Source organism: Quercus robur, chromosome 4 (assembly GCF_932294415.1).
Source record: "Quercus robur chromosome 4, dhQueRobu3.1, whole genome shotgun sequence".
In the NCBI taxonomy this organism is placed as follows: Eukaryota; Viridiplantae; Streptophyta; class Magnoliopsida; order Fagales; family Fagaceae; genus Quercus; species Quercus robur.
The window spans coordinates 60,934,617-61,004,717 of record NC_065537.1 but is presented as its reverse complement, the minus strand read 5'-3'; the positions used below and the strand labels follow the sequence as shown (position 1 = coordinate 61,004,717).

At 35.4% G+C, this 70,101-nt stretch overlaps 4 protein-coding genes across 4 annotated transcripts in view; 1 reads left to right on the top strand and 3 right to left on the bottom strand.

Annotated features, from left to right (window-relative positions):
- Positions 1–20,174: 20,174 nt before the first annotated feature.
- Positions 20,175–21,133, bottom strand: LOC126723219 (ethylene-responsive transcription factor 2-like). Its single transcript, XM_050426537.1, has one exon. The coding sequence runs from the start codon at positions 21,104–21,106 to the stop codon at positions 20,267–20,269; it is 840 nt and encodes a 279-aa protein (XP_050282494.1). The 5' UTR covers positions 21,107–21,133; the 3' UTR covers positions 20,175–20,266.
- Positions 21,134–26,123: 4,990 nt separating this feature from the next.
- LOC126724509 (ethylene-responsive transcription factor 13-like) lies at positions 26,124–27,101 on the bottom strand. Its single transcript, XM_050429021.1, has one exon. The coding sequence runs from the start codon at positions 26,944–26,946 to the stop codon at positions 26,233–26,235; it is 714 nt and encodes a 237-aa protein (XP_050284978.1). The 5' UTR covers positions 26,947–27,101; the 3' UTR covers positions 26,124–26,232.
- Positions 27,102–35,925: 8,824 nt separating this feature from the next.
- Positions 35,926–37,260, top strand: LOC126722311 (uncharacterized). The gene is made up of 2 exons (XM_050425463.1): positions 35,926–36,159; positions 36,790–37,260. The coding sequence occupies exons 1-2, from the start codon at positions 35,926–35,928 to the stop codon at positions 37,258–37,260; spliced, it is 705 nt and encodes a 234-aa protein (XP_050281420.1).
- Positions 37,261–68,677: 31,417 nt separating this feature from the next.
- Positions 68,678–70,101, bottom strand: part of LOC126722309 (ethylene-responsive transcription factor 12-like) — a 2,403-nt gene continuing 979 nt past the window's right edge. The window contains exon 2 of the mRNA XM_050425462.1: positions 68,678–69,273. Within this exon, the coding sequence (XP_050281419.1) occupies positions 68,778–69,273 (496 nt within the window). The 3' untranslated portion in view covers positions 68,678–68,777. The remainder of the gene's footprint in view (positions 69,274–70,101) is intronic.

The following is a 70,101-nucleotide window of genomic DNA, read 5'->3' as shown; positions in this document are numbered from 1 at the left end:
ACTTTGGTAGATGAAAACCGAAAAGTAAAAACAAAGGATTCCTAAGAGAAAGCTACGTAGCAAGGCTTCAATGTAGAAAGTATAATTGTTTCCACAAATGAAAGCATCATCAGACTTATTTTTCAGCTATCCATTGAAATATCCTTCTAGATTTTTGTTGTGAAACCTTCTCTCCACCTCTGCTCATTTTGCTTCTCTAAAGTTTGAACTTCTTCTGCATAATGATTGAATATCAAAACTAAATAATGTATGAATATAATACATATATTCATCATACGATTAATACAAAATAGCTTAAGTGAAATTTACGATTATTAATAAACACCACAAGTGAACTCCAATATGTCTAAGCACTATCAATAACATGTCCAAGAATGAGTTATGATAATTAAATCAAGCTTTTTTGATGGTAATAAGCAAGTTTCATGAAGGTCTATACCAAAATTCTTTAAATATGACAGTTTTTCATTGGGGAATTTATTAAACAATCGGAGTACATAAGAAATGAGCCAGAGTTGTAAAATCAATTGGCCATGAATTCTAAAATACCTAGTACAAATATAATTCAAGACACATCAGTTCATCAAATACTAACCGTAATCATCAAAGAGATCAACATGAGTATCAAAGGAAATCAAAGAAAAGCAAACACAAATAAAAATTTAAATAATAAACAATTAAGAATACCTATGGCAGAAAATTTTGTGGGAGAAGAAAATCTTGGAATTTCATCTGACCAACAGAAGGGGAAGTGGACTACCCATTCATTGCTTGAATCTTGGAACCAAGTCCATCATTTCTACTATGCTTTTACTTGAAACCAAAAAGAAATAGTAACTTGTTTGTTCCTTTGTGTCTGCCGATTGTCTTTTACTGAGAATTTTGTTTTGCTGTCAATATTCTTTATGACTTTTAAGCCTGTATGTTAAGAACCCTATATTATTATTATCACTTATTTTATTAATGTAGGTCCAAACCTTTTAACTGAGCTTCACGAGCCATGCGGCCAAATTTTTAATTTGGCTTCACGGTAATAGACGATAAAAGGCATCAAGTATTATGATGCGCTAGAAGGTAGGTTGATGTGAGCATTTTTTTTTTTAATGAAGTGTCTTATATTTATTAGTGGGAGTATAAGGTCAGCAGGTTAACTTTATACTTCGGGACTACATAATAATTTCTCTTTATTAAATCAATTATAACACTTATGAATTGTATGATTTGGGAATTTTTTTTTTTTTTTTTTTTTTTTTTTGAGAATCTATGATTTGGGAAGGTTTATTATATATACAGAGAGAAAGAGGTTGGAATATTAAAGTGGTCCATCAATGAAGCATAAATGCACATTCCTTTAATTGTTATTTTTACTAGTAAATCTGTTTCATATTGCCATGAAACTTCTGTCTTGGTTGCCATTTTCGACACATGCTTTAAATGGGAGAACACATACTATATATATATATATATATATTATTTTCTATGCTGGTTGATGTCATATGTTCACTTGTTTATTTAAATATGTATAATTATAATATGAATAAAGCATATATATCATGTCATTTAGTCATTACTATTGTTATTTTTGCTAACTCTTTGATTTTGCTTCGAACTTTCGTTCCTGATTTCCATTAGGACACATTTTAGCTGGGAATACAATTAATACATAGTATTTGTTTGCTTGCTTAATATATGCATACGCAAACTTCACAAAGGAGCAACTATACATTTGGACTAAATATTTTAATAGCTTATATATAAACCATCCAACAACTTGTGAAAAAAAAAAAAAAAAAAACCCATTTGATATCTATGAAGCTACAATTTTACTCTAAATTATACACTCATATATATATATATATATATATGTTGACGTGGGTGGCTTGAATTGCCATTGAAGCCCACAAGCCCATTGCTTGTAAGTCGGTCAAGTGTGACTGAATACAACTAGGAATGTTGTAAGTTTTTAGACCCCTTAAAACACAACCAAATTAACCTAGTTAATTATTCAAGTAATTATTTAGTCAAATTATTCAAATCTAGGTTAACACAAATATATCATATCATTGTAATGTGCGGAAAATAAATAACACAAAGATATGATGACTTAGGAAAACCAAATCGGTAAAAAATCTAGGGAGAATTTAACCTAGCTATCCTCAATGTAAAATAGATCCACTATGAAAGAATTGAAATTTACACAATAGTGATTTAGACCACTAACATCCTATTGCTACCTCGAGTAGGAAACTTACTACCATGACCACGTGACAGTTTCGAGTCCATAGACTACTTCTTTCTTGAATTCACAACAAGCACAAGCACTCCCGCTTGTATATCTTTAAGCTCTTTATGTAGCAGCCGAACTGATCATCAAGCTCTTGACATCAATTTTGATTCTTGATAACCCTAAGTATATGTGAAGACAAACACCTCTAGATCTCACAAGAGATTCACATACACAGCATAAACAACAATCTCAAATGTGGTTAGGGTTTTTCCTTTTATACTTAAGGCAAAACATAAAACTCTTCACGTCAAACGGGCTTAGTTGAGTTGGAAATTCTGCAGAAAAAACATTCTGCATGAGGTTTGATCGATCAATTTTAATTTTTGATCGATTGTGCCTTGCAGAGATTGAACAGTAATTTTCTGCAATTACTCGATTCCAACTTTATACATAAACATACTTTGAGCAAGTCTAAAACAAGACTAAACGTTTTGATCATGGTTTGCCAACATTACATAATGAAGTTCTAATACATTTATACTTAAAGTCTTAGAATCCAACAAATGTAACTCCTAGTGTTGTTGACCTATTACATATATATATATATATATATATATATATATATATATTTGGTTTATGTTGGACGATATAGAGAGATCATGAATTCCTAAAAAACTTAGTAGCAGCTGCATAAGAAGAAGAATATTGTTTTCTTGTCTTGTGGGTGAGAGAGAGTTAGGGTGTATTGAGATTTGGGTTTCTAGAGAGTGTTATTGTGCACTATTGTATCTCCCTATTTTTTAATAGTGAAATTTCTTCGTTGTCGCAGTGGAGGTAGGCAGTTTGCCGAACCACGTAAATTCTTATATTCTTTGTGTACGCTTATTATTTAATTTCCGCTTATTTACTATTATTGATTTGAGTCCTGAGGTGCTATCTGCACAACAAGTGGTAGCCAGGTTAGGATTCAATCCTTTGAATACAGTAAAGATGTCAAGCACAAAGTATGATGTAGAGAAGTTTTGTGGTAAGGGAAATTTTTCTCTTTGGCAAAGGATGAAGGATCTCCTAATTCAACAAGGAGTTCATAAGGCCTTGCTTGGGAAGGAGAAGAAACTGAAAATGATGAAGGATGTAGAATGGGTAGAGATGGATGAGAAAGCAGCTATCCCTATTTGTCTCAACCTAGGTGATGAGGTCATTCACAACATCCTAGAATCAAAGACCGCAAAGGAGGTTTGGGAAAAATTAGAAGGTCTTTATATGAGAAAGAATCTGACGAATAAGTTGTACATGAATAAGTAATTGTATAGTTTGGATATGAAGGAGAGTTCTGATCTGTTGGAGCATCTTAACACATTTAATATGTTGAACACCCAATTGTCAAGTTTTGGGGTGAATTATGAGGATGAAGATAAATCGTTACTCTTATTAGCGTCACTTCCCACTTCTTTTGATCATCTAGTGACTACGTTGATGTACAGAAAAGAGACAATAGAACTTGAGGAGGTGACTAGTGCTCTTTTTTCACACATAAAGATGAAGCAAGATGACGTTGGTTCTCAGGCTGATGGACTTATTGTAAAGTCTGAGTCAAGCAATAAGGGTAGAAGTAGGTCAAGAGGATGAAACTCCAACAGGAATAAATCATAGTCTAAATCACGTGCAAAAAAAGATGTAGAATGCTTTTATTGTCATAAGAAAGGGCACTACAAGAATCAGTGTAAAAAGTTGAAAGAGCATTTAGAGGAGAAGAAGAATGGAAAAAAGCCCTTAGAATCAACTAGTGTTGCTGAAGAAACATTAGATGACAGTGAAGTTGGTGCAGATTTACTTTTAGTTTCATTAGGTAACAATGTTCTATTGGAATCTTGGGTTTTAGATTCAGCATGCTCATATCATATGACTCCAAAGAAAGATTGGTTTGACGGAAAAAATGGCCTTATGCCCTTTTCACCCAAATTATATAGCCTTATGCCCCTCTTCCCAAACTAATTAGGGAAATACCTCTTTTTTGTAACTCGATTTTCTCAAAATCGAGTAAAAAAAAAAAAAAAATTATAGAGCCCTATAGTGATGTTTTTAAGGACTTATAGTGACGTTATTTCCTTAATTAGTTTGGGAAGGGAGGCATAAGGTTATATAATTTGGGTGAAAAGGGCATAAGGCAATTTTGTCCTTGATTTGACATGTATAAGCCTTACAACGGTGGTATGGTCCAAATGGGCAATGATGCTACATGCCTGGTTATTGAAATTGGTATCTTGAAGATCAAGATGTTTGATGGAGTTGTGAGAGTTCTTAGTAATGTTAGACATGTTCCAGATCTTAGAAAGAATTTAATTTCTTTAGGAGTATTGGATGATTTGGGCTATTCATACTCATCAAATGGTGGAATCATGAAGATTACCACATGTGCTTTGATGGTGATGAAGGGACAGAAAGTAAGGACACTTTATAGATTGATTGGGAACACAGTTGTAGGAAGAGTTGTTGTCACCACTCTAATGGAGTCTAGCACTGACGACATAAAATTATGGCATATGCGACTTGGCCATTTTGGTGTACGTGGTATGTTAGAGTTACACAAAAAAAAATTAATGAAAGGGGTGAAGACATGCAAACTAGACTTCTGCAAGTATTGTGTGTATGAGAAGCAGCATAGAGTTAGTTTCAAGATAAGTTCTCATACAAGTAAGGGTGTTTTTCACTACATTCATTCAGATGTTTGGGGTCCAGTATCAGTTCCTTCTCATAGCGATGCTCAGTATTTCGTTAGTTTCATTGATGATTACTCTAAAAAGGTATGAATTTATTTTATGAAGCATAAGTTTGATGTGTTTGGCATATTTAAAAAGTGGAAAGCACAAGTTGAGAATCAGACTAGCAGGAAAATAAAATACCTTAGAACTAATAATGGACTAGAGTATAGAGATAAAGAATTCATAAGATTTTGTGAATTAGAAGGCATTACTCGTCACTTCATAGTAGAATGGGGTTGCAGAGAGAATGAACAAAACCTTAGCAGAAAGAGCCAGATGTATGAGATTAAATGTAAGGTTGCCTAAGGTGTTCTGGGCAGAGATAGTTAACACATTAAGCTTCATTATTAATAGATCTCCATCATCAACCATAGATTTCAAGATTCTAGAAGAGGTTTGGTCAAGTAGACCAATGGATTATTCGAGTCTAAAAATCTTTGGTTGTCTAGCTTATGTGCATGTGTAGAGTGTAGAGTGTTCTAAATTGGATTCGAGTCAAGAAAATGTGTATTTCTTGGTTTTGAAAAAGGTGTTTAAGGCTACAGGCTTTAAGATCCAATCTCAAAGAAAATGGTGATCAGTAGAGATGTCATGTTTGATAAAGAATTTATGTTGAAACATAATGAAGCAGAGACATGTGATGATAGTCCATAGGAGAAATTAACTATTAAGGTGGAGTTTGACGAGAATAGTTCACCCAGTGATAAGGGTGATGCTGAGATTGATCCACAGCAGCAATAAAAAGAGTTTTATTCAATTGCTAAAGGTAGAGAAAAGCGAGTTCACAAACCACAAAGATATGGCTTTGAAGACATGGTTAGTTTTGCTCTCGTAACCAGCGGTGGAGATCCATTCACTTTCATGGAGGCTACAAATAGGAAAGATAATGATAAATGGCTTGTAGCAATGTTAGAAGAGATGAAGTCACTACAAAAGAATAAGACTTGGGAATTAGTGAAAGTGCCTAAAGGAAAGAAGGCTATTGGTTGCAAGTGGATATTCCGCAAGAAAGAAGCATTGTCAGAAAAGGAAGGTGAAAAATTCAAGGCATGGTTAGTGGCTAAGGGTTACTCACAAAGAGAAGGAATTGATTACAACGAGATTTTTTCACCAGTTGTGCAGCACACCTTGATTCGGGTAATCCTAGGATTTGTGATAATGCATGACATGGAGTTAGAGCAGCTAGATGTGAAGACTGCATTCCTCCATGGAGATTCAGAAGAAGAGATTTACATGCAATAGCCCAAAGGCTTCAAAGAACCTGGTAAGGAAGATTATGTTTGTCTGTTGAAGAGATCATTATATAGCTTGAAGCAGTCTCCCAAGCATTGGTACAAACAGTTTGATTCATTCATGGTCACACATGGGTACATGCGCTGTGAGTATGACTGTTGTGTTTACTTTAGAATACTTGCTGATGGCTCTTATATATTTCTTGCTCTATATGTTGATGATATGTTAGTAGCTGCAGAGAGTAAGCAAGAAATTGTGAAGTTGAAGTCTTTGTTGAGTAGTGAATTTGACATGAAGGATCTTGGAGCTACCAAGAAGATCCTTGGGATAGAAATTCACTAAGATAGAGGGGCTGGTAAATTATGGTTATCTCAAAAGGGATATCTTAAGAAGGTGTTAGAGAGGTTTAGTAGGCTTGATGCAAAACCTGTTAGTACACCGCTTTCTACCCATTTAAATTGTCCTCATAGTTATGTCCAAGTTTAGATGAGGAGTCAAAGTATATGTCTAAAGTGCCATATGCGAATGCAGTTGGGTGTCTCATGTATTTGATGCACTAGGCCTGATATTTCTCATCTAGTCAGTGTGGTTAGTAGGTATATGGCAGATCCAGGCAAAGAGCATTGGAATGCAGTAAAGTGGATTTTTAGATATCTTACAGACACTCATGATTTTGGTATCCTATTTGATCAGAGAGCTAATATAGAAGTTGTGGGTTATGTGGATTCTGACTATGCAGGAGACCTTGATTCTAGAAAGTCCATGACAGGCTATGTGTTTAGGTTTGTTGGTGGCCCAATTTGCTGGAAGTCTACACTACAAGATGTAGTTGCTTTATCCACTACAAAAGCAGATATATGGTGATGACAGAGGCAGGAAAAGAAGCCGTTTGGCTTAGTGGACTGGTTGATGGGCTTGGTTTCAAGCAGGATAGCATGGTGCTACATTGTGATAGTGAGAGTGCAATTCATTTGGTGAAGAATTAGGTATATCGTGAAAGAACAAAGCATATTGCTGTGCGATATCATAAGATCAGAGAATGGGTTTCGTCTAGTGATATTTCTTTGTCAAAGATTCTCACTAGTGAGAATGCATCTGATATGTTAACAAAGCCAGTTCCAACAGACAAGTTCAATTCAAGCCAAGGTGGAGGAGTTTGCTCATGTAGCTTGCTCAATTCAAGCCAAGGTGGAGGAGTTTGCTCGTGTCACTATTGTATCTCCCTATTTTTTAATAGTGAAATTTTTCCGTTGTCGCCGTGGAGGTAGGCAGTTTGTCGAACCACGTAAATTCTTGTGTTCTTTGTGCGCACTTGTTATTTAATTTTCACTTATTTACTGTTATTGATTTGAGTCCTGAGACGCTATCTGCACAACAATATATATATATATATATATATATATATATATATTTATATATATATTACGTTTGCTACATGAGGAATAGCTATGCATAGTAAAAACGTGTTAGAAAGAAAATAATAATAAAATAAATCAATCTTGAATGATGCTATGGTGGACTAATTATCATTGCAACTCCTATTATTAAAAAAATAAAAGTGGTTCATCAAACTTCTAAGGGTAGAAGCACCATATGGTAAGAACTATATCTCGTGAAGTGGAAAATAGTTGAGGCCTTTGTTTGAATCTCTTTGCTCTTTTTCTCACCTTAGGAACACCAACTCATTGAAATATATATATATATATATATATATATATGTGGATACCAGTTAATCAGGAGGTACTGTTAAGACTGTACTAACTGGGCCTATGGCCCAATTCGAGGACATTAGCCAATCCGAGGATGTCCAGATAAGATTATAAGGGGAACAGAGTAAAGAGAAAAGTAGAGATAATATGAGATAAGTCCAATGAATGTCCGAGGAGAAAAGCCATCTCGGCAACAAGGGTCCGAGGTCAGTAAGAGTGCCATATCATCATGGACTTTCTTCGAAGTTACATCACAACTAAGAGTTGGATGTTGGACAAGGGGTAAGAAAGGAGAAAGACAATAAATATCTTTAAAAAGCTGATACCTCCACATTAAATGCCTCCCAACCAACTCGCTGGCCGCATTAATGTGGAGGTGATGCCTGAATAGTTGTCAAGCAGCCTTACAACTACTAGTTGATGGTTCTGGGAGGTGTTGGATGAGACAAGAAAGGGTTTCCAAAATCTAACCTACACGTGTATGATAGGGATGATACCAAGATTGTAGTATATAGCATGGGAAGATGTACTAAAAAGGGGAAGGGGAGAAAAAATCAAGCAATTTTTACAATAAGACGGTGATCTCTTGTAACTTCATTTATGAACAAGACAATATAATATAAGCTCCTTAGGCCACTCCGAGGACTGACTTTCTTATCTTACTTGTGTTTAATAACCTTAAATTACCAAATTTTATCATTTTTCTTCGGGAATAGATCTAGTTCTTTCATCCATGCTCTACAAATTTATTGTTTGGGCTTCTTGGACTAAAACCCAATCCTAAATTGGGTCCAATCCAATTTCGGTCCTTACAATATATATATATATATATATATTAAGAAGAAAAAATTTGATAAACTGAAACTAAAAAATGGAAAATGATTTTTTTTTTTCTTTTAATTCTTTCCTTAAAAAAGTTCCATATTTTTTAGGTTAATACTTTAAATAAAATGTTGTCATGGGGTACGTTTTCCATCCTAAATCCTTTTAACTTCGATGTTTTTGCAGAGAGAGAGAGAGAGAGAGAGAGAGAGAGAGAGAGAGAGAGAGAGAGAGAGAGAGAGAGAGAGAGAGAGAGAGAGAGAGAGAGAGGTCTAAATTAGGGTTGAGAACCTTTAAAAAAGAAGTCTAAACCTTCTGGCTTAAACTGCTCCATTTGCTTAATCCTTAGGGATCAACCAGTGCTTTGCTTTGAAATTCCTAATTACTTTCCCTTTTTGCTAAAGGAACGTGAGTATGTGATCACCTCCACATGTTTCTATCCTTTTCAAGTTGAAGACTTGAGACCTAATTGACGTTATATGTTCCCATGTATCTAGGGCATAAAAAAAAAATGCTTTATTTAGTCTAGTAATATTTGAAAAGTCTTCATTCTTATAAAAAATAAAAAATAAAAAGAAAAAAAAATGAAAAAGTCTTCATTCAAAGTTCCCATATATTGTTACAATTTTTTATATATATTAATTTACAAGCACCATTGGGAGAATATGGAGGAACCTAAGCCAAAATTTTGAAATGTCAATTTTTTAAAGTTGACAATATGTTAATATTTTGATTTTATATTGGTTGTAGATTTATTCTTGGTCAGGAGTTCAAAGTTCAAACTTCCTTTAGATGCTAAACCAGTCGAGAACTACAAAGGCATTGCATAGGTTTTGTGGTGCAGGTTGGGGTGGAAGTTACTTCCTCTTTAGAATTCATATTCGAAGTTGAAAAATTCTTTTTACTGTTCTTCTAGAAAGGAATACAATTATTTTTTCCCAAAAGGTGTTTGGGTTTTCTGTCTCCCCATGAAAGTGACAAAATATATAATGCTTTAGTTAGTTAAATGAGAATTATTTACTATAAAAAAAAAAAAAAAAAAAAAGCAGAGAGACTTGATTTATAAATAAGTTGTAAACAATGAATAAGCAGAAAGAAAAGGTTATTACTTATTAGGGCATTTTTAATGCAATATTTCATCCATGCACTGCTTGAAGGTTATGGGTTTTTAGCCTCATTTCATCAACATTCCTGAAAATGTCTAGAATATTTCATCTACATCGATCTCTAGTTTATATGTTTGCAATTGGTATACCAAACCAAAGTTTACTAGGGTTTAATGTTATTGATCAAGAAAGCAATGAAAATTATTATATATAGGAGGTTGAATTGATTTGAAGGATGTACGTGTTTCATGGTTAGAGAGCAGTCTTATCCATAGGTAACAGTCGCCACCGTGTTTCTCCATTATCCCCACCTCTCTCTCTCTCCGGCCCACTCCTTACTTTGTCGTTCTTTTAAAATTGAGCAAAATTTTTAACTTTTGCTTAAGAAAAGAGGGATGAGGGCCATGAGGCAAAGACCTTCAACCTCGTGCATGCCATGGCTTTAGATTAATCCATGAACCTTTTTTGTCTTCGTTTTGGTAGCATATTTTAATCCTGCGCGTATGTGTGGGGATTGGGTTTAAGTTATATATAGTGTAACTTTATTTTAAGTAATGTTAAACTACTTAATTTTTTAAAAATTAAATGTGAGATGTACGTGCTTCATGGTCAGAGAGCAGTCTTATCCATAGGTAACAAACTTCACCGTGTTTCTCCATTATCCCCACCTCTCTCTCTCTCTCTCCGGCCCACTCCTTACTTTGTCGTTCTTTTAAAATTGAGCAAAAATTTTAACTTTTGCTTAAGAAAAGAGGGATGAGGGCCACGAGGCAAAGACCTTCAACCTCGTGCATGCCATGGCTTTAGATTAATCCATGAACCTTTTTTGTCTTTGTTTTGGTAGCATATTTTAATCCTGCGCGTATGTGTGGGGATTGGGTTTAAGTTATATATAGTGTAACTTTATTTTAAGTAATGTTACACTACTTAATTTTTTTAAAATTAAATGTGAGATGTACGTGTTTCATGGTCAGAGAGCAGTCTTATCCATAGGTAACAAACTTCACCGTGTTTCTCCATTATCCCCACCTCTCTCTCTCTCCGGCCCACTCTTACTTTGTCATTATTTTAAAACTAAGCAAAATTTTTAACTTTTGCTTAAGAAAAGAGGGATGAGGGCCATGAGACAAAGACCTTCAACCTCGTGCATGCCATGGCTTTAGATTAATCCATAAGCCTTTTTTTGACCATCTTCTATCTTCGTTTTGGTAGCATATTTTAACCTCCTGTGCGTATGTGTGGGGATTGGGTTTAAGTTATATATAGTGTAATTTTATTTTAAGTAATGTTACATTATTTAATATTTTTTTTATTAAATGTGAATTTAAAAAAATTTACTGTTAGATTATATTATTTTCATATAATTCAATGATTTATTTGTCAAAATTATTATCTAATTAAAAAATATTGAATTTATCATCAATTATTTGCTGCGCTGGGGCTTTTGGACAATGAGATTGCCTTTAATTAATTAATTTATTAAAATAATGATTAATTTCACGATGGTTGTTAAGCAATCAACTTCAGCCTTTCTTTTAATTAATTTACTCTTTTATAATAATAATATGTTGAGAGGGACAAAAGCTAGTCATTCTGAATTCTAAGAGACATGATTTCGTCAGCCATTATAGGTGATAATGGTTATAATTTTGGTTGTACTTTCTTAATATGTAGCGACCATGCAAAAACAAGATAATATATGATAGAGAGGTGAGAAGGATTTATAATTTGTTCTGTCTCAAACCAAAACCTGTTCTACTCGCCATCTAACGTGGACTCTTCCTAAATGACACACCAAGAATATCGATCTATCCATAGTGGGGTTCAGGAAGAAAAACGCATGAGGATTTCAGATGTATTAATCATTAACTACATGGACAATGAACTAATAACTTCCATGTGTAAGACGATGGATAAGCCAGTAATGCATGAATTTGGATTGCATGCCAGTACTTATTATGAGTTATAAACAATTAACAACCCTAGTTATCATGATAAGAAATAGTTCTAATGGCCCCAACGAGTTCAAAAAGGAACCAATCCACTCTAGCAAATGAGCCAAGCTTTTTCAAGCAGTAAATTCTCAAGCTGGAATAAAGCTTACAAACAATGTTCAAAGTTGAGCTCGTCAAAAAGTTCAACAACAGTCTAATGAGCTCAACTTGGTTCATTAATCAAGTGAAGTTCAAATTTATTATCAAACTTTTGAGCTTGAGATCCAAAACATTCGTTATTAAACTCACATCAAACCCATTTGATTTGGATAAATAGTCTCAACTTCCAATTAATTTAAGGCTTGGTAAGCGATGAATTTATTTTTTAGGCTCATATCAAGCTTATCAAAGCTCATAAGCAATCCTAAAATTTACTTTTTTTTTTTTTTTTTTTTTTTTTTTTTTTGAGCTTTGCTCTTCACAAGTTTGTTCATGAACTTTTTTTTTGCTTGGTTTATTTAAAACTATGGTTTGAACTCTGCTTGTTTATAAAGTAAGCAAACATGAATGGGCTTTTATTGAGCCAAGTTTGAGTTGTTTATGAACAACCTAGTTCATTTACCACCTAAAAAAAGTAATAATTCTTGAATAAATAATTATTTTGCTAAAAAGAGAGAAGTATAACTTGAGTGTCAGAGGATTGGTGACTGGATAGATGCTCCTTCTTTATCTTTTTGTGGAGCTTGCGAGTAATTTGGATTTGCGATCAAAATAAATTATCATATTGTATTAACATGGAAAAAGAAGAAGAAGAAGAAGAAGAAGAAGAAAAAAAAGAGAGAAGTATAACTTGAGTGTCAGAGGATTGGTGACTGGATAGATGCTCCTTCTTTATCTTTTTGTGGAGCTTGCGAGTAATTTGGATTTGCGATCAAAATAAATTATCATATTGTATTAACATGGAAAAAGGAGAGAGACATATTTTTGGATTTGGATCTAGTGCAGTAGTTAAAGTTGTTGCATCATACAATTATCCTTTAATATGAGAGAGTAAAGTAAAAAAAAAAAAAAATGTAAAAAGGTAAAATGTTAAGGATAAAAAAAAAAAAAAAAAAATCTTATCCAAGGATTGAAATTAAATGTGATCCTTCTAACTTTCAATTTTAGCTCTTGATTTTCAATTGCACGGTGTAATAACTTGCACTGGATCTGAAATTCTCAATCCCATTCTTTTACATATTTCCTCTAATCACTTATTAATGTTGTTGCAATTCTACTTTGCGTGGCGGAAAGAATAGTACATGCTAAAAGTTGCTAATGACCTTATTATGGAGAGAGAGAGAGACCTAGAGCTTATTCTAATTGCTTTGTCCATTACACTATTTTAAGCAAATAAATGGGGCTTTTTTTTTTTTTTTTTATAGAATGGGGCCTATTTGATAAATAAGATTATTATGAAATTGATAATTGAAAACTTGCTTATAATTTAAAATCAAATGTCATAAGATTTAGCTAAAGCAAAGTAATGTTAAAAGATTGCTATTTTTTTCTCCTCCTCAAGTTCTGAACTTTGGTTAGATCTCATATTATCATATATTATTGGTTTCGCTTTGCCTTGGCTGATGACATGATCAAATAACGAAGGCCTGAAAATTATGCAGGTCAAGACTTATAAAATTATTGAAAATGTTCTTCTTATTTTATTCTCTCTCTCTTTTTATTTTTTATTTTTTTATTTTTTTTAGGGGTTGGGACCAGGTGGGGATTGGACTTTCAAACGTGCAATAATAGCTTTTTGTTCCTACGTACGTGCAATAATAATTAATAAACAGGTGGTTTATTTTGTCAGACAAATAAAAGTGTATATTTTCCAGTCTTGTAGGATTCAATATATATTTTTCTTATATATATAACTAGTGAGGATTTTTTAATTAATCAGAATAACATGTGGAATTCATGGTACCTTTCATATTGTTTCTTTTTATTCCAACTTTGCTTTAGATCTTCCTTATGCAGATTAAAAATTGGATACTGTCCAAGGTACGAGTACACTTAAAAAAAAGAAAAGAGTTTATCGTGCATGTCGGTAGTCAACAGCTTACTTTAGAAGCAGTACAATGAGAAGTTATAATATTTCCTTGCGTTTAACAAAAAGGAAAATGTTGAAAATATTATAAAATTTACTATATAATTTTTAAAAATTAACTTCACAGTAAATATAAATGGAGAACTTCTTTTCTTTTTTTTTTTTTTAATTTTGAATTATTATTTTTTAATTGGTAACATATTAATATGTAAAAATTATATAGTAAAATTTATAATATTTCTAGCTAGCTAGCTAGCATCACTTGTATTAAATCTCATGCTAATAGCCATTTGTCAGGTTTAGGTTTAATGTTGAATCCCTTTTTGATTCTAACTCAAAAAATTTTAATAACCATTTTGGTCCTTAATCATTGTCCCATATTTGAAAATGATCTCTAATATTTCAAATATAATCCTTAACCTATTATTAGGGGGTCAAAAAAGTCTTTGCAAGTGTTGGATGGGAAAATTTGATGGTTATTGTCAAGTTGCATTTGTTTATTATTTTTTTTAAGGCAAACTTATTAAAGAATATCATTAAATCCGCTGTTGAAAGAGGACACTAGATTTTTAGGTAGAAGATATATAAAGTGAATAGATTTTTCTATTTCCTTTTCAAGGAATGTGCAATATAGTAAACTCTCATGCTACTATATATAATTTGCGATTAAGTGGTAGATGTGAAAATTTGATGGTCATTGTCAAGTGGCATTTTTTTATTTTTTCTAAGGCAAACCTATTAAAGAATATAATTAAATCAGCTGTTGAAAGAGGATGCTATATTTTTAGGTGGAAGATAAAATGAAGAGATTTCTCTATTTCCTTTTCAAGAAATGTGCAACATTGCAAAATCTCATACTACTATATATAATTTGATATTCTTACTTTTATAAAGACATACATAGATTATTAAGTAAAATTTGAGGGAATTAAGTTCCCAAATTAAAAAATGTTAGAATTCCATTAACTGGATGGGAATTGGCAATGTGTAACATTTTCCCGACAAAATTGTAAGATAAAAATTTATTTATTTACTTTGGATAAAATGTAAAATTTATTTCACGAATAATTTTCTAGGGTCACAATGCCACATTGAAATTCACTCTCTCCTTATTCCTTTTGCTTCAGCCATTGAGCTACTTTCACTCTTTTTTTGTGCTTCAGTTTTGGAGACTTACTCTGGTTTGACATGGATGCTATATGTATAACGTTTTATTTTTTAATAATTCAATTGTTATAATAAATGATTAAGCAAGATTTCAACCTTGTTTTTCTTATAAAAGAAACTTGACAATGTCATTAAATTACAAAATTTCTAACATCATAAAAAACGAATGCCATAAGTTGAAATTTTCTCTAAAAAAAAAAAAAAAATTATAACGCTTTGAATGGTATGATCTCATAAGGTTTAGTTTATATTATACGTAGAGGGGGTTAAAATATTAAAGTGATTCATCAATAAAGAATAAATGCACATCGATCCTTTAATTGTTATGTTTACTAGTAAATCTGTTTGATATTACCACGAAACTTCCTTCTCGATCGGTTGTCATTTTCACCACATGCTTTAGATGGGAATACATACTATTTGCTTATTTGCTATGCTGGTTGATGTCATATATACGTTCACTTGTTTATTTAAATAAGTATAATTGTAATATGAATAAAACATATTTAATCATTACTGTTGTTATTCTTGCTAACCCTTTGATTTTTCCTCGAACTTTCGTTCCTGATGTCCATTTAACACATGTTTTAGCTGGGAATACAATTAATACATACTATTTGTTTGCTTGTTTAATATATGCATAATTAAGCACACTTCACAAAGGAGCAACTGTGTGTGTCTATAAATATATATATATATATATATATATATTTACGTATGCTACATGAGGAATAACTCTGTATAGTGAAAACTTGATAGAAAAAAAAAAAAAAAAATCTTGAATAATGATGCTAGGGTGGACAATTATCATTGCAACTCCTATTATTAAAAAAATAAAAAAGTGGTTCATCAACTTCTAAGGGTTGTAGTACCCTTTGTTAGGGACTATATATCGTGAAGTGGAAATCAGTTGAGGCCTTTGTTTTAAATAAAAGAAGAAGAAGAAATTTAATAATCTGAAACTGAAAAAATGGAAAATGATTTTTTTTCTTTTCATTTTTTCCTTAAAAAGGTTCCATATTTTTTAGGTTAATACTTTAAATAAAATGTTGTCATGGGGTTTTCCATCCTAAATCCTTTTAACTTCGATGTTCCCACAGAGAGAAAAAGAGAGACGTCTAAATTAGGGTTGAGAACCTTTAAAAGAGAAGTCTAAATCTTCTGGCTTAACCTGCTTCATTTGCTTAATTCTTGTGGAACAACTAGTACTTGCCCTTGAAATTCCTAATCACTTTTCCTTTTTGCTAAAGGAATGTGAATATGTGATCACCTCCACACGTTTCTATCCCTTTCAAGTTGAAGACTTGAGACCTAATTGACGTTATATGTTCCCGAGTATCTAGGACACAAAAAAAAAATACTTTATTTAGTCTAGTAATATTTGTAAAGTCTTCATTCTTATATATATAAAAAAAAAATCTTCATTCAAAGTTCCCACATATTGTTACACTTTTTTTTATATATATTAATTTACAAGCATCATTGGGAGATTATGGAGGAGCGTAAGCCAAATTTTTATATGTTAATTTTTTAAATTTGACCATATGTTTGTATTTTGATTTTACATTTCTAAGACAATGACATGTTGAAGACATTATATTGGTTGTAGATTTATTCTTGGTCAGGAGTTCAAACTTCCTTTAGATGATAATCCAGTCGGCAACTACAAAGACATTACATGGGTTTTGTGGTGCAGGTTGTGGTGGAAATCTTCCTCCCTCGAATTCATACTCTGTTTAAAGTTGAAATTCTTTTTACTATTACAAATACTTTTTCCCAAAAGGTGTGTGGGTTTATTGTCTCCCCATGAAAGTGACAAAATATATCATGCTTTGGTTGGTTAAATAAGAATTATTAATTTATAAATAAGTTGTAAAAAATGAAAAAGAAAGAGAAGGTTATTAGAGCATTTATAATGTAATATTTCATCCATGCACCTCTTGAAGTTTATGGATTTTTTAATCTCATTTCATTAATGTTCCTGAAAATTAGGGTCCGTTTGGATACAACTTATTTTTGCTAAAATTGAAAACTGAAAGCACTGTAGTAAAATAATTTTTAAATGTGTGAATAGTACCATGAGACCCATTTTTAATATTTTTTAGTGTGTAAACAGTGTTGTGAATAGTGAAGAACAGTGCATGAACAGTGATTCTTGTCTTCTAAAAAAGCTGAAACGCGTGAGAGAAAAAAAAAAAAAAAAGAGAAAAACACAGAATACAAAACGCAGAAGCAATAATTTCTATCCAAACCGCACCTTAATGTCTAAGAATATATTTGGTATAACAAACCAAAGTTTACTAGGGTTTGATGTTATTGATGAAGAAAGCAATGGGAGTTATTCTATATAGGAGGTTGAAAGTTGAATTGATTTGAAGGATGTGTTTCATGAACAGAGACTAGTCTTATTCATAGGTATCAGACGCCTCCGTGTTTCTCAATTATCCCCACCTCTCTCTCTCTCTCTCCTTAATTTGTGGTTCTTTTAAAACTGAGCAAACTTTTTAACTTTTGCTTAAGAAAAAGAGGGACGAGGGGCACGAGGACCTCGTGCCATGTATGGCTTTTGAATCCACGAACGAACCTTTTTTGACCATTTATTATCTTGCTTTTGGAACCATATTTTGAAAAGAGGGACAATGTGTGATTTGATGGTTAATATATATATCATTTTATAAGTAGAAATTTAGAATAACATGTGAGTTTATTGAAATTGTTATTTTGAAGGGAAAAGAATAAAGAAGGGTATAAATATACGTATCTCTCCCAAAAATGCAGTCCCTTTTTTTTTTTTGTGATCAATCCCTTCTTTGAAGATGCAACAGACCCTCTCTCTCTCTCTCTCTCTCTCTCTCTCTCTCTCTAAATAGTTGCATCACATAAAATTTTAAACTTTTTCGGGACTTTGAAATTACCTGCCTTAATATGGAGTACTTATTTCAATTGAAAATTATATTTTTGATGATTCTTAAATTTTAACTTGTGGCCTTAAGGGTTTATAAACGAAGGCATTTACAGAAAGACCATAGAAAAAGAATGTTAAATATATATTTTTAATCTGTTCACATAACTTTGCTAAGAAGGAAGAATACAGTGTTCTTTGACTGTTTTTTTTTTTTTTTTTTTGGGTTTTAGTTCCTCACCTACCCAGGAAAAAAAAAAAAAAAAATCCAATATGGAGCACCACCTTTTTAATTTATAGGGAGTTAATCCAGCATAGTAAAGTCAAGTACTAAAAATTTAGGACTGGGTTTGCTTGGCCTTCTTAGTTTTGAATATTAGTCGTGTTTGAGTTCATAATCAATTTAAATTACAAATTTAGATTTTGTTATCTTTTTGGTTGAACAAGTTAGAGATTTTTCATGAGCCACTTTTTTTTTTCCTCCCTCATGTTAAGTCAACATCATGACTAAATCTTTTTTATCCTAATACTTATTTATGAATTATGGTAATAATTTATGATTAATATTATATTATTTGAATTAGTTAAACATATTACTATTCATTTATAAACTTTTAAAATTAGATTCATTAACTTTGTACTATTAAGAAGATATTAGTCAAAACTTTTTTTATAGGAATTTTAGTCTAAACTTGGCTCAATGTTAATTTGTACGTAGTTTACACACCATGCATATGCCTTATTTGCAGTTTTACTACAAGAGAAAGGAAAATAAAAAAAAGGTTAAAGATTACTTCTTTCAATTCAATTTAAATGTTTTGATTTCCTTTTTCAGATATCACAAAAATACATGTCTATTAATTTAATTTAATTTAATTTATTTTATTTTTTCATATAGTAGCGCGCTTCACCCAATTTTATTTTTTAATTTTCTATAGTGTTTTTCACTAATACCTATAATCCTCATCAACCTTTTTAATTTTTTTTTTTAAAGTAGACAATTTTTATTACTAAGATTATCACATCTAATTTAGAAAATTAGAATTGGGGTAGTTATCTTGGTGTCCGATTTTCAAATATCACATGATATCCTTTTGTTATTTCGAAAAACTATTTAATATAAATACTTAGTATTAAGGTGAAATGCAACAATAAAATTTAAAACCATGTATTAGTGAATTTTTTTAGATAATATAACTAGTTTTTGTAACTTATTGTCGATCAAAGCATAACAATTTTCATTTCTTAACCAATCCTCTAACTAAAGTCAACTAGCCTGAATAGCTAATTTTGAAATAAAATTTTTTGCAACTCTTATGTGAAATTACTGTACCACTAATTGATCTTACACAATGATTAAGAGGTTTTTGTTTACAAATGACCTAAAGGTACTGTCGACCAATTTTGTTTTTGTTTTTAATGGTTCAAAATTACCTCAATAAAGAGGATTTTGTAATTTAATAATTTCGTAATTAATTTGATAAGCAAATAAATTTCACACATGACAATGAAAAACTTACTTGCATTAATATGGTTTGAGTGGTAGAATCCTCACTCGATCAATCAATTACAATTGTCTACACTACTCCAAAGGTTAAGGTTAAGACTACTTTTAAATATACAAGATAAAAGATATTGATTCAAATGATATGTGAATGTCCTCCTTTCTTCATGTCATTCCTTTTTATATGAGTCTATTTTCTATTAACTTTTTTAATTTTGTTTTTTTAGTGTATTTTTCTATGTATGTTTTAATTTTTTTTATAGGTATAACTATATATATTTTACTAAAATTTTAGCAAAAAAAACCAAATAACACAATGCCAAACAGAATTTGCAAGTTCTTGGCATTTTTTAAATTGCCAACTACTTTAAATGACGTACTTTTTGAAGAGCAAAACTTGAACCAAATTACCAACCTCTAATTTGTAGAATCCACACTGATGTGGCTTTTAGTTTCGGACATAATATGGTGCATTTTTTAACCAAAAAAAAGGTTATGGTCTATTTAATATTTTGTTAAATGATTTTCTTAAACTTTTGATTAAATTCAAAGCATATATATATATATATATATATATATACACCACTTCAAATTTATGCCTCTAAAACAAACCGACAACCAAGAAGTATATTTTTATTTAAAAAAAAAGGTATTCTAGTCCATAATTGATTATTTAGTATTCATTAATCTGTGCCCTTTAGGACAATCATTAAACAATAACAAAGTTATAAGCACTTTTCTTAATTAATCCTCCTATAATTTCAATTCAAGACACAAAAAAAAATGAGGGAATTAAAAAAAAAAATACAATTCCTTAGCCAATAACATGCGGCCAAGGGTTAGCCATTGCACTTCGAAGTTCAAACGCATCCAACAATGTCTCCACGTTAGAACCAGCTTCATGAGCCGCCGAAGAGCCAACAAACTTGTTCTTTTTCAGCTCAGGCTTCAGAGTCAAAGTGGACGGCTCAGCCGAGCCACGCTTAACACCGACCCTAACTGGCTGATCACATTCTGATGATGACCCAATAAGGTGAGGAAAATTGAGCTTAGCTTTTGAGCCACGCATTTTGAAAGCGGCTTTGTCATAAGCCAAAGCCGCATCCTCAGCCACCTCATAGGTCCCAAGCCACACCCTTGCGCCGTTCTTCTTTGGGTCCCTTATCTCCGCCGCGTACTTTCCCCACGGCCTCCTCCTCACTCCTCGAAAATTCGTGCCACTCCTCCGCGCGTGCACCTCACGCGCCTCCCCCACCACGTGGTGATGAGTAGTAGTCTCCAAGTCAACAACATTTACATTGTTATTTGTTGTTGTTGCTGCTGTCATCGTCATCATCGATGTTGTTCCTGTTATGTCATTAGACTGACATAACGGAACCCATCCATTGTTTACAGCGTCGCGTAAGGCGCCGTAAACGACCATGTCTTCGTTGTCGTCCACCTTTAACGGCAAGTCACCCCAGCTCTCCGTTAAAAACATGCTGCTGAAGCTTGAAGACCGACAATACAGTGGCTTGTTATTAATGTTGTTATAGTTATTGTCGTAAGCATTTGCTGAAAACGAAGTAGTAGTATCGATATCATTAGATAGAAGATGCTGTGTGATTGACTCTAAAAGAGCATAGTCAGACTCAGAACCAGTTTCTCCAAACATCTTTGTATGTCTAAATCTGTGTTTATCTTTGTTTTGACAACGTACAAAACTGTGGCTCTTATATATATATATAGGTTCCAAGTTCCAAACTCTGATTAGGTTTATGTTTTTTTTTAATATCTTATTATATTTCCGTGAAGATTCCTGCTCCACTGACATTTTAGGCATGTGTTTTTTATGTCTAGGAATATTATTTGTTTATATCCATTCTTTCTGGGGAGGGGTGATATATAGATCTCATGAGGGGACAGCTTTTAATATTTTTTTTATTATAAGATTCTTTAACATTATTATGTGTTACACATTGCCACATTCTCCATTATTATTATCCTATCTTATCATATATCCTTTGAGTGGAGAACAAGTTTGCCGTGAGCGCAGGGTAAAGTTTAATAATTTGCATATATTATTATTTGAGATTTCTATTAGTTCAAAAAAGAAAGAAAAAAAAGATTTTTACATTTTTCAATCACAAAAAAATAAAAAAAAAAGTGATGTGAGTTTTGTAGATTAGAGGAGTTTTAAAACTAACAAAAGAATGATCCTATTTTGTAGGGAGTTAATGAGTAGAAATAGGAGTTTCAATCAATGTAAAAGTAGGAGTTTATTAAAAGTAGGAAAGCATTTTAATGTAGAAATATGAATTTATTATTTTTGTCAATTTACGATTTTAACCCAATTTTTAAGTTTTAGGTAGGGTTTTTTGACAGTAAAAAAAGCAATAACTAACTTTCTTTTACTAATTTACTATTTTAACCCAATTTTTAAGTTGTTGGTTAATTAATTTAGGGGTATTTTTGACAAGAAAAAAAATAATAACTAACTTTGTGAATCCTCTTAATATATATATATATATATATATATATTTATATATGTGGGGGCAACAGACTAGAGCTAGCCCGCACCAATATATATGTTGGGCCAAGGAAGAACCCCTCCTTGGCCATGTGGAGAACCCTTCCTCGGCCAGGTATGGCCGAGGATAAAGGGAACGGCCTACCACTGAGAGTGACACTCTGGATCATTTCATGAAACGGGACTAGTACTAAGACATAAAAGGACAATGGAAGGACATAAAAGGAAAACTGCCATTATTGTATTAAGTACCCTGTACCTAACAGAGCAATGTTTTTCAGCCTTTACAACCACTCCCAACGACTTTGGTGAGGGGCTGATGGAATAAGTATCAGTACTATAAGTCTAAATCTACACGTGGATGTTGGAGAGAGGAGGGGAGGCTAGTATAAAATTGGGGGGGGGGGGGATCACCATGAGGGGAGAGGACAATGAAGGGGACGCTCACTAGAACAAAGCTCCTCGGATTATGCCAAGGACAAACCTTCTTTGATAAATTCAGTTCATTTCAGTTTGATTGTCATGAACACCATATTAACTGTTATCCATGCACTAACGCCTAGCTCTTTGGCTCACTCTCTACAAATTTATTGTACTGGGTTCATGGATCCAAGACTCCATACATTTTGGGCTTGGGCTGCGAAACGTGCCCCTACAATATATATATTACAAGCATGCTGCTTTAAATAAAGAAAACCTAGAGGAACATTCCCCAAAAAAGAAAACCCTAGAGAGGAACAAATTCTCACTTGATAATCATGGCTGGGTCCATCACTAAATTTAACTATGGAATTAAGAGAGAATTAAATATAATTTTATTCAGATATGATAAGATTTAATTTTACTTTTATGATTGTGCTTTTTTTTTTTTTTTTAATCTTAGGATAAACAATAATATATATAAATTTTTTAATCTAGACATGATTCAATCCATTAACGCGTATATAGTGTACGTAGTGTAGAATGTAAAGTTTTATAATTAATCTCGAAGAAGGGCGTAGACCTTTGTTTTATTTTATTTTATTTTTTATTTTTTTTGGTGTGCAAAAGTGGAGTTAATGATTTGCCTATTTTGTGGCTTGTAAATTTTGATTACATGAGATAATGTAATTGTTAAGTGAATAAATTCTTAATTTATAGTGGTCAACAAAAAGCTATCATGTAGATCGAGATTGACAATATCATTTTTCATTTTTCTCTTGGATATATTCAGAAGGTTACTATTGAATTTTGACTGAATATTTAGTACGGAACCGAGTATGGACATTGTGTGTATTGGTCTCTGGTCAGAACTCGTTTACACATTGAGAGATGATGCCATATTGTTTTAGAATAATGACGACAAGTTTGACCATTAATTTCTTAAATCAATGAACTGTATTCACATGCACACATGGTTAAGTATGTATTTGTAAATTAGGTTGGAATAACATGTGGAATTCATGTTCTTTTACGCTTGTTACTTCTTTCGCAGTTCACTTACAATACCAGGAAAGTAGTTGAGGATCATAAGGGATAGGATATGTCTTGCTTAAAAGGAAAACAAATCTCCATATATGTATATATGGTTTTATGTCTTTCATGCCCTCTTACACTACAATAATGACATTAATAAATAAATATGTGGCGGGTTCTAATTAGTTCAATTAGTAAAGTTCACTATTGTAAAGTAAGAAATTTGATATTTGAATACTGCATATATCGAAAACTGATTGGTGTTTTAATATGATTATAAGACATAGGTTGATTTTTTTTACATCTATCCAAAATAACTAAATATGCGGAGAGAGGAAGATAGGAGTTTTGTGACTTATTAATATTGTCTTATTCTACCTATGCATGTGAAAAACCTGAGTATGGCTCTCCTTACTTATTATTTTATTTTATTTTTTCTTTTGAACAAAAGAAAAATAAAGAGGGATTGGGACGTTGGTTTTGGTCATAATAATTGACAACAAAAAATTGTAAAAGTCCAATTATCATATTTCGTTGTCTTTATTACCATATTTGACAACACTTTCTTTTGAAGGAACTAACATAAAAATGAATCAGTTCAAGATTTGATTGACTTGTTTTTTATTGCCCTAGCTAAATGGGAATGTAAAATGAATAACATGAACTAGTGTCAGTACCACGAGGTACGAGCAAAGTAAATGTAATGATTAAAGCAATTATAACATGTTCGATCATATATTTTGTGATCCGTATTATTGCCCACCTCATTCGACACTCGGATAATTTTTCTTCTTCGAATTCATAAAACCTTATATTCTATTCAATAAATTTGAACGATTATAGTATGCTCTATGTATACGTAACTAGATGACATTGGTGTTTATTTTTTGGACAAATTTTGGTTACAAACTTAGCTATAAGTAATGGTTATAACTCCATTACTTATAGCTAATTTAATGGTGATTTTGAAAAACTCACCATTAAATTACATTTTCTTCTTATAATGTTTTTTATGCTTACATAATTTTTAGAAGATAAAAAATCAATAGTTATGTTATCAATCAAATATTTAAATTTCAAGTTTTTATGGTTTTGAATTGAGAAAACATTCAGTCCGGCTGTGGCGTAAAACCAGTGTTTTACGCCAGCCAATAAACTCCTGCCACGTGGACAATCTTAAGTTCCCACTTAAATCCCTCTCCAAACCAATGTCCAAACAGAGAACGAAGAAAGAAGTTAGACAAAAGCTCACCACCACAGCCCTCCCTCTTCCATATTTGCTTGCCCAAACCTCCACCACATCACACACCAGAGCTCACCGCCACAGAGTTCGCCGGAGCTGTGCGTGAGAACGAAGTAAGAAAACCCACAACCCTTAGACCAAAGCTTCCTCCCTCTTCCATCTTTGCTTGCCCAAACCTCCATCTTCATTTCTTTTTTCTTTTCACCGTGAGGCATCCAAGGCCAAAACCAGTCTTAGTCCATTGCCATTGACCACCACCACTACGAACGGCATCGAATCTTGGTTTCTCCACTGTTGATTTCGAGTTTGAGAAAAAAACTGAGGTTTGTTATGGGTTTGTTTTATGGTGGGTTTGCTGTGAAATTTCTTTGTATTTTTGGGTCTTGACTTTGTGGGTTTGTCCGGTGATTGGTGAGTTCAGTGGTGCAAGTGGGTTTGGCCGATGATTGGTTGGTTCGGTGGTGTGAGTGGGTTTCGTCGGTGGGGTTGGTGGTGCAAATGGGTTTGGTGGTTGAAGGGTTAGGCTTTGGCGGTGCCAATAGGTTTCGCCTATGATTGGTGGTCATATTTGGTGGTGGCCGGTGGGGTTGGTTGTTTACTTCTAACTGGGTTTGTGTTTGTGGCGGTGAGCTCCGGCGAACTCTGTGGTGGTGAGCTCCGGTGGGTGGTGAGCTCCGATGTGTGGTGTGGTGTGGTGGAGGTTTGGGCAAGCAAATATGGAAGAGGGAGGGCTGTGGCGGTGAGCTTTTGTTTGACTTCTTTCTTCATTCTCTGTTTGGACACTGTTTTGGAGAGGGATTTAAGTGGGAACTTAAGATTGCCCACGTGGCAGGAGTTTATTGGCTGGCGTAAAACACTGGTTTTACGCCACAGCCGGACTAAATGTTTTCTCTTTTGAATTATGTATAAAAAATACGTTTATGGATTGAATAGTAAATACTATTCAATTGACATCAAATTTGACATTAATATCAAGAACATAAAAAACATGCGATCCAATAGTTAGATTTTCAAAATATGTAGTAATGTTAATTTGTTTTAGTGGAAGTTGTATAGTTTTTCACATCATAAAACCTAGTTTATCATACATTCAATTATAAACTGCGTAGGGAAACAAACAGTGATTGATCTAAGCAAAAAAATAACAACTTTGTGGCTTAATAGCACTGTTTGATATTTTCTATGAAGAGAACTTGACTATATTTACTTGTTAATTATCCATTCCAACTTGAGCAACTCTTCCCATGTGGAAGATAATACGTAATTCTGAAATTTTAACAAAGGAATTGAACGCTAATTTATCAAATATATCCCAAGCTAGTCTCAGCTCTTATTGGTTTTGTTGATACAGCTATGGAGATTATTAGATTTTATAAAGCATGGAAAGGAATTTCAGTCAGGATCCAGATCTTAATTAACGACAAAAGATTGTTAACTGCTAAATCTTAATTCGATTGTTGGAAGTGGAAAGTGTTAAATCTTATACATCTCGGTTGGAAACATCAAACAAATGCCAGTTAAACTACAAAAATCATAGGGTAAACGAAATTTTTTCAAAGAAATTATCTATAAACTAAATCATTGAATCTGTAATATCATAATAACTTTGGGTAAATGATTCATTAGCCGATGAGTACCAAGTGTCTATAGCCTCACTTGAAACCTCCTCTATTGCACTACTACTTCCATTACTCGACTCAGCTTGAACCACTGAGCCACTCCGGCTTCTACTCCTCTTCGACTTAGCCGAGCCGTTATCCGACGGCGATGACGGTTCAGGCGAGCGGCGTTTTTGGGTGACTCTCACCGGCGGCTCCGCCATATTCGAGCCAATCAAGTGTGGGAAATTAAGCTTAGCCTTACAGCCACGCATTTTAAAAGCAGCTCGGTCATAAGCCAAAGCCGCGTCCTCGGGCTTCTCGTAAGTCCCGAGCCACACTCTCGAGCCATTCTTCTTTGGGTCCCTTATCTCCGCCGCGTACGTCCCCCACGGCCTCCTCCTCACGCCCCTGTAATGCGGCGCGTGCGCCTCACGCGCCACAGCCACAGCTTCTTTATTATTCGTTTCTCGTGGCTTCGCTTTAACTGGGTCGTCGACAACTTCGTTCGACGGAACCCATCCGAAGTTAACGTTGTTGTCCTCCACCTTCAACGGCGATGAGCCCCAGTAGTTCGTAGTCTCCAACGTAAAAACGTTGCCAAGGCACACCTCAACTTCGTCGAAAGTTTCGGATTCATCTAGGAGATGCTGTCGAATCGATTTGAGGACAGCCAAGTCTGAGTCCATTAATGTAAATGGTATATACTACTACTATAATCGGAAAGGTTTTTTCTTTTTTCTTTTGTTTTGGTTTCTTTGGCTCGGAAAAGTTTATGTAAGAGTTTTCAGGAGTGTCGGTAAAACTAGCTTTGGAGCGTTTTAAGATTTATAGGGAAGAGAGTTACTTAGTGTGTGTTTGGGTTCACTTATAAGCTGTTGTTACTATTTGTTCTTGCGTTTTTGTTTTTGTTTTTGTTTTTGTTTTTTTTTTTTTTTTTTTTTTTCACGTTTTTTTGGGTATTGCGGTTACTGTTTATTGAAAAGTAACCGCAAATGTTGACTTCTGCAAATGTTGACTTCTGCAGTGAACAGTATACGTATGTACTGTTTACGGACTCATAAATTACACTTTTTAGCAATTTTTTCATTAAAAATGGGTCCTACGGTACTATTTACACATTTAAAAATTATTTTGTTACAGTATTTTTAATTTTCAGTTTTCAGTTTTAACAAAATAAGTTCTATCCAAACATACCCTTAAAGATATTTGTGCACTTTGAGGTGAGATTTTGTTATTATAATATGATTATAGCTTTGATAATTATTTTGATACTCCTTGAAAGTTCTTATTAGTGGTGGTTAAGGTTTATTTGTCACGTGGAGTATTTGTATAAATTACTATATATTTTGTCTTTTTTATAACTCATTTATTTTAGTTCCTCGTTTATGTAAGCGGGGGCTGATTAGTGATGACGTCAATGCTTTACTTACATCTTATAAATAAAAAAGAAAAAAAAATAGCAAGCTAATATATAAAGTCAGTTTGGATACCATTTATTTTTACTGAAACTGAAAACTGAAAATACTATAGTAAAATAGTTTTTAAATGTGTGAATAGTACCGTGAGATTCATTTTAAAATTTTTTTTTTGAATAAATTGACTGTGGGTCCCGTGAACAGTGCATAAACAGTGTTGTGAACAGTAATGAACAGTGTTATTTGTCTCAAAAAGCAGAAAACACGTGAAAAAAGAAAAAGAAAAGAAAAACGCAAACGCAAAAACGCGCTGTGGATCCAAACACTCACATAAGCTATAGAAAGATACAATTGCATATATGGGGAAAAATTCTAAAAAAAAATTCAAACAAATTTTACATGTCAATAAAACCCTAGAATCCTTAATATATAACCATAAATGCATTATATCTAGAATTCACAAAGCCTTAAATTCCTAATGTAGTTGAAAAAAGAAAAAAAAGAAAAGAAAAAGAACCTCAATTTTTAGATATAAAGAATTGCTTGAATAACTTTTGGGGTCATTTTATTTAATTTTGTTCTGGTAATGTTTAGACTCCCGCAAAAATTGAAATAGATTTTGAAATAAGAAAATGGTTCAAACAACATTTAAACAAGTCATATCAAAGTATATTGACTTTCAATTCATCTTACTATTTTTTAAGGAAAAGACAGCATATGTTGTCAAAGTTATATGGTGAATTTACCAATAAAAATACTTGTGTGTTCATGGTGAGGAAAACAACTAGGAAAACAGATTGATCGTTGAAAATGAAGATGAAAAATTTAAGTTTCGATGTACAACCTAAGGTGAAAGAGTAATAAAATCTTAATTTGTCTGTCAATACATTATAATAAATTAATTTTATTGAAATGTGGAATATAAAAATTTAAGGGATGGTAGTAGTCGAGAGATTTTGTAATTTACAACTACTTTTTGAATGTGTAAACAGTTTGTAACCTCTTGTTGGCGTAAAACCATGTTAATCCTTGGTGTTTGTGTCATTGTTTTTTTACTATATTTCTTTGTTCCAATTATTTATTTATGATAATTTTCTCAATTCCATTAAGGTATTTACAATCAATCTTGCTTCTGAGACTCTTTTGCTCAACAAACTGGTATTATAGAATTCACTATCTCAACAAACTGGTATCATTGATAAGTTTCTTTATTTAGTCATTTGAAATTGTTCTTCACAGCCAATGTTTACTGCCTAGGAGTTTGGATTTTTCTTTAGTGCCAAGATTGGGTCCCTAGGAATTTGGAGATTTTGTTGATTAAATCAAGGATTTTAGTACTACTGGGAAAAATATGACAAAGAAAGATTGGAAGAAGATTAATAGACAGACTATTTGCACCTTCAGTATGTGTTTAGCCAATGATCAAAAGTACTTTGTTGATGACGAAAATATTCTTCTTCAAAAAATTATAACTACTGATATGCTTACAAAGGTTGTCATCTGGATCAAGTTCCAGCATTGCTTGTCTTCTTTGGACATCTTTGGGTGCATTTGGCTATTAGCTTATTTGAAGGTATCTTGAGGTGATATTAGCTTTATTCTTTTGCTAAATATCTAATTTGGGCTTACCACTGTCTTCGGGAGCACTTAGCCCCAATTGGCGCATTTGGAGGTTGATTAAGGAGATTTGCATTTAATTTGTGTTTTTTGTATTAGAAAAGAGAGAGAGAAGAATATGAAATTGATAAATTTCTGTATATTTTCATTGAACTGAATAATGGTTACAGTGATTTATATATATAGGGGATTAGAGGAACTAACTAACTGACTAATCACCCTCAAAAACTAACTAACAGAATTATACAACTAACAGAGGTAACAACCCGTCACGTGCTGTCCACATGCCAGGTACTAGAGCTATACACAGTAATACAAAACTACATGTAGTATGCTCACTGTCGTTTCTTCTTTCTCACTGTCGTTTCTTCTTTCTATTCTTCTTTGTAGCATCTTGACACTCTGTAACTGGTCTTGATTTGCTGCTATCTTTACACTCCCCCTCAAGAGGAAGTGGGGAATGCACATTCAACACATTCATCTTGGATAGCAGATTGTGAAACTGATGTGTACTAAGTGCCTTTGTCAGTAAATCAGCAAGCTGTGATTGAGTCCTAATGTGCAGCAACCTTATTACTCCTTGAACCAGTTTGTCTCTCACAACATGGCAATCAATCTCTCTGTGTTTTGTGCGCTCGTGAAACACTGGATTGGTTGCAATGTGGATAGCAAACTGACTATCATTGAATAATAATGCAGCCTTAGAATGATCAACTTGTATATCTCTTAGTAAACTAAGAATCCACACAATCTCACACACTGCTACTGCCATAGAACGATACTCAGCCTCTGCAGATGACCTGCTCACTGTGTTCTATTTCTTAGACTTCCAAGAAACTAATGAATCTCCCAAGAACATGCAGTAACCAGTGACTGACCTCCTTGTATCAGGGCAAGCAGTCCAATCTGAATCAGCAAAACCTTTAAGATGTAGTTCAGATGTACTTGAGAATAATAACCCTTGTCCTGAACTACCTTTGAGGTATTGTAACACCCTATTTGCTGCAACCTGATGTGGTTTCTGAGGCTTTGACATAAATTGACTCAATTTATGAACGGCAAAGGTTATATCAGGTCTTGTGATTGTAAGATACAAGAGCCTGCCCACCAATCTTCTATAAGAGCTTGGATTTGTCAATAGTTCACCTTGGTTCTTACTTAACTTCAAGTTGTGTTCCATGGGGGTTTTGACTGGTTTACAACCTAGCAGACCTACATCATTTATCAACTCAAAAGTGTATTTTCTTTGACACAAATGAATGCCTTTTTGTGATCTAGCTATCTCAAGCCCAAGGAAAAACTTCAAATTTCCAAGGTTTTTTAGTTTAAACTGCTAGTCTAGAAGAATCTTCAGTTCTGCCACAGATTTAGGATTATCACTTGCAATTAAAATATCATCTACATACACCAATAAAGCAATGAAAGATCTTGGTGTTTTCTTGGTGAACAAAGAATAATTTGCTTTAGATTGTTTGAATCCCAACCTTAATAGAGCAGTAGGAAACTTTGCAAACCATTGTCATGAAGCTTGCTTAAGACCATAGAGAGACTTTTGTAGTTTGCAAACGACCTCCCCCTTGCTATGGAAGCCAAGTGGTAAAGTCATAAACACTTCCTCATGCAAGTCACCATGCAGGAAAGCATTGTTGACATCAAGTTGGGAAAGAGACCACCCTTTCACAGCAGCAACAGCCAACAAACATTTCACAGAGACAAGCTTTGCAACAGGTGAGAATGTTTCAATATAATCAAGGCCCTCCTTTTGAGTATAGCCCTTGGCAACCAACCTAGCCTTGAACCTCTCCACAGTACCATCAACCTTATACTTCACCTTATACACCCATTTACAGCCTATGGCCTTTTTACCAGCGGGTAAAGGCTAAAGGGACCAAGTATGATTATCCTTTAGTGCCTTAATTTCACTAGCCATAGCCTCCCTCCAGTGAGGATCAAGAACAGCCTGATCATAATGTTTCGGTTCAACTATAGAAGAGATGGCATTGCAAAAATGTCTATGGTTGGAAGAAAGGTTAGCATAGGACAAATAGGAAAAAAGAGGATAAGGAGTACCTGAGGAAGAAGAAGAAGTAGGTGGAGCTATAGTAAAGACCTGATTGCAGTGATAAGCTTGTAAATAGGTTGGTTTAGAAGAAGGCCTAGTGGATTTCCTAATAGGAGGAGTAGGCACAACTGGTTCAGCATTAGACATAGCAGCAGGCACAATTGCTGGCTCAACAATAGGCTCAGAAATTGACTCAATAGGAGATACAATAGCTGGCTCAATAGACACATGTACTGAAGGATCATCAGAAGCTGAAACTGATGTAGGCAGGACAGGATGACCCAAACCAAGAAATGAACAAAGCTCAAAAAGAAAAGGGTTAGTGGTAGGATGAGGCAGAGATGAAACGGAAGGAGAAGAAGGTTTAGAAAGGAATGGAAAAGTAAACTCATGAAAAATGACATCTCTAGAGATGAAAATGCATCTAGACCTTAAGTCTAGAAGTTTATACCCTTTGATGTTATAAGGGTACCCAAGAAAACACATTCTCTATCTCTAGGATCAAATTTGTGTCTATGAGCAGCAATGGTTGAAGCAAAGCACAGACATCCAAAAGTCCTAAGAAAAGAGTAAGATGGAGGTTTGTGATAGAGAAGCTCAAAAGGAGTTTTATTATGTAAAACAGAAGAGGGAAGCCTATTGATTAAGAAAACTGCAGTTAAAATGCATTCACCCCAATATGATATAGGCAAATTAGACTGAATATTTAAAGCTCTAGCAATTGAAAGTATATGTTGATACTTTCTCTCCACAACAGAATTTTGTTGTGGAGTATAAGCACAACTCTTTTGATGCAAAATGCCATGAGTAGAAAAGAAATCAGGCATATTAAATTCAGGGGCATTGTCCGATCTAATGATCTTGATACAAGCATTAAACTGAGTCTTAACCATTGCATGAAAAGAAAGAAGGATTAATCTGACATCAGATTTAGATTTCAAAAGAAACACCCAAGTAGAACGAGTGGCATTATCAACAATGGTTAAAAAATATCTATAACCATCATGAGTAGCAACAGAATAGGGACCCCATACATCAATATGAATAAGATCAAAAGGAAACTTGGAAATTTCATTATGAGTAGGAAATTGTAATCTTTTCTGTTTAGCCAAAGGGCAAACAGTACAAATATCATCACAAGATTGTGAAAAAGAAGGTAAAACATCTGTTAGGTTCTAAAGACTTAGGTATTTATGTATTTAGAACTCTAATGTGTATTGTTGGCAAACCATGATCAAAACAATATGTTTAGAAGTGTTTAGTCTTGCTCAAAGTTGTATTTTTTATGTAAAGTTGGAATCGAGCTAATGCAGAAGTTATTGTGCATTTCGGCCTGGCTCGATTGATCGAAACTTAGGCTCAATCGATCGAATCTCGGGCAGAATGTGTTTTTCTGCAGATTTCCAACTCAGCCCTAGTTGTTTAAAACGTTTAGGGTTTTCTAATTTGTCCTAAGTATAAAAGGCAAACCCCAGCCACGTTTTAGTGTTGCTCATATTGCTATTTGTGTAAATCTCTTGTGAGATCTAGAGGAGTTTTCCTTTATACAAACTTAGGGTTTTCAAGGAGAAGATTTTATCTACACCTTGATGATCAACTCGATTGCTGCTATTGAAACTTAAAGAAACACAAGTGGGTGTGCTTGTATCTGGTGGTGAATCCAAGAAAGAAGGAGTTTGTGGATTCGAAGCTTGCACATGGTCGTGTCAGTAAGTTCTACTGGTGGGTAGCAATAAGAAGTCGAGTGTGGGGGCTTGTAAATCTTATTGTATGAACTTCGATTCTTTCAAGATAGTGGATTCAAGTTTACCTTGAGCATAGCTAGGTCAAATCCTCCCCAAGTTTTTACTGGTTTGGTTTCCTGGGTGATCATATCTTTGTGTTATTTATCTTTCCGCTGCTTTGCATGATATGATCTCTGTGATTGTGATAACCTAGATTTGTTAAATTGGACTAAGTAACAACTTGACTAATTACCTAGGTTAAATCAATTGTGTTTTAAGGGGTCTAAAAACCATCAACATCTTCAATGGCTGACATTTTATTAAAAGAGGAATGGCCTAGCCTAGAATGCCATAACTTTGACATATCAACAACAGAATTGGCAATAGGAATAGATTTGATGTGAGACAAACACTGAGACAATGAAGGGTGCTTGGATGAAGAAGAACTCAACTTTCTCTGTAACAAGTACAGACCATGATGCATCTCACCCACTCCAATCATCCTCTAGTAGGTAAGGTCCTGAATGAAACAGAATTGAGATAGAAAAACAAGACAAAAGGGAAGTTGTTTTGTGAGTTGGCTAACAGACAAAAGGTTAAAAGTAAAACTAGGAACACAAAGAACATTGTGAAGAGTAAATTGGGCAGAAAGTTGTACTGTACCAACATGTGTGATAGTAGCAGACTCATTATTTGGCAATTTAATAACACAATGAGAGATAGAAGTAAATGTGGTCAACATGGAAACTGAACAAACTATATGATCAGAGGCCCCAGTGTCAATGACCCAAATATGATTCTCAAAAGCTGTCCTATTTATGACTTTTGCAGAAAAAATTGAATGTCTGGAATCAAACACATTATGAGGCAAAATGTCAATACCTGACAGAGGTGTGGTGGCATAAGAAGCAAAGGAAACACTATTAGCCATAGCAACAGAATTCTGAGAATCTTGAGATGAAGCTCCAATCATAGCAAGAATTTTTTGATACTGATCAGAAGTGAAAGGAAATTGAGTCTGTGGTTTTGCATGAAGAAATGAATCTTGAGAATCAAGGTGAGCAGACACTTGATTAACCAAGGAAGCTTTGCCTTTGGCTTTGTAACCAGGAGGATATTTGTGGAGTTTGTAACATTTCTCCATAGTATGACCGTGCAAACCACAGTGACTACAGGTAGGCCTTTCCTTGCCTTTACCCTTGTTGTTCTTGGGACCAAAACTAGTACCCTTAGCTACAAGAGCAGTAGACTCCACAAAAGGACCACCATTGTTGCCCTGCCCAACTAATCTTTGCTTTTCATCTTGAATCAATAAAGAGAACACTTTCTCAACAGATGGAATAGGGTCCATCAACAAAATTTGCCCTCGAACGTGAGAGAAAGAATCATTTAGACCCATCAAAAATTGCATAACAGCTTCTCTGTGATGAATCTTAGAAATCTTCTCATTCACATTACACACACACTTCTCACAAGAACAGGTAGGAATTGGTTCATAATTTTGTAATTCATCCCACATAATTGAAAGATTGGTGAAATACTTGGTCACAGAGAGCTCACCTTGAGAAAAACTTGCTAAATCCTTCTGCAATTGATAGACCCTAGGTCCATTACCCTGGGAAAACATGTTCTGAAGCTTATTCCAAACTTCCTTAGCAGTTTTACGATACACCATGCTTGTGGCAATCCTGGGAGAAACACAATTGATGATCCAAGAAACCACAATATCATTGCATCGTGCCCAGTTTTGAACCAAGATAGGGACTTTCTCCATAGCTGAAGTCAGAGAAACTGATCCATCAATCAGCTAGAATTTGCTCTTGATCCTGAGAGCTCTCTCCATAGATCGTGCCCATGTAGGATAGTTCTCACCCCCAATCAATGGTTGTGAAACCAATATCACACCAGGATTCTCAGCATGATGGAGAAAGAACAGATGCGATTCATCAATGGTGATGCTTGTAGAACCAGAGGAAGCCATTGATAAAGCTTCAAGACTCTGATGAAGAAACCCTAACTTTTGAAGAAAAGGAAATTGAGACGAAGAAATTAGGCGGAAGCAAGAAAGGATTGCTCAGAATCAAAGAAAACACGGAAATGTCTCAAAATCAAAACACTCTCTCAAGAAAATTTCTCAGAATCGAAGAGAAAAGGGGAAAATTTTCTCGAGAAAATTTTCTGATTTTAAGAGAAAAAGAAAAGAGGAAGCTAGGAAATCAGTGAAATTGTGCTAGCTGCTCTGATACCATATTAGAAAAGAGAGAGAGAAGAATATGAAATTGATAAATTTCTATATATTTTCATTGAACTGAATAATGGTTATAGTGATTTATATATATAGGGGATTAGAGGAACTAACTAACTAACTAATCACCCTAAAAAACTAACTAACATAATTATACAACTAACAAAGGTAACAACCTGTCACGTGCTGTCCACATGCCAAGTTCTAGAGCTATACACAGTAATAGAAAACTACATGTAGTATGCTCACTGTCGTTTCTTCTTTCTCACTGTCGTTTCTTCCTTCTATTCTTCTTTGTAGCATCTTGACACTCTGTAATTGGTCTTGATTTGCTGCTATCTTTACATTTTGGTTGAGCTCTAATTTTTTTGGGTACTTTAGGAGTGTTGAGAGAAGCGTTGTCAAGGTAGAGATTTGTTAAAGATTGCAATTTAATGGCTCAACTTATGCTAGGGATTTTCGTACGTTGGTGCTGATTTGCACGAAGCCATTGTAAGTTCACTCCTTAATCCAATAACTCACCTATGGGATTTAACGTAATTGTCCTCTTTATTCAGCCAAGGGGAAATTGAGTTAATCCAAAAAATTAAACTCAGCCAAAGATGCACTATTCAGGTCCCATGTTCAGTCTGGTACCTACTCAGCCAAATCAGGTTACTTTTTCCTTAAACAAGAAGCTCACAGCCCATCTGTCTCTATTCAGCAACTCTTGGTTCAAGCCAAACCAGCGTGGAAAAAGATTTGGAAGCTATCCTTATCAGAAGGATCAGCTTCAAGCTTCAAGCTACAAGCTGCAACCTGAGAAGGACAAGCACAAAGAACCAGCTATTGGTCTTGTATAAACGACCTGTAGTTCTGTTCTTTAATTCCTTATGCTACTGGTAGTCTAGTGTTGGTTGTAAATAGTAGTGATATTTATAGACACGTGTAAGTAGCTGATAGGTGTATTTCATATTGTTAGTTTTGGAGGGAATGGATCCGTATAATTTGTGGTTAGTTAGGAAGTTAGTTACACTTCAAGCTTGTATAAATACCTTTGCTTGTACAGTTTTTCATTTGGTTAATACAATACAATCTTCATCAAATTTTCACATGGTATCAGAGCACTCTGAGCTTTTCTAGATTCTTCTTAGTCTCATTCCAAATTTTCTTTCACGCTTGAATTTTGTCATAAGCTTTTCTTCTGAGATCTTCTAGAATTTTGCTTTAGATTCATCTTGGTTTCATTCTGAAGCGAATTCACCTCGGATTTTCTCTTTTAATCTTGAATTTTCCTTCAGAGTTACATTAAATTTTCCTTCCAAGCTTGAATTTCTTCAATGGCGACCATTGCAAATTCTGCTTCTGTTACCATAATTGATGAATCACATCCTTTCTTTTTACACTACGGAGAGAATCCAAGTGCAATTCTTGTTGCTCAGCCTCTAGTTAATGATAACTATGCTAGTTGGGGTAAATCAATGTAGAGAGCTTTGGGAGCTAAAAGCAAATTAGGGTTTATTGATGGAAGTCTTTCACTTACTCCTTACATGGCAAAAAATCCATTACTTGTTCAAGCTTGGACCAACTGCAACAACATGGTTGTATCTTGGATATTGAATTGTGTTTCTCCAAAGATTCTTGCAAGTGTTGTTTACAAGAATATTGCTTTAGAGGTCTGGATTGATCTCAAGAATCGTTTTTCTCAAAAGAATGGACCAAAGCTCTTTCAACTTCAGAAGGTGCCTGCAAAGATTACTCAAGGAGATCTTTTTGTCACAGATCATTTCACTCAATTGAATGCTTTGTGGGATGAAATTGAAAATTATAGAGCTTTACCACGCTGTACCTATGATTCTTGCACTTGTTCAATCAATGAGAAATTGACACAATATCAGTTGCAAGATTTAGTAATGCAGTTTCTTATGGGACTCAATGAGACATATAGTCAGGTCTAAGGGCAAATTTTGCTAATGGATCCTCTTCCTTCAATTAATAGGGTGTATTCTTTACTGATTCAAGATGAGAGCCAAGTCAATTGGTCATTCCACTAGTACCTACATTGAATCCACTGCTTTGGCAACCAAGTCATCTGCTAGAACTATTGGTTTTGGAAACACTTGAGGAAATAATTCAGGTGCTAAAGGCAACAAGAACAAAGGAAAGGAGAGGCCAGTGTGTAGCCATTGTGGGGTCATAGGTCACACCATAGAGAAATGTTATAAACTCCATGGCTATCCTCCTGGTACAAACCCAAGGGCAAGAATGCAAAGGCTAATCAGGTTGCAGGACCTAATTTTGGAGCAAACTTTGGTGTTATGGAGTCAGATTCTATTCTTGTGCAACAATCCTTTCCTTCTCAAGCTTTGCCATTTATTGCAGAATAGTGTCAAAGGAATTTGGCTATGATTGGGGGTTTAAGCAATAGCTAAGGTAATATGGCAGCACCTAAAGTTGTTCCCACTACAATGGCCAACAGTGCAACAGCCACTACTCCACTTGTAGGTACTTCCTTCAACTTAAAGCATTCTGTTTTTGCTGCCAAGGTAGTGAATAGAAATGCTTTTAGTTGCAATACTTGTGTCTTAGATACATGTGCCACTAATCATATAATCTGTTCAGTTAGCCTATTAACCTCTGTCACCACCTTAACCCAGTGTGTTGTTGAGTTGCCTAGTGAGGAAAGTACTCTAGTGACACACATTGGCACAGTCAAGCTTTCTGCAACCTTAATTCTTGATCATGTTCTATATGCCCCTTCCTTTTCTAGACATATAAAGGCTTATTTTAAAAGCCATTATACACGGAAACAGAGATCAAGAGCTTTATTTTCTTTGTGAGAAGCTATTGCATTTGTACGCCATAGGGTTTTGTAACCAAGTGTTTTCTAATCTTCATTGTTGATGAAGTGAAGAACTTTACTGCCAACAACATCCATTCAAGTTGTTAAAGTTAGTCATGTACTGAGATCCGTGCAAAATGGTTAGTCACAGATTGGAGATTTGTGCATCAAGGGAAAGAAGACTACTACAAGATCAAGTCCAATTGAGTATTGGAGTAAAGGTTCAACTGTACGTTGGAATTTCAGGATAGGCCAGCGTAGTGGTAAGATTTCTTATACTTATAAATGCTTGATTGTTGATTAGTGGATTCTTGAGAATGATGACCTTAAAATCACCCAGTGGGGTTTTTGCCTTGCGAGAGGTTTTCCCCATTTGTCAACAAATCACCGTGTCAATTTAATTTTCGCTGCATTTAGTTTAATTGGTGATTTGTTGGTGCCTCCATGATTTGCATGAAATTTAACCTAATTAATCAACTTGGGTAATTGAATTAATTAACCAAGGTCAAGCTATCTTAACCCAACAACTTGGGTTATATTTAATTTAATTCACACATAGACGGGAATTTATCTCAACAAGTGGTTGGTATCAGAGCTGCGAGTCAGGTTATTGAGCGTGATTTTCTTGTGTTGAATTAAATGGAAAATATGAATATGAGCACTATGATTAAACTCTCAGCATCAAATTATTCGATTTGGAACCTGATAATGGAGGATATTCTTTATTGTAAGGATTAGCATGACTCTATCGAGGGTGATAGTGCTAAGCCAAGCGAGATGTCTAATGAAGACTAGGAGAAGTTAAATAGAAAAACCATTGGATGTATTAGACAATGCATCAATATGAATGTGTTTCATCATGTATCTCAAGAGACTAATGTAGAAGCTCTTTGAGAAAAATTGAAGGGTCTCTATGAAAGAAAGATAGCTCAAAATAAAGCTTTTGTGGCTAGAAAGCTTGTGAATTTGAAGCTTAAGAAAGGGAGATCCCTTGCCGAGCATTTGAGTGAGTTCCATAGTTACAATCAAGCTAATAATTGATGATGAGCTTCCTGTTTTATTGCTTTTAAGTTCCTTAACTTATAATTGGGAAACTTTGGTGGTGTCACTTATTAACTCAGCTCCAAATGGTGTGCTACAACTTGCAATGGTCAAGGATAGCTTGTTCAATGAAGAAACAAGAAGAAAGGACATGGGCAACGATAAGGCATAGGCACTTGTCATAGAGAATAGGGGGAGAAGTAAGACTAGAAATTCTAAGGGACGTGGTAAATTTGAAGTCAATTAGAATCGAAAGGAAAATTCAAGTGTTTCTATTGTGACAAAGTATGTCACATAAGAAGAAATTGCAGGGGTTGGAAAAATAAACAGAAAGATAAGAAAAATCAAAATAAGGCAAAAGAACAGAATACCACTACTGTCTCGACAATTGAAGATGTGTTGATCTCTATAGGAGATGGTGATTGTTGTAGTGTTTCACAACCTTATGTTGAATGGGTGAAAAGAGGTTGCAGGGATGTTGAGGGGATGTTGTTAGTGCAACTCAAGAAGATTCTATGCCTAACTTGTGGCATAGGAGGTTGGCTCATATGAGTGAAAAGAGGTTGCAAATTTTGGCAAAGAAGTCTCTCATTCCTTTTGCCAAAGTTATATCACTTAAATCTTGTGATTATTATTCATTTGGAAAACAACATTTCACATGCCCTCTACTAGAAAGCCTAATGTGTTAGATCTCGTTGATTCTAATCTATATGGTCCCATTGATGTGGAGTCCATAGGTGGCAATAAGTATTTTGTTATTTTTATTGATGATGCTTCACAAAAGGTGAGTGTATTTTTTGAAAAATAAAGACCAGATATTTGAGCACTTTAAGAAATCCCATGCCATGGTGGAAAGAGAGAAAGGGAAGCCTTTGAAGTGTCTCTGTATTGGCAACGGAGGTGAATATACGTCTAATGAATGAGCCAACAAGAGTTATATATATGTTGAGAATGGCTAATCTGCCTAAAGTCATTCTGGTGTGAAGCTATTCAAACTGCGTGCTACCTAATTAATCGGTCTCATCAGTTCTATTGGAGTTTGATATTCCAGAAAGAGTACGGACTGGAAAAAATGTTTTCTACTCTCACTTGAAGGTATTTGGGTACAAGGCATTTGCACATGTGCCTAAGGAACAAAGATTGAAACTTGATAGCAAAGCCACTCCTTGTATATTTGTTGGATATGGAGATGCAGAATTTGGCTACAAGTTATGGGATCTTGAGAAAAAAAGATGATCAAAAGTAGAGATGTGGTTTTTCATGAGAATGAAAATTTGGTAGACCATGAGAAAACTGAAAAGAAAAAGGATGCTATTGTAGGTGTTCCTGACCTTCCACCTACCTTTTCTTCCTCCTATCACACCACAAATAGAGAAGAGGTACAAGATGAGAATCTTGGTGATGAACCAATAGCAGTCGATGGTGATGAGCCAACAAGAGTTGATGGTGATGATGCTTAAGATATTGAAGATGTTGAACAAAAGGAGTATACTGTTCCACCAGAGATGGAAGAACCTCAAGTAAGGAGGTCTACTGGGGAGCGTTGTTCATCGACTAGATATCCCTTTTCTGAGTATATTTTACTTACTGATGAGGGGGAGCCAGAAAGCTTTCAGAAAGTAGAGTCTCATAAGGACAAGCAAAGCTAGATGAAGGCTATGCAAGAAGAGATGAATTTTTTGCACAAGAATAAGACTTATGAGTTGGTTAAACTTCCTATAGGTAAGAAGGCATTGAGAAACAAATGGGTGTTCAAGCTAAAGAAAGATAGTGAAAAATTAGTGAAGTTCAAAGCTTGATTGGTGGTTAAGGGTTTTAGTTAGAAACATGGGGTTGATTTTGATATAATATTCTCTCCAGTAGTCAAGATGAGTTCCATTTGAGTAGTCTAGGATTAGTAGCTAGCTTGGATCTTGAGATTGAGAAATTAAATGCGAAGACTGCTTTTCTCCATCGTGATTTGGAGGAAGAGATTTACATGGCACAACCAAAAGGATTTGAAGTGAAAGGAAAAGAACACATGGTGTGCAGATTGAAGAAGAGTTTGCATGGCTTAAAGCAAGCTCCAAGGTAGTGGTACAAGAAGTTTGACTCATTCATGGTGGGTCACAGGTACATAAAGGCAAATGTAGATCATTATGTGTATGTCAGAAAATTGGTAAATTTCTTATTCTTCTGTTATATGTAGATGATATGTTATTAGTAGGACAAGATGCTAGTATGATTGGTAATTTTAAGAAGGATAAGTTCAAGACCTTTGATATGAAAGACTTAGGTCCAGTATGACAAATTCTAGGCATGGAAATTACTCATGGTAGGAAAGCCAAAAAGCTATGGTTGTCACAAGAAAAATATGTAGAGTGGATACTTGAAAGGTTCAACATGAAGCATGCCACACCAGTCGGTACACCTCTTGGTGGTCAATTCAAGCCAAGCAAGAAATCTTGTCCGTCATCCACGAAAGAGAAAGAGAACATGGCATCAGTTCCTTATTCCTCTGTAGTCGAGAGTTTGATGTATGCTATAGTTTGTACATGAACAGATATAGCTCATGTAGTTGGTGTTGTCAATAGGTTTATGGTTAATCTTGGTAAAGATCACTGCAGTGAAGTGGATCTTTAGATATTTGAGAGGTAGCTCTAAGTCTTGCTTGAGTTTTGGTAGCTCTAAACCAATTTTAGAGGGTTATACAAATGCAAATATGGCGGGTGACCTTGATGGTAGAAAATCTACTTCTGGGTATTTATTTATGAATGCTCACTTAGTGTATAAAACACTAGTGAATGTTCAGACCCCCAATTACAAAATTACCAACACAATCTTATACTCAAACAATATATGTGCGGAATGATAAATGTAAACTATACCCAAACATGCAAACTACTCTAAGCCATAATTTAATCACAACACAGCAGTAATTAAAAGCAAAGAGTATGGCTTAGAGAGAAGCAAACGCGAGATAACACCGGCACGTGTTATTGAAGAGGACACCGAAGAACTCGAAAAACCTCTCTGCTACCATCCAAGCGGTAAAATGATCCACTAGAAAATTAGTTGGGATACATGAATAGCAATAGACCCTCCAAGCCTAATCTATCCGATGCACCTAAGCCCTCCAAACTTCTTGCTCCAATAGGGTTACGCCTAACCTTATCTTCTCTAACTTACCGGATCCCGCAACAAGCCCATTGCATAAACCAAAATGAATTGGCTCTCTCTTGATCTACTTCCCAAATACCAAGAACCTTATCACTGATATGAATATGGTGAGGTAAGGATTTGGCTAAAGATCCTCTCAAGGGTATGACAATGGAGAGGGTGAGAGTAGAGGAATTTGGAGAATCAAAGGTATAAGATTGTGGATGAATTAATCTTGTTGTTCTCTAGGGTTTGTCTCTCAAAATTCTTTTTAGAAGCTCTCTACATTTCGTGGGTATAAGGATATTTATAGTAAGGTATGAAAAGGAATGTGAAAAGTCATTTTTCTAGAAAACAGAGTGCACTGGCGAGTCACTCGCGACTGGGACAAGTTGCGAGTTCCAGTCGCCAGTTAACGGAATACCCAGACTGTACTTTTTTTCTTGTAGTGATCCAACTGTCCTGACCCTTCAACTTCCTGCATGCCTCACAGGTGTGTTGGATTCCGATGAGTCACCACTCGCGAGTCAGTCGTGAGTTCCAGTCGTGAGAAGCCTCTTTATTGCATACACTTAATCAATTCTTCACATTCTCTCACACACAACCCTTACATTATTCCCACCTAAATACAGGGTTTCTAAATGCTGAATTACAAGCAAATTTGGCACGGAATAAAGCCAACACATAGTTGAATAAATTCAACCTTACAATCTCCCCATTTGGCTATTCCGTAACAAAACCCTAAAACAGACTCTAGACTTAAAAATGTGAATTGGGAACAGTTGCCAAAACTCACTCACATCTAATTCTAGATCTGTGAAGCTCTTGAACCATATTAACAAGTTTCCTGAAAACAATATCACAAAATGCACTCATTAAGTTCATTGTAAGCGAAAATCTTAGAATGCATATGGAGCAAGCACAATACGATCAAGCAAGTATGAATATGACAATAAAGCATAGCTTGACCAAACAAGAACAATCACTATAAATAGTGACTACAATGAACATTCACACGGTGAATGAGCATCCGGATACGCAAGCTAATAAGCTCAATGCAAAGTATCATTTGCATGTCCAACACTCAATCAATGCAATACCACTAAAGCAATTGCATCAAGGATACTCGATTCAACAAGGGCACAAGAGTACTAAAGTAAATGCAAAACATTAACTAAAAGTACTAAGCTACATAAGCAAAGGTACAAAAAAAAAACATAGTCAAGTACACAACACAAGCTTAAACTATGAAATATGAACATAGACTAGTAGTAGCATCAAAATAAGAAAATGGAAAGGCTTGTTGCAGTTTGCTTTTCTTGCTCTTGCATTGCATTGCATTGCTCCCCCTTTGATTTAGCTCTCTCTCCCCCTATCATGAACACCATCTCCCCCTTTTTGTCATGGAATAGCTAGTCATCATCTTCTTCTAGCTTCCTTTGGATTTGATCCAATTGAGTTTGGAGAGAGGTGAACTTTGTGTCAAATTAGGTGTGCTGAGAGTGCATGATAGATGTAAGGCCGAACAATTTGGTGCTGATGTCTTGCTCAGATGTCATTATGTTGTCCAACTTCTCATCAAAAGAGTGTGAGCTAGAGCTTGTATCACCTTGAGGAGCATTACTCTCTTACTTGACATTCTTTCGGCTATGGCCTATGATAGCATTGAGAGTACGAATGTTGATTGGGGTTTGCATAGGATGAGGGTACTCATCTTCCAATGTGTGTACTCCTTTGAGCTTCAATATCTTTGAGATGAGACAACAAAATGGAAGACAGTTCCTAGAGGCCGTCCTCTCAGCAGTTTTGCCCAAAATGTGAAAGATATGAGAACATATATCAATTTCTTCATTGGTAATCAAGTCATGAAGAAATAGAGCCCGACCAAGATTCATGTATCCGGTGCTTGAGAGAGGATAGAGATTATGAAACATTATTGTTGTGAGCAACCTCAATTCGGGAGATAACGATCACAAACTGATTGCTTTCCCATTTGAGGATATCTCTAAGTTTTCTCCGAGAGCATCTCGAAGCATGTCAAGATCCAGTTCCAACTCATCATACCCCGGTGGTTTGACAAACACTGGTCAGTTGATTTTCAGAATGATAGCAAGATAGGAAGGTGTTACAGTGAAGTCCTTTCCTCTTACCCAACATCTTAGCTCATCCCCATCAAAAATGGCATTTGCATAGAATTCTTTCACCAACTCTTCATAAGGATCTTCAAAATTGGATAGAAGGTAGTTCCAATCCTTATAGGCAAACCATTTGGGAATGTTCGTATCGAGAAGAGAAGCTTGCTCAACAACCCTTTCAATCAACATGGGGGCATCCTTGAAGCAGTTCAAATATGCTTGATATGCAGCACATGATCTGAAATGAGTGTCATCGCTAACTCCAGTCGAGGATCGAGTTTTCTTCGACTTAGGGGAGAAGCTACTGAGATCAATTACCAGTTCCTTTCCTTTGCTGCTACCTCCTTTCACAGCTGACTTTTTGAAATGAGACATCTTCAAGCAAAGATCATGAAATTGCAAAGAGTAAGATGAAAAACAAGCGGCAACAAACTTGATTAGCAACAAGTTAGTACCAAAACAAAAACTATGAATTAAACCCTAAAAACTGGAATTTAAAGAGTAATTCAAAATTTTGACAAGTGAAGATGCTAAACATCAAAGCATGATACAATCATGGAATTAAACACTTAACATGTCAAAGGTTGTGTGTGTGCATCATATGCAAAAGTGTGCAAATAGGACATGAAAACATGCAAGGGGCAAAGTGTGAAAACACATAATCATTTGATGTTTCAAGACAAGGAAACATGATTATCCCCAAAATTTTTGTACTCAATGGAGTCCAAAAATACACACAAAAATATCTAAAAGACATTTTATCACCAACATGGTATGCACAACACAACACAAATCATAGCACAATACATGAGCATATAGTATAAACATGTAGAACAAGCATTATACTATTAATCTCATCAAAACCCATATATCAAACTCAACAAAAACATCAAAAACCCATATTCATCAACCATATATCAATATCTCAACGTAAACAACAAATCCAAGAAAACTAGGGCTATAAACTTGAAATAGAGTGAAAATAAGTAAAAACCCATACCTTTTCTTGAAGTTTGAGTGAAGATTGAAGATGAAAATGGAGGTTTTGTGAGTGAAAATGGGGGTTTTGAGAGAAGGAGAGGCGGAGAAAACAAAGAGGATTGCACGTGATGCGAGGGAAATTGAAAAGTTTTTGAAAAATTGTCTGAGATTTAACCCTATTTGTGCAAAACACGCGTTCTTCACGACTCACATGACTCACGACTGAGTCGCCAAAATCCCTTAAACAAGATTTTGAAAAATTTCTAAGTTTTTTTTCGCGACTGGGACTTCCACTCGCCAGTGAGTTGCAAACGCCTCTAAGTAATCTCGCGACTTGGACTTCCACTCGTGAAGGAGTCGCGAAAAAGAGTCACCAAAAAGTCAAAAACCTAGAATTTTTGAAAACTTTTCTAAGTCTTTTTCGAGATTGGAAGTCTCACTCGCCAGAGAGTCACGAACACTTCTGTGTAACCTTGCGACTGGGGCCTTGAAACTCACGACTTGCGAGTGAGTCACCAAAAGGCAGAGTTGAAATATTTTTGGATTTTCTGAAATTTTTCAAAATAAAAACACTTTCCAAAAACAACTAAAATACTCAAAAATCTTTTTGTGTTTAATCAACATATGCTTGAGTATGTACAGCACATTTAATCAAGTACAATCAAACAAATGAATAAGGCATTCATTGAATATAGACATGTGTGATGTGGGTGGGTATCAAATGTGAGATAGCTAGTCCTTAGTTTAACATGAAGCTTCAATGATCAATTCAACCAAGACATACACAATTAGCACTAAGCAGAGTAACCAATCTCAATTATAGAAATGAGCATATATGACCTCACACAAAAACTTGATTACATAGAAATAGAAGCTTTTCATTTGGCTTCTTATAATTCAAAACATTTGATCATTTTGATCTTTACATCTCTTTTTGAAATTGATGCCTGAAACTTTTTATATTTTAATTTGATGAATAAACCTTTGGCTTTTGGGCACCATACATTTCAACACAAGTCACTTTCCTTTTTTCCTAGTCAAATACTAGTATGTGCGACGACTTTTGCAGCTCATTATCTTTTTTAGAGATTTGACATTGGGTGAGCTCTTTAAGCAAAAACATAAATGAGTGGAAAGAAATATAGACACAAGTCTATGCATGTCTCCAGATCAACAAAACTATTGACTAATCATTCATGACAAGTTTGAAAATCTATTTACAACAGTCACATAGATGTCAAGATGTTTCCCACAAAGATACAAGTGCATAAAGAACAAGCTATGCTCATTAATGCATGAAGCCATTAGTACGGAGGTACAAGGCTAAACATGCGTGTGACAATTCACAATAATGACGATCAAACTTTTTGGATTTTCTACTTTTTATGTGTTTTTAGATTTTTGACACAAAGCAAGTAAAGATTGATAAAAAAAACAAACAAACACTCAAAGGTTTTAAACAACAAAAACTGTAAAAACATGCTAGAATGTAAAATAAGCAAACAATCAACAATGTCACATCGTATCGAAAGAATTAATGCATTGACATGTTATAATACTTATGCATGAGTACCCTTCTTCACCCACATGGCACGTGCATTTAGGGTGATATCCTTAGAAAATTGGGTACTTCAGCCACGATTCTTAAACCTTAGGGTGAAGTTGGCTAAGCATGAGGTGATGGTGTCAATCATTTTCATCACGTCACCAATAACGGGTTCTACTTCTCGCCCTTTTGATTGCTTGGGGTTCCCATTGCCCTTTCCTTATCTTCTTGGCCTTTGAGGACCCGCATTCTTCAATGCTTGAAGCTTGTGGCAATTTGGCCTAGTATGTCCTCAGATTCCACAATGATGGCAAAAGTTTTGTGTTTGAGGACCTCTTTGTGCCTTCGGAAGAGACTTTCCTTTTGCCTTGGGCTTAGCCACAATTGGATTTAAAGACTTCACCACATTTGGTTTCTTTTCAACATTCACATTCTCAACAAGAGGAGTTGGTATCAATGGTTCCTTGGCTTTAACAAAATTCATCTCCTAAAACACATTAGTGCTTGAGCTACTTTCTCTAGTATATCCCAAGCCACTTCTATCTGACGAGGGCTTTTGATAGACAAGCACCTCATCAAGTTTCTTGGAAGCAACACGCTCCACTTTGACATTAGCTTGAATAACCTTAAGCTCAAGAAACTTTATCCTAGAATAGGCATTCGTTAACTCTTCATTCAGCGCTTCAACTTCACATTTTGTCTCTTTATACCTCACGAGAATGCTTTTGTAATCCTGTTCTGCTTTCTTCATCTTTCTAATGGCTATCTTAGCCACTCTAGCATATTCTCCACTCTTCTCAAGAAGGGAATTGTAGGATTCTTGCAATTTATTGGTTCCTTCATAGACGCATTCTTCTTCATCATCATCGAATTCGTCTCCAACACCTATAGACTCCACTTCGGTATGTTCACCAAGCTCTTCCACTAGATTGCTTAAATCTTCCGAATAGTCTACGAGTGCAATGGTCATGAAAGCGGAGTAGTTTCCTTCCCCATCACAGCTTTCTTCCGAATTGGAGTTGGAGCTATCTGAGTCACTAAGGGTTGTATCAAAGACTTTACCCTTTGCCTTCAAATAAGTGGGGCATTCTTTCTTCACATGACCATGCCTTTTACACTCATAACAAGTGACTGCTTGAGAAGGAGAAGAGTCTTTGGAATCCTTCTTCTTGAAGTCCTTCTTGTCTTTCTTGAAATTTTAGAATTTCCCTTTCTCAAAAGACTTCCCATCCTTTTTGAATTTTAAGAACTTGTGAAAGTTCTTTGCAAGGTATGCCACTTCTTTTTCAACCTCATCCTTATCTGAGGAATCTTTAGCTTCAATTCTCTCATTAATCGTCTTAAGAGCAAGGGATTTGCTCTTCCTTTGAGATGGTAGATACAGCTCATATGTTTGAAGAGAACCAATGAGTTCTTGGACCTTTATCTCATCAAGATCCTTGCTCTCCTCAATGGCTGTCACCTTGGCATGGAAGCTCTCTGGCAATGATCGTAGGATCTTCCTAACAACTTTGGAGTCCTCCATCTTCTCACCCAAGTTAAATTTTCCGATTATCACTTCATTCAACTTTCCATAAAATGAGTCGAATGATTCATCTTCACTCATCTTCAATTCGTCAAAGCGAGTGGTAAGCATTTGAAGCTTGGTATCTTTCACCTTCCTGGTGCCTTTGTAGGTAGTCTCCAAAATTTTCCATGCCTCATTGGCAATTAACACATGAGATATCCTATGAAATTCATCTGGTGAGACACCACAAAATATAGCATTAAGTGCTTTACTATTAGCATTAACCGTTGCAAGGGCTGCCTTATCCCAAGTAGATTTGACAACCTCCGGCCTAGTCCAACCATTTTCAATAGCACCCCATACGCTCTCATCAATAGAGCACAAAAATGCACGCATACGCACTTTCCAAAAGATGTAATTACTCCCATCAAAGAAGGGAGGTGCATTAAGGGATTGAGACCTATCCATTCTAGGGATCAAGGATCACACTAAGGATATAGAAATCTGTCAAAGTGTACCCACTCTGATACCAATTGAAAGCTCACTTAGTGTATAAAATACTAGTGAATGTTCAGACTCTCAATTACAAAATTACCAACACAAACTTATACTCAAACAATATATGTGCAGAATGATAAATATAAGCTAGACCCAAACATGCAAATTACTTTAAGCCATAATTTAATCACAACACAGTAGTAATTAAAAGCAAAGAGTAAAGGATAGAGAGAAGCAAACGCAGGATAACGCTGGCACGTGTTATCGAAGAAGAAACCGAAGAACTCGGCATAAAATCTCTCCGCCGCCCTCCAAGCGGTAAAATGATCCACTAGAAAATCAGTTGGGATACATGAATAGCAATAGACCCTCCAAGCCTAATCTACCCAATGCACCTAAGCCCTCCAAGCTTCTTGCTCCAACAGGATTACGCCTAACCTTGTCTTCTCTAGCTTACCGGATCCCGCAATAAGCCCATTACATCAACCAAAATGAATTGGTTCTCTCTTGAACTACTTCCTAAACACCAAGAACCTTCTCACTAATATTAATATGGTGAGCTAAGGATTTGGCTAAAGATCCTCTCAAGGGTATGACAATGGAGAGGGTGAGAGTAGAGGAATTTGGAGAATCCAAGGTATAAGATTTTGGATGAATCAATCTTGTTGTTCTCTAGGGTTTATCTGTCAAAATTCTCTCTAGAATCTCTCTACATTTCGTGGGTATAAGGGGATTTATAGTAGGGTATGAGAAGGAATGTGAAAAGTCATTTTTCTGCAAAACAATGTGCATTGGCGAGTCACTCGTGATTGGGACAAGTCGCGAGTTCCAGTCGCCAGTTAACAGAATGAACAGACTATACTTTTTGTCTTGTAGTGATTCAGCTGTCCTAACCCTTCAACTTCCTGCATGCTTCACACGTGTGTTGGATTCTAGCAAGTCACCACTCGTGAGTCAGTCGCGAGTTCCAATTGTGAGAAGCCTCTTTATTGCACACACTTGATCAATTCTTCACACTCTCTCACACATAACCCTTACATTATTCCCACCTAAATACAAGGTTTCTAAATGTTGAATTACAAGAAAATTTGGCATAGAATATAGACAACATATAGTTGAATAAATTCAACCTTACAATTTACTTTTGTAGGGGGAGCTGAATCATGGCAGTCGAAATTACAGAAGTGTGTCACCCTATCTACAACTAAGGCTGAGTATATTCTAATGAATGAAGTAGGTAAAGAAATGCTTTGGATGAAACGATTTCTCCAAGAATTGGGTTTAATGCAAGACAAATATGTAGTTCATTTTGATAATCAAAGTGTAATAGACTTGAGCAAGAATGTTACGTTCCATTCTCGCTTGAAGCACATTGAAGTGAGATACCATTAGATAAGACTAGTTGTTAAAAAAAGATTGATGCAACTGAGAAAGATTCATACTGAGAAGAATTCAGCTAACATGTTGACTAAGGTTGTGACCAAAGAGAAGCTTGAGCTTTGTGCCGGAGCGGCCGGCATGAATTCTAACTAAAGAATTGGGATGAAGATCTCTTTCCTCGATGAGCTGGAGGAGGAGATTGCTGAGGTGCACCGCACTTAATAGGGTCTAGCCCACATGGAATCCTATACCAATTACACAAGAAGTCCAAGACTTCTATTCCTAATTATATTAGGAATGTCAAGCGGCTTGAATGCTTTATATAAAAGCTTAGTATGTGTATTTCATAGATAGAGAGAGATTCAGAGAAATACTGGAAAGTGAAACACAGATTTGAAGCCGACTAAAGGAAAAAGAATAGTGCTTTGTAAGGCACTGAGGGGAAAAAAATGTGATTTTTCTTTTGCTCAATGCACACAAGGAAGATAAATGTAACGTTTTCTCTAGTACAATTATTTAAGTGCTACAACTACAGTGAGTTGAAGTATTCAAAGTGGAAAATCTTACTACTGGGTTTTGTGGTAAAGTTGTATTTATTCTTAGAGGTATTATTGTATTTTCTCACTTTATTGTGAACTCAAGTTTTGGGTATAACTTGAATATTGTAATCTCTATTTTATTATAGTGGATTAATCGGATTCGCCTAGTGGTTTTTTCCTCTACACCAGAGGGTTTTTCACATAATTCTTGGGGTTCTTGTTGGTTGGTTTTTTTTTTTTTTTTTTTTTTTTTATTGCTTTTGTAGATTTCTATTTTTTCTGTTGCTTGAGTTATATTTAATTTAATTCACACATAGAGCACATGCGAGATTAGCTTATGCTCAATTTGAATTCTTAAATAGCACATTGGAACAGGTTACATTCAGTGAACTCTGTTAAGTTTCAGTACCTGTGAATCACTAATCAGTACGGGCTTTGACAATCATATATATATGTACCTTTTAGTTCATGTACTAGCTTACCATGAGGAGCATTGAGCATCTTTGAATTGGTGGCCTATGAGTTTGACAATTCTCAAAACGTGTCTGTGGTTGAAATTCAAGACCGCGTACAAGGGTAAAGTTCAATATGAAGCAAGATCGATCAAATTTTTTTCCGTGAAAAACACTAAACCATAAAATAGATTCATTTGAAATGATGAGTTTTTTTTTTTATAATAATTTTTGGACGGCTCCTGTCATCATGATATGCTGTGGAATCTAGCGAGATTATTTCAACAAAATGACAACATACCGCTTTAATGGACAATTACCAACACAAGACTTGATTGTCCCCTTAAGAGAATAAACCATTCTTTAAAGATTCACATCGGTTTATGTAAATAATATGTTTGTATTTTACCACAATAATAAAAAATTTAGCTAACTGAATTGAAAATCATGCTTCCTCAAACTTGTCATGATCACGCTAAATTCAAAGATACAGTATCTTACCAAACGAGGGTTTTCATTTTTTATTTATTATTTAGGTATTATGAATGCTTGGAAACATCTCCATCATAAGCCAAATTGAAGACCCTTTAAGAATGGCCACCGACAGCAACATTGATGTTTTCAAGCATGCTTACAGCTTACTCCTCTTCGATGTAGGACTATAGTATATTAGGGAGGGGATGATAGTATTTAAATCTTTTGTTTAAAAAAAAAAAAAATCTTATTGGTTATTCTGCACAAAATAAAAAGAATGGGTGTTTATTAGTTAATTTATGTATATACTAATTTGAGGTGAAGATTAAGACAAACCCTAAAAAACTTACTTCCTTATACATATATTTTAAGTTTAGCTTCTACTGAAGAATCAATATGCAAGGTTGTGAGTGGCTGAGTGTTAATAACATATATGATAAAAAAAATAAAAAAATGTATGATTAATTTGTGATCTATTATATTTTTGCCCAGCTTATTTGAAAATTTTGCAATCTAATAATTTTCTTCTTCTTTTGAAAACACGGAATCCAACAATTGACACGTTATATATTTATCATTGTACCATATATATATATATATATTTATATTTATATTTATATATATAAGATAGAAAATTTTCTCTATCCTAATTTAAGTGTATATGTGTGTATAATTCCTTCTTAGAAACTTGAACTATGGCCCTTGCCCCCACACCTCACAAGTACTTATATTTGTGAAGTAATCATCGCACCAAGGATATGCGATGGTCATTGTACCATATAGTTACACTACCTAAACTCACTTTTTTTCTAATTTTCCTCAAGTCACATTCCTTTTTCATTTTGGTGAATAAGAAAAGCATGTTTTTCTAAGTGTCGCAATTTTTTTTTTTTTAAATAACTATGGCAATATTTAAACTTATTGTATTTGTTTTATGATGATTATTCTTTATTATCAGTCCAAAACATCAATTGATTTTTGGTGTGCCAAGATTCAAACTTAACTTCTTTATTCATTAACAAAATACTTAATCATGTATTAATTTGTTTCAATAGATTCAAATACGAAGCTAAATGTAGGCATAAAGGAAATACATATTACTTGAAAAATATGTATACATTTTCCTATGAAACAAACAAAGCTCGAACTATCAAATGGACCAACTTTGTTTACCAATCATTCCAATTGGAGTAGCTCATTTTATCTTTTTAATAGGCAATCTCAAACCATTCTTAATTTCAGAAAGTGTGCAATTCGAGAAATTATTAATTCACTTATAGCACCATGCACTTCAATAATGTCCAATGATCCACCTACGCAATAACAAATGTCATGTTTTGATATTTAATGCCTCTGATCATATTCACACAATTAATTAGTAAAAGTTAAAAAGATCAAAATACCCTATCATCTTTGAAGAGCTTGAAGATGTTAATTGTACGTCAAGGCCCATTGACCTAATTTATGGCAATGTTGATGTCCATGCATTGTTAGTAACAAAAAGAAGAATATGTTGGGTTAAAATGAATTGACCCCTTGCAAATTAATTAATTACCCAAATTAATTAATTAAATCAAATTACATGCAATAGTGTGGCAACACAAACAAATCACCAAATTATCTAAATACAGAAAATAAATTTGACACAAGTGATTTGTTTACGAATGGGGAAAACCATCGAGGCAAAACTCAACCAGGTGATTTTGAGGTCACCACTCCCAATAATCCACTATTATCAATCACAAGCGGTTACAAGTATGAGGAATCTTACCAAACCCTTTGGCCTATCCCGAAATACCACCTTACAGTTGAACCCTTACCCCAATACCCAATTGGACTTGTATTGTAGCGGCAATCTTTCCCTTGATGCACGAATCCCAGCACATGACTAACTAATGTGCATGGATCCTAATACGTGACTAACTCCAGCAACTTGAAGAGGTTGTTGGCTGCAAAATTCTTCAGTTCATCAACAATGAAGATCAGGAAGCTCCTTGGTCACAAAACCCTTGGTGTAAAGACACAGTAGCTTCTTCAGAGAGAACAATGAACTAGGCTACTTTTTACCTACGCGACGGCCTTTAAAATAAGCCTTATATATATTTAGAATTGTGAGAAAATAAACTCTATACAAATATTTCAGCATGGGCCGAAAATCAGATTTAAAAGTTCTGATTTTGTAAGTCTCGACAGAAACAGCTTGTGTCAAGCTTCTGTCGAGTCTCAATATTAAATCTCAATAGAAAGGATTCTGTCGAGACATCTATCAAGTTTTAGTAAATAGCTCTTTCTTTACTTGTTTCTTGGTCAGATCTTCATGGCTTGAACACTTGACTTGAACAAAATGTTTCTTAAAGTTCTAAACTTATCCTAAATCTACTCAATTACAAGTAAAATGCATTTTGTCAATGAATTAGCCAATTATAAAATATGTCCCTAATAGAATATAATGTAACTTCCTTTTTGGGTATTCAATGGCCTCTTCAACTTCCAACAAGCCTTTGATATATAGATTCATCAACGTTGTTGTCAAGGTTAACTGCATCATCGAGCTTCTCAAAGAGTATAGGGTATTTAAGTTTTTTCAACTTCTATTAGACTGTGTGACTGTGATATGATTCAACAAATTAATTAAAAGACATGGTATCTTTTTCATTGGAACGGAGGTTCACATAAAGTACCATACATTGTTGACTTGATCCTTCTGATTCATTGAATAGTTTCTCTCATGTAATTCTAAAATATCAACCAAATGAACACCAGTCTATCAAATGTACTCCATTATATGCCCAAGATTCAGCTCTTTAGTTTATAATGATATTGATACTACAAAGTAAAAACCATTTTGCACTTTCAAAAATAATGGCTAAATGTATATCTGATAGTAATAGTAATACTAAAACGTGTTTGGGGTTGCTGGTTGGAATTCATGGCTGCACATGCGAGATTAACATAGCTCAATTTGAATACCCAAGTAGCACAATGGAACAGATTATATTCGGTGAACTCAGTTAAGTTTCAGGATCGCCCTTAATGTGAGTTGCCTGTAAATCACTATCAGTACGGGCTTTGACTATATATATGTGTATATATATATATATATATATATATATACACCTTTTAGCTCATGCACTAGCTAATTATGAGGAGCTTTTAAGCGTCTCTGAATTGGTGGCCTTTGAGTTTGACAGTTCTCAAAACGTGTCTGTGGTTGAAATTCAAGACCGCGTACAAGGGTAAAGCTCAATATGAAATGAGATCGATCAAATTTTTTTCCGTGAAAAACAGTAAACCATAAAATAGATTCATTTCAAATGATGAGTTTGTTTTTTTTTCAATTTTTGGACGGCTCTTGTCATCAATGCAAGACTTGATTATCCTCCTAAGAGAATAAACCATTCTTTAAAGCAATCATATTAATTCGTATAAATAATTTTTTTTTCACAAAAATTTAGCTAACCCAATGAAAAATCATGATTCCTCAAACTTGTCATGATCACGCCAAATTCAAAGATACTGTACCTTACCAAACAAACTTTTTCATTTTTTTTATTTTTTATTTTTATTTATTTTTTAGGTATTAAGCATGCTTGGAAACATCTCCATCATAAGCCAAAATTGGCGACCCTTCAAGAATTGCCACCCAACAACCACAACAACATAGATATTTTCAAACATGCTTACTACTCTTCAATGTAGGACTATAGTATATTAAAGAGGATGATAGTATTTAATTCATTTTGTTAAAAAAAAAAAAAAAAATCTTAGTTATTCTGCAAAAAATAAAATGAAAGGGTGTTTATTATTATTATTATTATTATTATTATATATATACACACACTAATTTAAGGTCAAGATTGAGACAAGCCCTAAAAAACCTTCTTCATTATACCTAAATTTAACTTTAGCTTCTACTGAAGAATCAATATGCAAGGTTGTGAGTGGCTGAGTGTAAATAACATATATGATTACAAAAAAATCAAAACATGTATGATTAATTTGTGATCTATTATATTATTGCCCAGCTTTTTTGAAAACGCGGAATGCAACAACTTAAACATTATATTTTATCATACATGTTTTGATTTTCAATAGAGTCAAATATTAAGCTAAATGTTTTGATTTTTGGTATGCCCAAAACACCGGTTGGTTTTTGGTATGCCAAGATTCAAACTTAACTTCTTTTATTCAATAACAAGATACTTAACCATGTATTAATTTGTTTCAATAGAGTCAAATATGACGCTAAATGTAGACACAAAGGAAATACATATTTCTTGAAGGATGTGTATACAATTGACATCTTTGAAAAGCTTGAAGATGTCAATTGTCAAGGCTCATCGACCTAATTTATGCCAATGTTGATGTCAATGCAATTGAGATTGATAGCAACATTGATGAAACCATTGACAAAGGCCTAGCAAAACCCTTAGAGGTTGTTGAATATAAAGCAATCTTTGTTGAGGTTGAAGCACTTGAGGTTGTATCTAGATGTCGCAATTTTTTTAAAATAGCAATGGTAGTATTTGAATTTATTTCGTCTTTTCCATGATAATTATTTTTTACTATCAAGCCAAAACACCAAATGATTTTTGGTATGCCAAGAATCAAACTTAACTTCTTTATTCAATAACAAGATACTTAACCATGTATTATTTTTCAATAGAGTCAAGTATGACGCTAAATGTAGGCACAAAGGAAATACATATTTCTCGAAAGATATGTATACAATTGACATCTTTGAAACGCTTGAAGATGTCAATTGTCAAGGCTCATCGACCTAATTTATGCCAATGTTGATGTCAATGCAATTGAGATTGATAGCAACATTGATGAAACCATTGACAAAGGCCTAGCAAAACCCTTAGAGGTTGTTGAAGATGGAGCAATCTTTGTTGAGGTTGAAGCACTTGAGGTTGTATCTAGATGTTGCAATTTTTTTAAAATAGCAATGGTAGTATTTGAATTTATTTCATCTTTTCCATGATGATTATTCTTTTCTATTAAGCCAAAACACCAATTGATTTCTGGTATGCCAAGAATCAAACTTAACTTCTTTATTCAATAACAAGATACTTAACCATGTATTGATTTTCAATAGAGTCAAATATGAAGCTAAATGTAGGCACAAAGGAAATACATATTTCTTGAAAGATATGTTGCATTTTCCTATGAAACAAAGAAAGCTTGAACTATCAATTGGACCAACTTTGTTGACCAATCAATCCAATTGGAGTAGCTCATCTTATCTTTTTAATAGACAATCTCAAACAACTCTTAATTTTTGAAAGTGTGATTCGAGAAATTTTTAATTTGCCAATAGGACTTCAATACCTACCCAATAATAAATGTCATGTTTTGATATTTATTTTCTTTGATCATATTCACATGGTAGTAAAAGTTAAAAGGATCAAAATACCCTATCATCTTTGAAAAGCTTGAAGATGTCAATTGTCAAGATCCATCAACCTAATTTATGGAAATGTTTATGTTAATGTAATTGAGCTTGATAGCAACTGAAGAGTCAGAAATTTATGATCGTCATTAAGCTGAAACTGTCCTTAACCAAGAGACAACATCACGCATTTATTACGCTCATTGATGACAAAATGTAACGGACGGAGCAATGGTCACAAAATGAGCTATAAACTTCAAATCAAGATTTTGTAACGCACTAGCCGTTGAGCATAAATACAACGATTCATTGCCCATTAATGAGGCACACAACTATAAAAGAAAAGGCAACAAAAGTGAAAGGTACCCACAAATACTCTACAAAACTTCACTCTCCAGCCTGTTTCTCTCTAAAATCTTTCTCCCTTATTGACTTAAGCATCAATGGAGGTTTGGCTAATCCCACACCGGCATGTTACTTTTCCACCCAGTTAATTTTGTAAGTTTTCCTCCAACAAGGACGACCCCAATCATAGCTTCGTCCATCCGCTATGACGAGGAGCTCAACTGTTGATTTTTTGGCATCATCAGTTTGGCGCTGTCTACGGGAACGCTAATCATTCAAGCCATTTTTTCCAGTGACAAAAGAGTTCCTCAAAGTACGAGATGGAGGCAGAAACTGCGCAACAGCTAGAAGCTGTGCAACAACAACAAATCCAAGCCCTCCTAGCTAATGTGGAAGAGCTGACTCGCTAGAATGAAGAACTTCGAAAGACAATGGAATCCCAAAACGTAGTGTGTCGATGAACAGGTGAAAACCAAAATGAAGAAGAATCAAACTCTCAAGCCAACAGACAAGATAGGACCTCAGGAGAAGATTCCTCCAGAATGGAGAATGAGCTTCACAACATATGGAAGGAGATGGACGAGCTAAAAAGGACAAAGGCAGAGAGAATCTGGATGGGATGATTTGAAGGACAGACTCACTACTGAAGTACTGAACCAACCCCTCCCATCGAAATTCTATCTCCCATAGTTGGAGTCGTATGATGGTTCCAAGAATCCTTTGGATCATATTGAATTGTTCAAGACACTAATGTTATTACAAATGACCCTAGACAAGGTGATGTGCAGGGCATTCCCAACAACACTGAAAGGAGTAACCAGAGTATGGTTTAGCAAGATACCCCCAGAAACTATTGCAGATTTTGAGCAACTCAGCAAGGGTTTTGTTCATCATTTCATTAGGGGGCAAAGACACAAGAAACCAACAAGTCATCTTCTCAACATCCAACAAGCAAAAGGAGAATCACTAAGACAGTATGTTACCCAATTCAATAGGGAGCTACTACAGGTAGATGAAGCTAAAGATCAATTCATCCTAACAACTTTTCAAGCAGGGTTGCTGCCCAAAGATTTCTTCTTTTCAATCACTAAAAGTCCACCAAAAATAGTCGCAGAGTTGCTCCAAAAAGCTTGAAAGTACATGAATGCAGAAGACGCGGTACTTGCAAAAGAAATGAAAGGAAAAAAGAAGAGAGACGAAGGAACAAGCAGCAATCATGATAAGAAGAAAGAGACACGAAGTGTTGGGCAAACCGCAGGGAAAAAGAAGGAACTTTCGGATAGGAAGCCAAAGTTCACTAACTTTACTCCTCTAATAATGCCAATTGAGCATGTTTTGATGCAAATAAGGGACGATCCCTCCCTACAATGGCCGAAGCCAATTAGCATTCCAGCAAAAAGAAGAGATAAGAGCAAGTACTGTAAGTTCCACTAGGACCACAGGCATTGCACCGATGAGTGTAGGCATTTGAAAAACCAAGTGGAGACTTTAATCTGACAAGGAAAGTTACAGAAATACGTCAGGAAAACGGAGCCCCACAAATACTAATGAAAGGACGATCAGGACAAAAATCAAGGAGCAGGAGATAGTAAACCTCTTGCAAGAGAGATAAAGACAATCTCGGGAGGACTAACAGCAGGTGGAACATTGAAGCCCTTAAAAAAAGCCTGTGGGAGAGAAATAAATAGTGTCCATTCGCAGCTCCCTCCAATGAAGATGCCAAGGAATGACGAACCTAATATTGTTTTCTCAGAGAGAGACAGTTGCGGCATTAGGCAACCCCATGACGATCTGCTAGTAATCATGCTCAGAGTAGAAGAATTCAACATCCACTGGGTGCTCATTAACAACGGAAGTTCAACAAATATCATCTAATTACCTGCCTTTCAGCAAATGAAACTGGACAAGAAAAGGATTAGGCCTTTCACCTCTCCTTTGGTAAGCTTCACTGGGGATAAAATTGTCCCTAGGGGCATCGTCACTCTAACCGTAATTGCAGGCACTTACCCAGCACAAGTCACCAAGGAAATTGATTTCCTAATAATTGATTGCCCTTCAACATACAACATTATCTTGGGAAGACCTGCACTTAACAGGCTAAGAGTAGCAACGTCAACATATAACTTGAAGGTAAAGTTTCCAACAGTCCATGGAGTAGGGGAAATCAGAGGAGACCAAGTTCTGGCAAGAGAATGCTACCAAGCTACCTTAGCATCTGGGGAGAACCACACGTGGGTGATCAATGAACTAAAGCCCATCCCCGAACCGTCAGAAACACCACAAGAAGTTGAGATCGTCCCAAGAGATTCGACGAAGGTATTGAAGATAGGATCAGCACTCCCAACTCTAGAGAAAGAGAAGATGATTTTCTTCTTAACGGCAAACCAAGATGCTTTTGCCTAGAAACACGAGGATATGCCTAGGATTGATGGGAAGATCATATAGCATTGTCTCAATGTCAACCCATAATGCAAACTTGTATAGCAGAAGCAGAGAATATTTGCACTAGAACGCAACAAAACTATAACTGAGGAAGTAGAGAAGTTATTAGAAGTTGGTTTCATCAGGGAAGTCTTCTACCCAGATTGGCTAGCAAATGTGGTAATGGTAAAGAAGAGCAATGGCAAATGGAGAATATGCACCGATTTCACAGATTTGAACAAAGCGTGCCCAAAGGATAGCTTCCCTTTGCCGAGGATTGATCAATTGGTAGACTTAACTGTTGGACAAAAGCTCTTAAGTTTCATGGATGCATTTTTTGGATACAACCAAATCCTTATGGATGAAGACAATCAAGAGAAGACCTCGTTCGTCACCAGCCAAGGGTTGTACTACTACAAAGTTATGCCCTTTAGATTGAAGAACGCAGAAGCCACATACCAAAGATTGGTGAACCACATGTTCTCTCACCAAATTGGAAAGAATGTGGAAGTATACGTAGACGATATGCTGGTAAAAAGCAAGGACGAAGCCAACCACTTAGACGATCTAAAAGAAACCTTCAGCACATTACGTAAGTACAATATGAAATTAAACCCTGCAAAGTGTGTTTTTGCTATTACTTCAGGAAAGTTCTTGGGATTCATGGTGTCCCAACGAGGTATAGAGGCAAATCTAGACAAAGTGAAGGCAATAATCGAGGTCAAATCACCAAAAATAGTGAAGGAGGTATAGAACTTAACAGGAAATGTTGCAGCCCTAAACAGATTTGTCTCATGGGCAATGGACAAGTGCATGTCATTCTTCAAGGTATTGAAAAAGGCTTTTCAATGGATTGACGAGTGTGAAGAAGCCCTTGCAAAATTAAAAGAATACTTTATGAAGCCACCATTGCTAAGTCCTTCGGTGATGGAAGAGAAGCTGTACCTCTACTTAGCAGTGTCTAACACCGCGGTGAGTTCGGCGCTGATCAGAGAAGAAGAAAATGTCCAAAAGCCAGACTACTATACTAGCCAGGCATTCCAAAGAGAAAAGGCAAATTACCGAAGGATGGAAAAGATAGCTTTTGCTTTGTTAGTCGCTTCCAAAAAACTTCGTCCTTACTTCCAAGCACACTCCATCGTCGTCATGATAAACCAACCAATAAGAAAGATGATGAACAAGATAGATGCAGTAGGACGACTCATTCAATTGGCAATTGAACTGGGCCAATTTGACATCAAATATCGACCTCGAGCGGCAATCAAAGCCCAAGTACTAGCGGACTTCATTACAGAATTCACTTACCCCTATAAGGAGAAAGAAATCCCCATGGAAACATGGACAGTCCAAACAGATGGGTCTACCACGAAGAAAGTAGGAGGAGCAGGAGTGGTGCTCATATCTCTAGAAAAAGAAGTGTTGAAGTATGTAGTTAGATTGCAATTCTCAGCAACGAATAATGAGGCAGAATACGAAGCATTGCTAACAGGGATAAGTCTAGCAAAAGCTCTAGGAGCAAAGAATCTTATTGTTCAAGCTGATTCTCAGCTAATAATTGGACAAGTGAAGGGAGATTATGAAGCCAAAGAAGAGAGGATGCAGAAGTACCTGAAGATCGTCCAACAACTCTTACAGCATTTTGACAACCTAGATTTATGCAAATCCCTCGAGCCAAAAACACAAAAGCTAACTTCCTAGCAAGATTGGCTTTGTCAGATGACTACAATGCGACCTCCAAACTATGTGTAGAGATAAGGGGGCAACCAAGCACAGAAGGTGAGTAGGTTCTGAAGATAAAAGGACAAGATGAATGGATGACTCCCATCATTCGTTACTTGAAAGAAGGATGGCTCCTAGAAGATAAGACGGAGGCAAGGAAGATACAGATCAGAGCAACCCGCTGCGTCATTATTGACAATGTGCCATACAGACGAGGGTATTCACTCCCATATCTAAGATGTGCCAGCTCAAAAGAAGCAGATTATGTGCTCTGCAAGATACACGAGGGAATTTGTGGAAATCATGCTGGGGCAAGATCTTTAGCAGGAAAGGCATTCAGAGCAGGATATTACTGGCCAACCTTACAGAAGGACGCACACGACCTCGTTAGAGCATGCGATAAGTGTCAACGCTTTGCAAATGTTCAAACGAGACTAGGAGAGATGACGACACCCATATCCTCACCTTAGCCCTTCGCTCAATGCGGGGTTGACATTATGGGCCCATTCCCCTTAAGGAAAGAAGCAACTTAGATTTCTAATCATTGCAATTGATTATTTTACAAAATAGGTAGAAGCAAAACTAGTGACGATGATAACAGAGGCTAATTTCACAAGCTTCATATCTAAAAACATCATCTGCAGATTTGGAGTCCCACGTGTCCTAATATCAGACAATGGAAAGCCAAGACTTATGAGTTAAGAACCACTGCTCTTCTCCAAGACACCCTTAGGCCAACGATCAAACAAAAGTGACGAACAAGAGCTTGCTCAAAATTATCAAAACTCGGCTTGAGGGGGCAAAGGGGGTATGGCCTGAAGAACTACCAAATGTCCTTTAGGCATATAGGACAACCATAAGACTTCCAACAGGAGAAACACCATTTAGACAAACATTTGGCACTAAGGCCATCATACTAGTGGAACTAGGATTGACGAGCCTCCGAGTCAAAACTTACAAAGATTAGAAGAACCAGCAGGAGCTTAATAGCAACTTGGATCTAATTGATGAAGTCAGAGATGAAGCCATGAAGCGAAAGGCCAAACACAAGGAAGTAATGGCCAGATACTACAACATAAAGGTCAAGGTAAGAAGGTTCAACACAAGAGACCTCATCCTCAGGAAGGAATCATAGGCAATAAAGGACCCATCCCAAGGAAAACTAGGACCAGCTTGGGAAGGCCCTTATGAAGTAATCCGTCACTCTAGAGAATGCTCCTACTACCTAAAATCTTTAGACGGCCAAGAATTGCCTCGACCATGGAACATAGAATACTTGAAGAAATACTACCAATAAGAAATACTTTACATTTCAAGTTACCTAATCTTCATGTCAGTACGTACGACAGTTATTACTTTCGTCATTCATAGATCAATAATACATGAAAGCATTATCCATGCGTATTTATCAATGGTTATCCATGAATTGTTTAAAATATGTGCTGCACTTAGGAGTTATCCTTCGGAGACGTCCCAAGGATCTCTATCGTTAAAATTTCAAATCAAAAGCTGTTCATACACAACCAATGGCGTCATAGCCATCAAAGTTGTTGATACACGACTACCAAAGTTGACTAAATCAAAAGTTGTTTAAACACAACTAATATGACCATCATTCAAGCATGTATAAACAAAAAAAAAATGGTTAACCTAAAGACACTCCAATACCATGGCTTTAAGTCACGAGTACAGTGTAGCATCATCATACAAACATGACTCAATAAATAAGTTGTTCAAATACAGCTAAAAATAACAAGTTGTTCAAACATAACTAATATCATAATTCAAACATGACTTAATAAAAAGTTGTTCAAACACAGCTAAAAAATACTAAGTTGTTCAAACACAACTAAGATTGTCATTCAAACATGACTCAATAAAAAGTTGTTCGAACACAGCTAGAAAATACTAAGTTATTCAAATACAACTAAGATCGTCATTCAAACATGAGTCAATAAATAGTTGTTTAAACACAACTAACAATACTAAGTTGTTCAAACACAACAAAGATCATCATTCAAACATGACTCAATAAAGAGTTTGTTTAAACACAACTAAAAATAACAAGTTGTTCAAACACAACTAAGATCATCATTCAAACATGACACAATAAAAAACTATTAAACACAGCTAAAAAAATACCAAGTTATTCAAACACAACTAAAATCGTGATTCAAACATGACTCAATAAAGAGTTGTTTAAACACAACTAAAAATGAAAAGCTATTCAAACACAAGCTAAGTGTAAAAAGTTGTTTTAGCGCAACTAATATCGTCATTAAAGGTTGTCTAAACACAACCAAGCATAAAAGGTCATTTACTATAGCTAAAGCATGAAGTTCATAAATCTACTCATCATTGTCAAAAAGAGAATCTATGCCCAAAATATACGGGCCTAAAGAAATTGTTCAGGTGAATTACTCAAAACAACGAGCCCATAAAAAGACATTGTTTCCATCTTACACATACACACACACACACAAAACTAGAAAACAAAGGATAAATTACTGTTCATCAGGAGTAGTTTTTGCAGGAGTTATGGGCGTGGCCTCTTCAGTCACCTCCGCAACAGTTGTGGCTTATTCCATCACATTTTCAGCTGTAGCGTCAGAAGGACTATCTGATAGAAGCTCCTTCCCAACATTACCAATAACCAAACCAGAAAGATCCAAGTTAAGGTGATGCTTTATCATCCATTTCCTGAGAAGATCAAAGCCTTCCATGTAGTACCCACACAACTTGTCGAAGTCTTTGAATTCCTGCACCACCATAGCCCCAACCTTCTGCAATTTGAGCTACAAATCTTCCATCTACTTATCCTTGAGCTTACAGAAGTCCCTTTCCACTTGAAGACTCTTCTCCAAGGCAGCCACACGTTCTTTGTCATTCTCAGCCTCAATAGTAAGGATGGCGACCTTGTTCTTCAACGTTTCATTCTCAGCAGAAAGGGATTTGACCATAGGCTCAGCTGTGGACACCTTCTTCTCCAAGTCTAGAAGCTTCCCGGAGACGAACAAAGATTCCCCAAGGGCCTACACATACAATCTCTCTTAGAAAAAGCAAAACAAAAAAGAAAAAGCAATCTAAGTTATTGATACATACCTGCACAAGTTTCTGAATGTGAGACGACATCACTTCGCTGGACGACTTCGCCATCAAAGGGTTTAGGTCGTCCATAGAAAGCACCTCATGAGCCTTCAGAGCAGCAACACCTGCATCGTCCTAGAAGGAATGAAGAAAAGGCTTGCCACCAACCTTCTTCTTCTTCTTAATCTCCCCCCCAGCATAGGCAATTACCTCTAGAGACAAGGTGGGAGAGGTAGGATGCTTAGTAGGAGAATGGGCAGAAGGAGGAGCCACTACGGGATCATCCTTGGAAACGTCCCCTACCTTCAAACGTTTCTTTGAGAGAAGACCATTGACGAGGCCACCTTTGGCTTTCTTCTCTTGAGCTTCGGCCAACTTTTGCTTACTGAATCTGGTCGTCATTCTTGAAAGGAAGGAGAAACTACATAAAAAAAATAAAAAATAAAAAATAAAAAATAAAATGAGAGAAGAAGAAAAGAAAAAGGAGAGAAGAGGGAACACTCACTCTTCTTCGCAATTTCAAGATTTCTTCGAACCTTACTTGGCGATTCCGAACCTAGGAAATGAAGGAATAATGATTGGGGAAAGACAAGCTCGTCAAAGTCCTTGACAGTCTCCAAATATTCCTTTACCTTTTTAGCACAACGTTAATATCCCTTCTTTAAATGAGGACGTTGAGAAACTGCAAAAAAACAAGTATGTCACATTCCACCATCACTCACAAAGAACGAAAATTATCAGAAAGACGAGAAAGACACACTAGACATAGGGATTCCCCAACTACAAAAAAAAAAAAAAAAAAAAAAAAAAAAAAAAAAAACTTGGGGGCTTCGTCCAAGTCCTCTCCAAGGACGAACTCCCAACCATTGCCAGAAACAAAAAAGAAGTTTGGTTTCCAATTTCAAAGAGATGATGGATAATCACGTATTAGTCTTGAAGCCCTATCCCATGGCTTAAATTCATAGTAGCCAAGGTCTTTTGATTTCCTCAGACGATAAAAATGAAGGAATTCGTCTTTCTTGATGACATCACCGTCATTGGCAGACATCGACACCACCAAACAAGAAATGACGATCCGCTAAGAATTGAGTACTAGCTGTGTTGGAGTAAGATGTAAGTACGCAAAAAGTTCCCTAACAAAGGGTGAACGGGAAACGAAGACCACTAATAAAGTCTACCATATAGAAACAGACTTCATCAGCATAAGAGTGATAGGCCCTATCCTTGTCACTTGGAATCCTAATTCTAACCAAATCAGGGAATTGAAACCTATCCCTAATCTATTTCTCATCTTTTTCCAAAAGAGCGCATGGGATGTTCCAAGCTTTATAAAGAGTGGAAGGAGAAGTAATCTCAGGGATCACACGATCATCAAACGAGGGTAACCTCGTCTCCAACTCACTAGACCTAACCTCCCCAGACATCTTCAGTGATCTAGCTACCTTAGCAGAATGGGAAACCAAAGGGAATAAAGAAGAAGGGACGAACTTGTGTGGACAGTCCTCCCCCACAAAGAGACTAACCTACTTGAGACACTCTTCCTCTATAGCCTTAAGCAAACAACCTAAGCGAGCAAAAAGAAAGGCTACTAAAGGACAATCAACCCTAACAGAAGAGTAATCTACCATGGAAGAAAAGAAAAAAAAATAGGGGCACGAAGAACTTACTAGGGAACGTAGGACAGACAAAAGAAGCTTGAAGGAGAAACAAACCCTAAAATGAAAACTGAACAAGGAAATATTATAGAGAAAAGGAAACAGGAGGGAAAAATGTGAATTAAGTGACCAAAACACGTGCGGGAAAATCGAGAAGTGTCTGCACGTCGAACGCATCCTAACAGTACACGTGGCACTCAATTGGTCAAACATCAACTCGTCATAAATGCGCAGAACATGGAATACAAAGCGTCAGATGAATATGTTCTCATCTCGTCCAACAGACGAAGATTTAAACAAGGGGGCAGCTGATGAGTCAGAAATTTACGATCATCATTAAGCTGAAAAATCCATTAACCAAGAGATGACATCACGCATTTATTACGCTCATTGATGACAAAATGTAACGGATTAAGCAACGGTCACAAAATGAGCTATGAACTTCAGACCAAGATTTTGTAACACACTAGCGGTTGAGCATAAATACAGCAATTCATTACCCATTAATGAGGCACATAACTATAAAAGAAAAAGCAACAGAAGTGAAAGGTACATACAAATACTCTACGAAAAATCACTCTCCAGTTTGTTTCTCTCTAAAATCTTTCTCCCTTACTGACTTAAGCATCGGAGGCAGTTTGGCGAATGCCACACTGGCATGTTACTCTTCCACCCAGTTCATTTTGCAAGTTTTCCTCCAACAAGGATGACCCCAATCATTGCTTCGTGCATCCACTACAACGAGGAGCTCAACTGCTAATTTTTTGCATCATCAGCAACATTGATGAAACCATTGACAAAGGCCTAGCAAAACCCTTAGAGGTTGTTGAATATGGAGCAATCTTTCTTGAGGTCGAAGCACTTTAGGTTGTATAGGAAGACATGGTCAAACAACATCTCCAATGCAATAGAGGCATGGAATCCTAGGCGTTCCTCTAAGAAGAATAATCAATGTTGAAGGGCCCTACCAAGAGGCCAGATTGATCTCCATATGATAGTAGAGAGCATGGTGATGGAGTGCTCTATAACAAAGGAAAAAATGCTAGGACCACAGAGCAGTTCATAACTTTTGCCACAATTTGCTAAATGGCGAGTTGATCTACACTATTCAAAACTAGTCACATGATGAATTATGACAAAAATTATGTACTTTTTTGTGGTCCTAGCATTGTTAGTAACAAAGAAGAATGTAACTTCCTTTTTAAGTATTAAATGGCCTCTTCAACTTCCATCAAGCCTTTGATAGATTCATCAACGTTATTGTCAAGGTCAACTGCATCATTGAGCTTCTCAAAGATTATAGGGTAGTAAGTTTTTTCTATTACAAAATTTTAGAGTGTAGCGGAATCAAAACAAACATAAACATACCTCTAGTTATAATTGTTTTAAGTGTTTAGAGGGGAAAAAAAAAAAAAAAAAAAGACTCACTATAAGATAGTGTATATATAAAAGGGTTCTTCTAGTCAATGGCCTTTACCTCACACATCTCCTTTTGATGGAAACACAAGCTATATATATTGATTGGACTAGGAATCCTTTTTCTCTTTTCATTAAGGAGTTTAAAACTTGTAACTTCAAGGTGTTTATTAATTAGATGGGTTATACAAATTGAGAGTTACCTAAAAATTGTTATTCACTGTAAAATCTTTCGTAAATAAAATTCTTATGACATGAGTTTTCATTTATTACTTAAATGTGAGCCACAAAGTCTTCTCAAAATCTTACATTTTCAACTTCTACTAGTTGTGTGGCTGTGATATGATTCAACAAATTAATTAAAAGACATGGTATTTTTTCATTGGAAGGGAGGATCACTAAAGTACTAAAAATTGTTGACACGATCCTCTTGATTAATTGAACAGTGTCTCTTGTAGTTTTAAAATATCAACCAAATGAACGCCAGTTTATCAAATGTACTCCATTAATATGCCCAAGATTCAGCTCTTTAGTTTATATATATATATATATATATATATATATTGATTTCCGCGAAAATGAAAAGAAAAAAACCTTTGGATATTAATTACAAAGTTGATAGACTATAAGCCAAAAGAAATTTCAATTAGATTATTTCATCAACTTGTTCGTCTACCATAAAAACAAGCAGAATCCAAATAAAGTCATTATCACAATTAACGAGTAATTATATAATATTTTTGAAGTACAGCAATATAGTAATTTCCTTTCTCACATATCCGAATAATTAAATTCATACTGGGATCTATTGCTGTTCAAAACCATTATGCCTTCATCATCACTAAGTACAATTGATTATGAACCCAATTCTGAAATCGTGCTGTGGAATCAAATTCTCTATGAACTATAGGTGAGAGAACGAGGAAGCTGGGATATCATAACACAGATAATCTAAACTCCTCCACCATGTGATTGGTTCATTAACCAATGATTGCCAAGTAATATCTATAGCTTGATCACTTGAACCCTCTTCTAATATTGGACTACTACTACTGCTTCCATTACTGAACTCAGCTTGACCCACTGAGCTAGTATACTCCAGCTTATGATCTACTACTCTTGTTCTTCGAACCACCATCATCAGACAACGGTGATGACAGCTCCGGCAAGCGGCGTTTGTGAGTGACTCTAACAGGCTAGGCTCCACCACTTGGCTCAATCCAATCAATTGTGGGAAACTAAGCTTAGCCTTAGAACCACGCATTTTGTAAGCAGCTTTATCATAAGCCAAAGCTGCATCCTCGGGTGTCTCGTAAGTCCCAAGCCAAACTCTCGCTCCGTTCTTCTTTGGGTCCCTTATCTCCGCTGCGCACTTCCCCCAAGGCCTTCTCCTCACGCCACTGATCAAATGCAGCGCTCATGTCTCACGTGCCGCCACCACTTGCTCGCTTCTCGTGGCTAGCTCAACTTTAACTGGGTCGACCTCATCATTTGAGGGAACCCAAACTTTGAGAAAACATCGTGGATTTGAAATCATAATCCAAGATTCAGCTTTGAATGGAAAAAAAAGTGTACAACTAATCGATATATATATATATATATATATATAACCGAAGCCTCTGCTGGCACCACAATTTTCCACATCAGCATCATTTTAAAAAAAAAAAAAAAAATTCTAATTTATTTTTTTCTCTAAAACCTAATAATACATAAAGTGATAAAACCCAATAATACAAACCCAATTCTCTTCAAGCCGACTCCAAACTTCTAACAAACCTAAAAAAAACACACGGTCGACTCCAAGTTTCTGAAAAACCTAAAAAAACACACAGTGAAACCTTCAACTACCTCCTTCCTTCTCTCTCACTCCAATCTCTATCTATCTCTATCTCCAATGAGACCCAGAAAACTTATAAATCAACCATTGAAGAGTGAAAAAAAGTTTTCAGAGCTGTGATCCTTGAACAAATAACATTCTTGGATGACAAAGCAGTCTTTTTATTCAATTGGTGATAAGAACACATATTTCTCTCATCAAAATTTATCTGCAGTTTCTGTCCCAAGCTCTTTTGACCAAGACGACGGCTTATATATAAGTTTTCCTAGCACGGTCATACGGACTCATACGGCCAAACTGGGTATTCTGGATTGATAGTTTTTAGACCCCTTAAAACCAATTGATTTAACCTAGGTAATTAGCCAAGTTGTTACTTAGTCCAATTTAACAA

Excerpts from the sequence above, each read along its gene's own strand:
- LOC126723219 (XM_050426537.1), bottom strand. The coding sequence starts at position 21,106 with ATGTTTGGAGAAACTGGTTCTGAGTCTGACTATGCTCTTTTAGAGTCA.
- LOC126724509 (XM_050429021.1), bottom strand. The coding sequence starts at position 26,946 with ATGGACTCAGACTTGGCTGTCCTCAAATCGATTCGACAGCATCTCCTA.
- LOC126722311 (XM_050425463.1), top strand. The coding sequence starts at position 35,926 with ATGCACTATTCAGGTCCCATGTTCAGTCTGGTACCTACTCAGCCAAAT. Across the intron at positions 36,160-36,789 it reads AAGAACCAGCTATTGGTCTT|AGAGCTTTGGGAGCTAAAAG; the intron begins GTATAAACGACC and ends AAATCAATGTAG.